Genomic DNA, 61,918 nt, shown 5'->3' on the forward strand with positions numbered 1-61,918 from the left:
TACTTCCACTTCCTAACCCTTTGTCAATAAACATCCTCTTAGGTTTGGACACACATAGCTAGCATAAATGGCAGTGGTTGTAGGCACTGGTAGGTAGTGAGAAAGTAAGAAAAACAGTTAATTGAAAGAGAGAAAGTTAGTGGGGGTCCGACATCACATAGGATATGGAGAGAGTGAGAGTGAGATGGATATTCACTTGAAGGGCCCATAGGTTGAGTGGGTAAATTGTTTTTTTAATTTTATTTTAAGATAACGTGGCATTTATTTTTCAAGCAAACTTTCTCTTATCTTTTTATGAGCCATGCTTTCACTTAATTTGTGTCTTTTCGATCCCCTTTGAATCTTTACTACATGATTCCGTGTCAAATATAAGCGTACACGATAATGTAGAATGGAGGGAGTATTCATTACTAGAATGGACATTCATCTTTTCTTATCCTCTCTAAATCGATCTAGCAAATGGCTATTTTTCCTAACAACCTTCCTCTTTATGATTTGCTCTCTAACTCTTTACAACTTCTTTTTGTTGGTGGTGTGTGGGGGTTTTGCATGCATATAGTTTTAAGGAAAGCGATAGTCAATAACATCAATGTGTTTTCTTAGGACAAAAAGCTAGTGCACTTTATTAATCAAGAGAAAGAGAATCCATAAGTACTATCATGTGACATCTGATGGGCAATGACCTTTCCAATGTTGCTCGATTTAATGTGCTTATGACATGCCTTAAGATCAATAATGTAACGAAGTATTCAATTACATTCAAGGTTATTACAAACTTTTAGATTATCTCTTTTCTAAAAATTGAACACATAACCCTTAAGTTGAGAAATAATTTGAAAATTGAACTAATCAGTACATTTAGTAGGTATAAAAAATTAAAGGCCTGCTAAGATCTTAACATTTTGGAAAACAAAAGCCCTTTTGCATTCAAATCATCTCTTTGATGTTTGAAGAAGGAGAATTTTGGTGTGGGAGTTAACAATGTTCATGAAAGGGAGGGAAAGGTAGAAAGAGGATTCTTGGCAAAACACTTAACATTTTTCAGTAGTTGGTAATGCTAACCAAACAAGAAATTCGCACTAGGTGGCTGTTCTTTTTTGTTTGTTTTTGTATATTTAAAGAAAAGCTTATTTGTTAGCTGTTCAGAAAATTTCGTAAATATTACGTAGTTCACTACATTGCCTTTAGACTCTTACCATTGCAAGAAAAGTAACATTCTTTTAAGATGGACTAAGATACTAATAGAGTAGCAATGACTTTTAGGATGGATGAAATTGCATCTTTGGCAACTAATAATGGGTTTTCTTATATTCTCATGCAGGCAGCGCGAACAAAGGAAAGGTTTAAGCAGGTAATTGTTCTACTATATTCTTTTATATACAAATAAAGTAATTATTTAATCGATTAGGTCATATTGTTATGTATGATGTTTAGAATACTATCATGTTATTGGACTGTTCATGTGAGTTCTAAAACATATGCCGTTTTCATAGATTAGTTTATATGATTCACCAATGCCATGTGGCGTGTAATTTGAATCTCAGATCGTCGCACCTTGCAAAGTATAATGAATTTACGAAGAGAAATTTTGGATGATAAGAGCTACTAGGCTGTTCGAAAACAACCTCTCTGTTGGTTATGGCTAGTTAGTGCCTTAGTGGTAAGGTTGCGGGTCTCAACCACTCCAGAGATGGATCAGCTGTCCCAGGATCCTGTTTTTAATCTTTGCTGTTAGCTATACATACTTGAGAGTCAAACTTTGGTAGTTAGGATGTGGTAACTTGTGTAAGAGTTCATTACATAATAGTTTTTTTGATAGGGTGCTCTTCATGAAAACATTTAATTTTGCCATGGGAATTGAGGATCGACTATCAAGTAATTTTTATGATGATGAAGCTGTTCAGTTTACTTCCCCTTATGGCTATTGCAACAATAGATCTATTTATCACAAGCATTAATCAGTAGTAGATCGTCAGTTCTGTAAGAATCAGTAGTAGATCGTCCGTTCTATTACTGATTAGTTATTGGTAATAGTCTCATAATATCATCCTTAGACAAACAACTTGATATTATACTTAGATTTTCTAGTCACATATTATATGATTCTACATCTTTAGTCTTTGAAACCTACATTACTTTAGGGAAAAAATACCATTTTTTTGAACTCAAGAACTCACATCTTTTAGCTCATAAGCATACAATAGAAACTTTGTTATGCTCTTTACGAGGTAGAGCTTCTTAGACCTTCTAGATTAATCTTGAATGTTTAAGCTTTTGTATACGAAATTCTTACTTTACTTCTATCACTTGTGTAAGCCTAAACTTTCTGTTCTCATAAATCTGACATTACTCTTTTGCAGCTCATGGAAAAAGTGGTTCCAGTTGTGAAGAAAAAACCACCTCATGTTCTGAGGAGAGTTCGCTCAATGCAGTGGTAGAGGCTAGTAACTTAATGTTGTATTAAATGGTCGAGAGTAGCCTCATCAAAGAAATCTTGTTTGTGAGTGAGAACATATTGAGTTGCATCAATTGCATTGCGCACCCATTTTTGATGTGGAAAGAATGTTGTCTATGGAAAAGCAATTCGGCGAGTGGAGATGTGCAAGTTCCTTTAGGTATATGTTCTAGCAATACAAGCATCCCTGGTTTAGTATTAGTAACTCCTAAAAGAATATAGATCAACAAATGTCAATTGTGGTTGGCTGCTGTTAGCTGAATCATCTTGGTTTAGTTAATTCGCGTCTGTAAATTTTGGTGTGGTATTTATGTGCAGTTGAATCTCTTTTTGGTTCGGTACCTGAAATTGGTGAGTGGATGGATAAGCCCTTCAAGATTCCAAATGTGAGCAAAAATATATGTGGCCTAATGTCCTATGGAGGATTCCGATATACCATCATAGTGAAGATACAGATCTGCGGCCTAATCATCTTGGTGCATCTAGCAGGGGATTTTGTTACTTGTTGGTGGGGTTTGCCAAACCATCGCTTCATTTATGGTCACTAAAATATATATTTGATCATTAATATCTTTAATTACACATTAACAAAAACAATAAAAGTATATTGTTTTGGAATTACATATTAAAATAGATCTTGAAATTTAGAAAAATGTCTGTTCATATTATCTATTATACTAGCTCTCGCCGGAAAAGAAAAAACATTATACTAGTGGGGAATACATGATTAAAATGGATAATCTTTAATCTTTAGAGAATGCATGTATCAATGCATCTTGTGTAAGGTTCCTTCAATTAGCTTTGGACAAGTTTCGACCTTTATACATTTTGAGTTTCAGTCCAATGAGTTTGAACTTTGAATATCCTCGTCTTGGGTTAGAAGTCACCAAAGCACGTAACTTCCTTGTTAGTTAAATCAGTAGAATCCCAAGAGGATGGTGCTATTCAAGGATTTTGTGATTTATCGTTTAGTGGATATTGAGGTCTAGATGAAATGTGGCAATCTACCTCTGAATATCGTTTGGGTTTTTCGTATATCAACAAGTTCTCTCTCATATCAAGTATTCATCTTTACATAGTATAATCCAATCCTACCCACTATTGCTTTAAGACAAGTTTCATTTGGACTCGACAAGTAATAGTTTATTTTTTCTTCGTAGCGTATGTAAGAGCCAATGAAGCTCACTTTAGTTTATGTTTGTTGTTTGTTTTATGGTTGGTTGTATAGGATTAGGTTATACTTTCCATACAAATTAATGCAAATTTTCTCGATTTTTTTTTTTTAAAAAAAACGTATGTATCAAATATGTTGGGTACATGTATGTAGGGTTGAAAATATTTGAAAATTAGAAAAATAAATCTAAGACTGAATTGAATAATTGGGTAGTACAACAAATAAAATTTATCGTGTCGGGTTACCTGATTGAATACGGATATCCAAATTATCTGATAATCATTTATCTTAGAAGAAATTTGGGGACTCAACTTCAAGTATATAAAAATTTAACGAGTTAAAAAAATGAAAAAATTATCTTTAATACGAGATTCACTTTATAATTTGAGCAAATACACTGCTAATGTTGTGGAAGTCATATAGTAATGCTATTATTTAGTGTTTATCCATTGTAACAGGCTTGTTTTCAAAAATAATATATTAAATGCTAAGTATATTTATAAGTTAGTTATGTGTCGTATTTCTTCTCGACCACGGTGCTAACGCCAACGTTTTTTCCAGCCGTCAATGCTTATTTCTCCCTGATTAAAAGAAAGTATCTCGTATTATGAAAGTTGTTTTGATATTGGATTCTCGATAAGGAATCTTATTACGGTAATTATGATATTGGATTCCCAATAATGAATCATATGTTGATATTGGATTCATGATAAGGAATCGTATTATGATAAATTATGATATTGGATTCCTGGTAAGAAATTATATTTTGATATCGGATCCCCAATAAGGAATCGCGTCATGAAATGTTGTCATGTTATTTATTTTCCTGATAAGAATTGTTTGTAAAGTATTGGAAAATGATTGATAATGTATTGGATTTGATAAGAAATTGATTAAAGGAAAGGAACTTTATCATCTATATCAGGATTGGTTAACTTACATTACTCATAATGAATCGTGATATGTTTGAAAGGCTAATTAAATAAATATATATGAAATATGTTTCCGTTGTGATTGATTGGTAGTCATCTTGCTATGTTCGCTATTATGTGACCGGCGGTGTATTATGAAAGGAGTAATAGTATTTTATGTGTCCAAAAAGGACTAACGCTACGCATTATTATAACACATGTGATTATGATATTTAAGTTGAATGTTGAGTTGTTTTCAAGTAAAAGCCACCAAAGTATGTGTTAATCTTATTTACGGGTTTAGTACTCAATTTTGTTGATGTGTATGTATTGTTTTGTCAATTTTGTGACCTATCACTTGGTGGGTGGCAGTTTTCCTAAATGTTTTAGGTTGAAGTCGTAAATTAATATTTTGCAAGTTGAAGCTAATACGAGATTGTGTAGTATTGTATTTGTTTTCCGAAGTGAGTACGCTCGACGTTGTAATAGTTAATAATTAATTATTTACAACCTATTTCTGTATTTTAGAGTCTTTAGTGTTTCTGATTTTCTCTTGTTGTTGCTCCGTGAAAGCGTTGAGGTTGTTGAGTTTTGGGAATTGGAAATATTTTATAAATTAAAATTGTAAACAGGTTTAAATTATTTTCGTTTTAGGGTTGTCCTATTTTCATAGTATACTCTGCCGAATTTTCTATAGGAAATTATTATGACAAAATTTGAGAATCAGGGCATTGTTGTAATAGTTAATTTGAATAGAATAGATTGGGAATTGATTTCACACTATCCGATGTAGTTCGGTGAGTGTGATGGTAATGGTTCAGATTAGCTCGACCTAGGTCTATTCTGTTGTGCTTAATCTTCTGTAAGCTGGTCGGGAAAATTCGGGTTGCTACATCCATAGTTTGTGTCACTGAGTACCAAAAACAAATACTTCCCACGTTTCAGAATAGTCTGAAAATTTTTCCTTTTTATTTGTCCCAAATTAATTTGAACGCTTTTATATTTGACATGGTTCATTATTGCATTCAACGCGTTTTTCTGTGTGGTAGTGCACGTGTCAACTCATTTCCAAAAGGTCATACGACACTCATCTTTATCAAAATTGAGCTTTTGACCAGGTGCTGGAAAGCTACCAAGCCAAAATTTTATCTACAATTTAAATCTTTCCAAAATGTTGGGTGTGCTGTGAGAAATGTACATTTAAAGTTGACCCTTATGCACAAACCTTTCTAAAATACCTTTATTTTTGCCCCCATACATGAACCCTTTTATACTTGGTGTGTAAGATGGTGACCTAGGAGGCAACACATAAAACATAAAAACACAAAAGGGTACATTACTAAGTTATAAAAAGATGGGCTAAAATTTTAATGAATAAAAGGGATTATTTTTTATGAATGTATGAAGCTACTCGATTGTAGGACTAGTGGTTACTCTGACGAATAATATAAAGCTACTATTAGCAATAAAATAGCGTTACTCTTATAAACAAACGAGTTTACTTTTATAATAAAAAAAGGGGAGACTAATTAGTTTAATCATATGAACGAATGATCGAGGTTACTTTTGTGAACTATTGGGGTTAATCATAGGTTTCAATGGGTCGTCGTATAATTATATGAGTTACTTGTATAATTAAATGTGGTTACCCTCTTACAGATGTAGTTACTCTTAACAATAAAAGGGGTTAACTTTACAAAAAAAATGGGGTTACTTTTATAATAAAAGAAAATACATAACAATAGAAGGGGTTTACTCTTATAAATAAATGAAGTCACTTTCATAAACAAAAGAGATATTAACGAGCTTACTCTTATGAATGAATGAAGTTATTCGTATGATTAGATGCAGTTACGTCTGACAGATGAGATTACTCTAAAAAAATAAAGAGGTTACTCTTATAAACAAATGGGGTTGCTTTTATAACAAAAGGACATACCAATCAATTTACTATTATGAACAATTTGGTCAACTTGAATGGACATATATCACAGCACACCCTACATTTCGGGAAAAATTTAAGTTGGAGATAAGTTTTGGGTCGATAGCTTTCCAATGTTTGGTCAAAAATTCAATATGAAAAACAAGTGAAATATGACCTTTTGAAAAATGGGAGATGACACGCGTGCGACTATATATAATAATTCGTGTATCGCATTAGTTTTTTAACACCCCTTTGAGTTGACCTAGTCTTTGTCTCTATCAATAAAAAAATTCCCCATTTTTTTTGATGTTAAAATTACCCCCAAAACTTCTTAAAATCGCCTCGATTTCATCAAAAAAATTCAACTTTATCCTTACCTTTTTTGTCCCCAAACCACCACCCCTCAATTGCCACCACCTCCATCCCCACAACCAACTCCTCCACCACCCACCAACATCCCCCCACAGCCACCTCCTCCACCAGCGTCCCACCCTCCTCCACTCCCACAATCATCCCCCAACCTCCCTCCCCATAACAACCTCTTCCACCACCCACCAACAGCCCCCACTCTCCCTCCACCCCAGACCCTCCCTCCATCCCAACCCTCCCCTCCCCTCATCCCCCACAGGTCGTGAAGACCGAAAAAGCCACCTCTTGAATTATTATTATTATTATTATTATTATTATTATTATTATTATTATTATTATTATTATTATTATTATTATTATTATTTTTTATTATTATTATTATTATTATTATATTATTATTATTATTATTATTATTATTATTATTATTATCATGGAGACATGGGGTGAACGTCCGGCCTAGAGGTTTCACCCATGGCCCGAACGTCCAGGCCAGACGTTCATCCATGTCCCCATAATAAAGAAAATTTTGAGAGGTGGTTGGTGGTTGTTGGTGGGGGTAGTGATGGCGGGTGGTGGAAAAAAAAAGGGATAAAATAGTAAGTTAAAAGTGGATTAGGAACGGTTTTAAAAAATTTTAGGGAGATGTTTAACTATTTTTGTTCTTTCAACTTTAAAAACACGGAAAAATTGACGATAGAGGTCTCAACTTTGGGTGATAATTTTTAAAAGGTTTGAACTATTGATAAGTGGACTTTAGGTTCACTTATTTGCATTTAGTTTAGGTCATTTATATTCATTTTAGGCCATTTAGTTTCCTTTTTCTTTCCCTTTTCCATCATTTTCTATATTCTCATGTTTAGCATTTAGTTTTAGTTCATTTGCATACTATTAGGTTGCATATAGGTCATTTCATTTGCATGTGCATTCTACCCCCTCCCCCATAATTGTTTTGGAGTGTTTTGAAGCAAATAGCAAGGAAGAGGCTCCAAGCAGGGGAGCGGGCGCTCCTGAGGAAGAGGAGCGGTCGCTCCATCGTCGAAGCTTTACACTAGTGGGCAGAAACATTGGAGCGACCCTGGAGCGAGGCTGGAGCCGGCGCTCCATATTGGCAGGAGCGGGGCTCCAAGCCCAGATCCGTTCTTTTTGTTTCGTTTTTACAACTTTGCCCTTATTTCTACGGGGTATAAAACCAATTTTGTAATAATTCTAAGAGTTTTAATTTCTGAAAAATTAATTAGTTCTAATAGAGAGAGTTTCTAGAGAGAGAAGTAGAACCTAGAGAGAGAAACTATATCTAAACTTTTGAATGTGGGTTATTTAAGCTATTTCAATGGAGTTTTGCATTTGAATATCATCCATCTTTGAGTATTTCTTCTATCTTTTCTCTTATTGCTTTTATGTTTGTTTTATCTTGCTTTGGTATTGATTAGTAGTAATTAGTTGATGATTAGCTTATTAGATATGATTTTCACCATTATTGTTTCACCATTGTTGCTTCAAGCTTTTTATTTATCCCTTTCATGGCTAGTGAGTAGATTAGTAGCTAGGGGAAGGGGATGACCTTGCTAACCATGAGTTGGCCTTAAAAGTCAAGCTTGGGGGTGTACTTTGGTGAGATTGTGTTGTCTAACTAATTTGATTGCCTTGTTTATTTGATTGATCACCATTTGAACTTGTTGTGGAAATCTAAGGTGAAGGATTGAGAAATGAAATCTTAGATAGACCTTTAGCTAGATATTAGTTGGCTTCACCATGAGAATAGGTGTTTGACTCCCTAGGACCTCGTTTGGATCACTATGAGTTGTGGAAATACTTGATTAACCGATTTTACCATAAGAATAGGTAAAATCGGTTGATTAAGTCCTCCTAATTAGCTCGAGAGAGTAATTGGGAAGCATTTGATGATCGAGTCCCCAATCGACCCTATTGAATCCCCTTGCTGACTATTGGTTGATAATCTGTTAGCTCGTGAATCCCCCATCCCTAGTGTCCTTTTTAATATAGTTTAATTCGGATTATTTAATCTATTTGTTAGCTTCTTAGTTCCTAATTTCTTAGTTGTTCACTAATTTCAAAAATCCCCAAAAATAGTCTTAGCTCGCTAAATCACATTCAACCCTTGATTAATCTTTGCTTCCTTGTGGATTCCACCCTTTCTTACCCTATATTAGGCTAAGTTAGGTATTTAATTTGGCACGTGCAACGACCGTGTCGAATTTGGCGCCGTTGCCGGGGATCGAACCCGGGTCACCCGCGTGACAGGCGGGAATACTTATCATTGCCTCCACTCTTGGGTTTGGGGAGCAACTCTCTTTGTTGACTCCAGTTGATGACAACCCCTTCCTTGATTTGCACTATATTAGAGCCGCCGGGTGGATCGATTTTACCCCCGATCCCGAGCGGTTTGTTTGGAAGGTAAGGGGTCGTCATCACTGTTACATCCCAAACCCAGCGGTGACCACCTTTGATCGCGAGGGGGAGGATGGTGAGATTCTTCTCATCCCTTTTGAGCCCCCCGTTGCGGACGCCCAGCCCGCACGCGACAACTTAGCTCCTCCTCCCCATCAAGAGGAGCCGAGTTCCAGCCGGTGTGCCTTAGTGTCATCCTGCTCTTTTGACTATGAGGGGGCCTACCATAGTCTTGCTCTCAACCAGGATCGTATGTTGAATATGATCCAAGGCATGAGAGAAGACTTGAGTGGTATGATGGTACAAACTGATGCTATGTACCATCACCATGTGCAGAGTGGGAATGTTGACCCTTATGTCAACTTTCCGAATTGGCCTCCTCAACATGGGCCAATACCGGGATGGAATAAACGCCAACCCACGTACCCGTATTGGCCCAATGCGACCCACCCTATGATTGGCGAGCACCCGGGGGTTCCAACCCCATGGGTGATCCCGCCTATCCCCACCCCTACGGCGCTTGGCCGCCGGGCTACATGGGCGGTTGGGAGCCTCATGGCCCCCCTCTGGAAGCCGGTCCATCTCACATGGACGAGGACTAGTTCCTTTTGCCCCGCTCCCCCTTTACTTCTTTTGAATGATTGCACCGAGGACGGTGCCTTGATTGTTTGGGGTTGTTTATATTTGATTATGCTCGCGGGATGTGGCTTCTTTTTAAGGGTTTGGGGTGTCTTTTTGGGTGCGCGTCTTAGAGAGGATGCATTGCTAGGTCGGGTTTACGAGGCATGATAGGAAAGTGTGCTTCAATGTTTATTGCCTTGAGGAATATTGATGAGAACGACCATGGTTGACTGTTTTTCTTGTATATTACATGTATATAACTTTTTCTTTTTTTCTACTCTTTTTGTTGCTTTGTATATATCTTTTTGTTTTACGTTTTTTTCTTTTTTTTTCTCCTCATTTTCTTTAGGTCTTAGACTTGCATGTAGTATAGTTGCATGGCATGATAGCTTTGCATGTAGCTTATAATTTGCATAAAAAAAAGAAAAAAAAAACAGAAAAGAAAAGAAAACATCAAAAAGATTTTTGCATCACCTAATTAAGGAATAACTCTATGATATGAATTTAGAGGTAAGAGGTTGGGAACTTGGCTTTTGAGTAGAGGTGATTTAGCTTGAGTGTCTTATGTGCTCGTTAGGAGTATTAGGGGTGCTTTAAGCTTGGATGCCTAGGTCTTGGTACTAATAGACCTCTTAATTGTCCGAGACTCGCCTTAGCGTGAATTAATGCCACTTTTTCCCTATAAAAAGTCTTTACTCTCTCCTTTGACCTTGGATACGCCTTTTGGCTACCTTGAGAACCTTTCTAGCTCAATCAAAGGGAAGGGTAGTAGCCTTAAAAAGAGAAAAAAGAAAAAAAAAGAGCCCTTTGGCCAATTGGATCAATAAGTGGTGCATAAGAGCCCACAAGGCTAGTAGCCTATATCATGCTTTGGCCCCTAGAGATGCTCCAATGCCTTGGGTATGAGCTACCTTACCCTCTTATCGCGTCTCGTATCGAGTGCTCGGTAGCGTGCCTCAGAAACATGACTATCGAGTGAGAGGTAGACCGCATGAGGAGGTAGTCTAGGGCCCTTGCAACAAAAAAAAAATATATAAAAAGATATATCAAGTAAATAAATAGGCTAGCTTGGGGGATCTTGTGAGCTTGTGGGGCGCGATTGGTACAAGGTTGAGCGAGTTTTTCCATTTTGTAGGGAAAGGTTTCACTTAAAATCAATGAAGGCTTGTGTGATAGTTGAGGGTTATCTAAGACAATCATTTTCTTTGCACACTAGCTTAGACCACCCCTTTGACCCCTAACTTGTGGATAAGGAAGGACGGCTATAAGTGTAATACTCCGTATTTTTGGAATTAATTCGTAATAATTAAGAAATGCCAAGAAAATAATAAAAAGGTATTTTAATATTATTTACAGAATAATAAGAATATAATAATATTAATACGAGTCGGTTGTGTTAATTTCGGATTTATAAAAGTTAAGCCGAGTTTACCCGATCTAGAGTTACCACTTTTAGAAGGTTATAAAAAGGAAAAGAAGAGGAGAAAAATTTTAGAAACCCTAAAATCCTCACCTTCCTCCCTCAGCCGTCATCTCCCTTTTTTCTCTCTCCTCTCTCGCTGCTTTCCTCTTCTCTCTCGCTGCTCTCCTCTTCTCTCTCGTTGCTATCCTCTCCTCTCTATCTGTCCTTCCCTGTCCTCGTCTCCCTCGCCGCGCCTTCTCGGATCCTCGTCGCGTTGTGCGACGAGTAGCGCTGCAGCGTGTGCGAGCGAGAGTTGGGGCGTGGGTCTCGAGTCAGTGCGCGAGGGTGTAGTGCGAGTGTTGTGCGAGTGAGTGCAGTCGAGGGTGCGAACGAGCGAGCTGTGCGAAGTGGGGTTGTGTGCGACGAGAGGGTTGCTGTTGCGAGAGGTTTGGTGCGACGAGGGTGGTGCGATCTGTGCGAGGGTGTTCGAGTGCTGCGTGACGAACTCGACCAAGCGAGCGAAGGTGTAGTGCGAGCGAAGCTGGTGCGAGGCTCGTGTTGTGCGACGAGCGAAGGGTCGCGAAAGGGTGCGCGAGCGAGTGCTGTGCGTGCTGCTGTGCGACGTGCGAGCCTTCGGCAGGGTTTGGCCGTGTGCCGGAGGTTGGTCGCCGGAGTTAGTTGCCGGCGAGCTTAACGGTATAAAACATTTTATATATTGAATATTATATTAAGTTTGATTATAATTTACGTTTTCATAATTATGTTAAATTATAATTAGTTAATTATTAATTCAAGTTAATGAGTTTATTTTACTGGTCTGAGTATAATTGCGGATCTGACTTTCGGACATAATACTGGATCGGACCCAAGAGTTTTGGACATAAGATTTGGACATAAAACATGGTTGGACTTATTTAACTGGTTTGGTAAAGATAGTGGACTAATGACACTAACTAATATTAATATGTTCACTAGATTTGACTCATAAAAGACGTTAAACTCTTTATAATAAGAAAAGTAACGAAAATTCTTAAACAAGGAGTTTAGTTATCGTTTACTTCGAATTATTAAACCGTATAGTCTTAGTTACGTAGTAGTTGTTAATGTTATCAACGACGTAGTACTAAAGTTTCATTTAACGGTTTAGGTCCCAATTTCATAAGCGGAACGTTCGATTAAGACAGCGAAAATTCTCCGTTACAAGGTACGTACGCGTACCAGTTTAATCCCAAGTATTAGTATCATGATTAGGTTGCAATCTATGTTATTGGAACCTAGAAGCATGATAGGGAACGTTTTGATTGATTGAGATTGTCTGGTTAGACATTTGTAATTGAAATTGATATGTTGCATTGGAATGCGTAATTCTATCGTAGTATAAACAAGAGCATTTTTAATCTATCCATAGTGTAACAAGGTTGTTACAAGAGATATGATTCGAGCATTGAACTAAGAGGACAGGTAAATGATTCTATGTATCCATAGTGTAACAAGAGTGTTACAAGAGATCGATTTGAGCATTTTAATGAAGAGAACAGGTAATTGATTCTATGTATCCATAGTGTAACAAGAGTGTTACAAGAGATACGATTTGAGCATTGTAACTAAGAGAAAAGGTAAATGACTATATGTGGTTATGAAATGAATGGTTAATATTAAAATGAATTATGGCAATATCTTGTAGTTGGACTCCCTACAAGTGATGAACAATGGGGGAGTGTGGGACTTGTCCTACGCTCCTACGCAGGCCTACTGTGACGACAGCAGTGTCCTTATATTTTTGACACTCAAGTAGGCGGAAGGTTCGTTCGATCTTGGGGGTATGCATACTAAGGTGATGGGTGTGAGACGGAACAAAACCGTATTTGCATTTCATCTAACAGACCTAGTGTCTGTTAAGGATTCAGTAGCCCGTATGATTCTAGTAAGATGACGGTGCCCGTTCGATGCCAATTAAAGATTAAAGATTAAAGGTTAAAGGATGTAACATAGTGTATCATCATGCTTAAGATTGTTCATGTGTGCATCATTTATGTTTACATGTATTCAATGGTTCATTACGTACTCAGCATAGCTGATTGTGTTTATTATGTGTTTGATGAACTGCGATGAACCATTGATGCTACAATGGGGAGCAGACTAGGTGTGCCGGTGCTGCTGCATAATCTCGAGCATACGGGGACTAGGCTTGGGTATTTACATTTAAAGCATTTTGAAATAAGTATTATTGGTTTTTCTAAGACTTTTATATGGTTTGTGCTTTGAATGAAAAGGGTCATTGATGATTCCCGAGTTGTATTTATATTTTAATTCCGCTGCATTCTAGTTTTCAAGTTAATGTTTTAAGTTATCGTTAACCCTTATTATGCCTTGCGTTCCATCGCGGCGGTAACGCGCCCAAAGTCAACGCGACGCAGCAGTGGTAGGCGCGCGTGGATTTTGGGGGTGTTACAATAAGCTTCGAAAATTGGTCAAGATTTCCCTTTGCCTTGACACCTCTTATAAGACGAGGACCTTAATTTTGTGATGCCCTTTATAGTTTTCATTCATGCATTGCTTCCCTTGAGATTGTTGATTGCTTGAGGACAAGCAATTGGCAAGCTTGGGGGAATTTGATAAGTGGACTTTAGGTTCACTTATTTGCATTTAGTTTAGGTCATTTATATTCATTTTAGGCCATTTAGTTTCCTTTTTCTTTCCTTTTTCCATCATTTCTCATATTCTCATGTTTAGCATTTAGTTTTAGTTCATTTGCATACTATTAGGTTGCATATAGGTCATTTCATTTGCATGTGCATTCTACCCCCTCCCCCATCTAATATGTACTTGGGAGTGTTTTGAAGCAAAGATAAGCAAGGAAGAGGCTCCAAGCTAAGTAGGGGAGCGGGCGCTCCTGGGGAAAAGGAGCGGTCGCTCCATCGTCGAAGCTTTACACTAGTGGGCAGAAACATTGGAGCGACCCTGGAGCGAGGCTGGAGCGGGCGCTCCATATTGGCAGGAGCGGGGGCTCCAACGCCCAGAAACTCCGTTCTTTTTGTTTCGTCTTTTACAACTTTGCCCTTGTTTCTACGGGGTATAAAACCAATTTTGTAATAATTCTAAGACTAAGTTTTAATTTCCTGAAAATTAATTAGTTCTAATTAGAGAGAGTTTCTAGAGAGGAGAAGTAGAACCTAGAGAGAGAAACTATATCTAAACTTTTGAATGTGGGTTATTGAAGCTATTTCAATGGAGTTTTGCATTTGAATATCATCCATCTTTGAGTATTTATTCTATCTTTTCTCTTATTTGCTTTTATGTTTGTTTTATCTTGCTTTGGTATTGATTAGTAGTAATTAGTTGATGATTAGCTTATTAGATATGATTTTCACCATTATTGCTTCACCATTGTTGATTCAAGCTTTTTATTTATCCCTTTCCATGGCTAGTGAGTAGATTAGTAGCTAGGGGAAGGGGATGACCTTGCTAACCATGAATTGGCCTTAAAAGTCAAGCTTGGGGGTGTACTTTGGATGAGATTGTGTTGTCTAACTAATTTGATTGCCTTGTTTATTTGATTGATCACCATTTGAACTTGTTGTGGAAATCTAAGGTGAAGGATTGAGAGATGAAATCTTAGATAGACCTTTAGCTAGATATTAGTTGGCTTCACCATGAGAATAGGTGTTTGACTCCCTAGGACCTCGTTTGGATCACTATGAGTTGTGGAAATACTTGATTAACCGATTTTACCATAAGAATAGGTAAAATCGGTTGATTAAGTCCTCCTAATTAGCTCGAGAGAGTAATTGGGAAGCATTTGAGTGATCGAGTCCCCAATCGACCCTATTGAATCCCCTTGGCTTGACTATTTTGTTGATAATCTGTTAGCTCGTGAATCCCCCTATCCCTAGTGTCCTTTTTAATATAGTTTAATTCGGATTATTTAATCTATTTGTTAGCTTCTTAGTTCCTAATTTCTTAGTTGTTCACTAATTTCAAAAATCTCCAAAAATAGTCTTAGCTCGCTAAATCACATTCAACCCTTGATTAATCTTTGCTTCCTTGTGGATTCGACCCTTTCTTACCCTATATTAGGCTAAGTTAGGTATTTAATTTGGCACGTGCAACGACCGTGTCAACTATTGATTAACCTGTGTAGGTCCCAACTTTAGGGGGTATTAACTTTTAGCGGGCCTTAGTGACTTGAAACTGGCTTAATAGGTCATAACTTGTAAAACTTGGGTACACCAGAAGGGTTAATTGAGGGAGGGAAGTAGGAACTAGGTGAGATTTTAAAAAAAATCGTCAGTTTTAAGTCACCGAGGCCCGCTAAAAGTTATGACCCCCTAAAGTTGGGACCTACACAGGTTAATCAATAGTTCAAACCTTTTAAAAATTGTCGCCCAAAGTTCAGACCTCTATTGTCAATTTTTCCTATAAACACCTATTAACTCCCATCACACATTATAATGAATTAACTTTTTTTTTGCCCGGGTAATGCCTCGGGTCAATTACAATAAATAAATATGTTATTATTTTTAAATTTCATTATTTATTTTGCTACTTTTCGTATTGGTTATCCATTAAGAAATTGAAAAATTTATGTCACAACATGGTAAGTAAAAAAATAATTGAAAGATTGAAAACAAATACCTTAAAATGAATTTTGGTAAGAGAATATGACATCAATATTCTATTGTAAGTTACGTAATAAGAGTGTTAGAGACGTATATATTTGTTTAAGTCTTTTTAGTTATTTATAATTATTATTAGACTTCATCATATTTTCTTACAAACTTTAGACAACAAAGTAATGGTGCATTGTTGGTTAAGCTATTACTTTTCATTTCAAAGGTCACGTGTTCGATACCTTGTACTTACACATAATGGTGTCAGAAATAGATCTGACCGCTAGGTCAACCTGATTCTGACCTGACTTGAACTTGGTTCGACTAGTGAGGATCAGTCTCCAAACCTAATTGAAACTTGACCTGGGATTACCTAGACCTGACCGACATCTGGCAAGATTATATGCTAACCTGACCAGACAGACCTGCATTCAAACTCGAACCCGACCGTACTCAACCAGATATTACTAAAATTCAATTTATTTTTTTATATCTATAAAATCATTTAAATATATAAATATATAAATTTATAAATTTTCTTACATTTAATAATTAAATAAATAAAAAAATAAATTACATTTAATTTAAGAGTTGAACTTTAAATATCATGTACTTGTTTATATTTTCTATAATTACCTAATGTCCCCATTTTCAAATAATATTAAAAAATATCTTATTAAACCCTATACTCCAAATTTACTATCTCATTTTAATATTCTACTAAAATTTCCTCATTTTTTCTACCAAATATTCTACCAAATTATCTCATTTTAATATTCTACCAAATAATATCTCAAAATCTCTTAACACTATACTAAACAACAACATATGAGCTCATAAAAAATCTGCAATTATAATATATAATTATACAACAAATCAAAATTTAGTGAGATTACATAAAAATCGCACAAAAAGAATAAATGTTGAATTATATGAAATTAAACAAAAGTCAATAAATCTGGGGACAAAATTGAACGATATTACACAAAAAGAAAATTAATCAACACAAAAATTAATAAATTAAACTAAAAAATGGAAGAAAAAAAAATCTTGAACGGAAACTAGATCTGGCCGGAATCGAGGGACGACGTTTTAGAAGAGAAGCATATTGTTGTTGGCGGTGGTGAGGAGGTGACGAACAAGGTGGTTGAGTCTTCGATGAGCGACGATTGACGAACGACGAGCGACGAGCGAAGATCGACGACGACAAGTGAAGATCGATGAGGGATGGAGCGGGAGGGGGTAGTGTCGTGGGGTGGTTGAGAGTGTGGCGAGAGAGGAGTGGGCGGTTGAAAGTTGGCGAGAGACAAATGGGTGGTTGAGGGGGTGGTAGGCTGAGGAGAGAGAATGACAGAAGGAATAGGAGGTGGTTGCATGAGAGAGGGATGGGAATAAGGTTTTAGAAAGGAGATATGGAAGAGAGAAGGGAAATCAGAAATGGGAGATGGGTTTGAGTCTTTGAGAGATTGATGGTTAGATTTTGATCCTTCTCAAATCAAGGATTCTAATTTATGATCCATGATATCAATCTTTGGCCAATAGGAAAAGAGAATGATCTAGCACATGAATTGACGACTTATCACATGATTGACAATCTTATATTTTTTATAATCTTACTAATTCTAATCTTGGTTTAGTAACTTCTAACTTTAATAATTAGTCAATTATTTTATTAATTTGAAATTTTGGTTATTTTTATTGAAATTATTATGATTGTGTTTAAGTATTATTTAATTAGAGTTATGAATTGAGTTTCTAAATTTTAATTAGACTCTTTATAGCGTTACTTATACAACTATCAGTCTATTGCTCAATTAAGTAATAGTATAATTATATTTACTTAAGTAAACTTATATGTAGTGTTACACTAACATAGATTATCGACTTACAATGATACATTTATTGATCTCGTCCAATAACAACTTGTTTCAATTCAATTACATGTTTTTAGTTTCGAAATGCATTTCACATGAAGACTATTAGATAAAATATTGTATGTTCTTGAATTAGCTTATAATTCATATTGATACATTCATTAATCTTATCTAGTAACAACTTTTTTCAATTGTCGTGGAACAAGTTAGTGAATTAGTATAATTCTAAGTGAGTAACTGACAAAATGCTAAGTTAACATATGGTTGCTAACACGTTACTAACTAGTAAGAGCATGGCCACTCATCTCCCAAAAAAACATGTCATCCCTCTCCCTCGTCAACTTTCTCTCTCATCTTATAAAAGTTTGTCATAGATTATGATCCATTTTGACAAATGCACCCCACTCATGACCCAAAAGAAAAAAGAACATCATCTTTCTACTCCATCCCATTTTCTCTCTCCTACATCAATACATATTTATACCTTTTAATATTTATAATTTCATACAATATTATAAATAAATTTTTTTATATTAACGATCTTAAATAAATTCAGTTGATGGTAATTAATTTTGATTAAATAACTTCTTCAATAATAAAAACTTCCAAAAATAATTATTCATGTGCGTACAATGTAAAGAGAAAATAATTAATTTATAAAGTGTGTCTATAACAAAATGGACGTCTATTTATATATCTCAAAAAGATAGGATTATTGGTGATTTTTTTTTCTAATTTGTATTTTTAAGTTATCTATACAAATATATTAAAAAGTGTGCGAAAGAAAGCCTATGTGCCATGTGGCACTCTCTTCAAATTTCTAATGCAAACGCTTTATGTTCATGTGTACTCCTCACTTTTAAAAAAATGTGTAAATGCAAGGTATCGAACACGTGATCTTTGAAATGAAAAGTAAGAGCTTAACCATCAATACACTATGACTTTGTTGTTTAATGTTTCAAATAAAATGTCATAAAGTCTTGTAATAATTGTAGTTAACTAAAAAGACTTAACAATTATATACCCCCTCCGTTTTTTTAATTGTTGTATGCACAATAATTTATGCAGTGTCACTTTGAAGCTTTTTAGAGTGTACTTTTTGATCCATTTAATGTAAAATAATGAAAAAAGCGAAAATTATTAGTATTTTTGGGTGGATCAAGAGAAGAACAAATATAAACGTATTACTTTGTGGTGGGCCAAGTACTCAAATAAGAAAAATGTAGCAATTAAAAAGAAACAACCATTTTAAGAAAAATGTAGTAATAAATTAAAAAACGGAGGGAGTACATCTTTACCACTCTTATTACATAACTTAGCTTACAAGAGAATATGGATCATGTCATATTCTCTTACCACAATTCCTTTTAAAGGTATTGTTTTCAAACTCAAAACTTTCAAATTTTTTTTACTTATCATGATGTAAATTTTTCAATTTCTTAACGGATAAAAATTATGAAAAGTAGCAAAATAAATTGTGAAATGAAAAATAATAACATATTTGTTTACTGTAACTGACCCGAGGCATAGCTCGGGAAAAAAAAACTAGTTCATATTACAATACTTGAATTATATAAAATAACATTTATGACACACTGCCACATGTCCACAAATGGTTGGCTTAGCTCATAAGATGACCAATCATAGTTTGGGTCATAGGATGACCAACCATGGATTAAGTCATAGCATGACCTAAATACAAACATTAAAAAACCATGGATGCAATCTCATATTTTTTTTAGCAAGGTTCGTGACTCAAATTAATGCCAAAAAAAAACCATGAGTGGGCATGCTCTAAGTACTTGTTAACTTATTGACTTATGGTTGTTATGTTTACCATCACTTATATAAATTATTGTTATGTTTATTGTACAACATATTAACTCTCGTTATAATCACTTAGGCGGTTAGGCCTCATATGATCCGTTGTTGTAAATATATGATTGTCATTTGTTATAATATCATAACATATCAAGAGTCGTGTACTAATTTATAATCAATATAGTGTTACAATGGTTTTATAATTATATGAATACCAATGTACTACTAAAATGATCAAATATATTGATAAAATAGTTTGTTTATACTTTATCATATATAGTCACAACATAATACATATATATCGTGTTATGTTTGTTATTGTTATTGCTATTATTAGCATTGTTGTTACTATTACTATTAGTATTTATATTGTTATTATTGTTAGTATCCTGTTCTTATTTATTGCTATTGTTAGCATTGTTGCTATTATTATTATTATTATTATTATTATTATTATTATTATTATTATTATTATTATTATTATTATTATTATTATTATTATCATCATCTCATCATTCATCATCATCATCATCATCATCATCATCGCTTTATGTTTATTATTATTATTATTCTCATTATCATCATAGCTATTTACAAACTTATATATCAATCATAATGCTTATAATAATAAATCATTTATATAAACCTTAAAATTGATCCTCTACTTGTTATTATTGTCGTTGGTTATAATATATGATATTAGAACATATGAAGAGTCGTTCTATTTCTTTACTCATTAGAGTGGTTATACGCAATTGATTAGTCGAAATAAGAGTTAACTAAGAGAATACACTAAACATCATGATAAATAATATAATATTTTATTTGTTTTGTTGTTATCATCCATATATTTATCGCACACTTACATATGTATATATATGTGGATCTTAAGAGCATGAGCAATGGGTGGGTTGGTCTTTGAATTTTTTTATTTCTTTCTCCTTTCCTCCTTCTTACACCTCACATCCCACTAAAACTCCCACCAACTCGTCTTTTTTTTCTCACAATGGTTTGGTTGGTCTTATTTGGTTTTTCTATTTCTCTCTCATACTTTTACCATACTCCATCATATAATCTCTCCCCTACCCCAATGTTTATTATGAAATAGATGATTTGAATTAATAAAAGCTAATTAGATTACGTTAAATTAAATTACGTTAAATTAAAATACATCATTGGCTTAGTATAAGTAATTGTAGATAGGAGAGGAGGAGGAGATAATTGTATCATTTTTTTTCCTCCCATGAGCTCTCTAGGCGCACGATAAGGTGAACTCGCTATCGTGCACCCTCCAGCAGAATGGGCCGGAAAAAGAAAAATTCTGGTGCTAATATGGTGGCGCAGGAACCAGGAAGCTCGAGTCAGATGAATGCAGGCTCCAGGAGTAAGGTTGTTGGAGCGGACTTTACTGAAGGCAATGGAGCAGTAACTTTAGCGAAGGACTCTAATGGAGACGAAGTTCTGGTGACACCAGATCGAGTCTAGGAGGATATGGTTGTTGGAACTGAGATGGCTGATAAAAATTGCGATAGTTGGAAATCGTTCACCCAAAGCAAGATATCAGATAAAGGTATGAGCTTAAACATTGTAGCTTCGATGATTGTTAATGGTGCCTCTCTTGCGAAACTTGCAAAAAATGATGTTGATAGAATGACTGAACAATGGGCTAATGCTCTAGTGGTCTATATCATAGGACAAAACCCTAGTATGATGGCCATAACCAACTATTGCAAAGCTCAATGGGCTCCAAAGACTGAACCTAGGATTTTTAAGCATGAGGAGGGATATTTCATTATTAAGATGGAGAATAGGGAGGATATAGATGCTATATTGTACGCAGGGCCTCACCTTTTCTATGGGAGGGCAATGATTATGAAACAATGGACCTCAGACTTTAGCTTCCACCAAGAAATCTTAAAGGTAGTTTCATGTGTGGGTTAAACTACCAAATCTTCCCCTGAATTGCTGGAGTACAGATTCTCTAAGTAGGTTGGGTAGTCTACTGGGGGTGCCCATTTATGCAGATGAGTGCACTACGAAGCAATTGCATATTCCTTTTGCAAGGATTCTTGTGGAAATGGATGTAACAAGGGAGATTCCTGAAGAAATTCAGTTTGAGGATCCAAATGGTGCCTGCCTTAAGCAAAAGGTTACTTATGATTGGTTGCCCCCATTTTGCAAGAAATGTCAGAAGTTAGGGCACCAATGTGAAGCTACTGTTGTGACTAAGGCCAAAGTCATAAAAAAAATGGGTGCCTAAAGGTAATGTGGTAGCTCAGAGCCAGCCAAATGTGCCTAATGAGGATGCCAGGAATCCCAATACTTTTGTATCTGCTTTAGAGGTCGGTATTGGGGCAAAGGAGGGAGTGAGACCTACATTGGAGGTCCCTCCTTCTGATATGCCTACTCATGTGACCCCAGTGGTTACGCCAATACCCTCTACTCAGAAGCAGATAATTGAAGAAGAAGGAGCTTGGAAATTGGTTACTAGGAAATCCAAAGATAAAGGCAAACATGCTGCCTATAAATCTGTTAGAGCTTCAGTGCAATATGAACTTCAGTTAGGGAGGGAATCTCAGTTGTTACTGAGGGTGCTAAGGGACCAAACCCTTATCTATCCTAATGATTTGTGCAACATGGAATATGAGAGGGATGAATGATCCCTTCAAAATAAAGGAGGTTAGGAAATTCCTAACCTCTATAAGGTAGATGTTTGTGGGCTTTTGGAAACAAGGGTGAGGTCTCATAACTCTAGTAAAGTCCAAGAGAAGTTTGGGCATGAGTGGAGTTGGCTTGATAACTATAGTTACTCTCCAAGAGGTAGAATATGGATAGGTTGGAGACCTGGCAATGTGCAGCTGATGGTGGAAGTCACTCATGAACAGTTTATGGTATGTAAGGTGGGTTGTTGGGCTTTCAATTTCAAGATTGCTGTAATATATGGCCTTCACACTATTGCAGATAGGAAGCATCTATGAAATGATCTTAAAAGGTGGGTGATACCTACCAGTCCTATGATTATCATAGGTGATTTTAATGCTGTGTGGCATTCGGAAGACAGATTGGATGGTTCTATAGTGTGTGATGCAGAAACGGAGGATATGGAAAAGTTTCTGCTTGATACTAGTTTGGTGGAAGCGAAAAGTACAGGACCTTTCTACTCTTGGTCTAACAGTGGAGTAGGAGCTGACAGAATGTTAAGCAGAATTGACAAAGCTTTTGTTAATTCTACATGGTTGTTGAGGTATAATGATGTTGTAGTGCAGTATTTAAGTCCAGGGGTGTCAGATCACTCACCTTTGTTATTTAATATGAAAGTTGAGAGCCAGGAGGGTAGGAGACCTTTTAGATTTATAAATGCTCTTACTGAGCATGAAGACTTTCCTGGATGTTGTTACAAAAGCTTGGGGATCTATGCAAGCAAATTACAAGCTTAAAAGTGTGTGGCTGAAGTTGAAGGCTGTGAAGAAAGCTCTTAAACAACTACATCAATAGAAGTTTGATAGGGCTCATGAAAAGGGGGAGGAGTTGAGGCAGCAGCTTGTCCAGCTCCAGACCCAGGCAAGCTATAACACTAATGCTGGGGCTCATTTGGAAGAGAAAGAGCTGTTAAGAAATATGAAGTACTGGTCTAGGGTTGAAGAAAGTATCTTGCAATAAAAAGCTAGAATAGCTTGGCTTAAAATGGGTGATGATAACACTTGTTTCTACTTCACTGCTACAAAGGCAAGAACTGCCAGAAATAAAATTACTATTTTAGTTGACAGTAATGGAAACACCCTAACAGATCAACATGCTATCTCTAATGAGATTATGGGATTCTACAAGAGCTTGCTTGGGTCTTGTGCTTCTTCTTTACCAGGAATTGACTCAGCTACCGTCATAGCAGGGCCAATTCTTAGTAGTGCTGCTAGTGTCCAGCTAATTCAAGATATTAGTGAAAGTGAAGTTAAAAAGGCTCTTGATGTTATTGATAACTCAAAAGCTCCTGGGTTGGATGGTTTTAATGCTCTTTTCTTTAAAAAAAGCTGGGACATTATCAAGGGAGATGTTGTAGGAAGTGTGAGGGAATTTCTTGCTAATTCTTGTATGCATGGTCCAATGAATAACACTGCTGTGACTCTGGTGCCTAAAGTCCCAAATGCTTCTCAAGTTAAGGATTTTAGACCAATTGCCTGCTGTTCTGTTATGTATAAAATTATCTCAAAAATTTTAACTAACAGACTTCAAGGGGTTATAGGGGAAGTGGTGAATGAGGCTCAACCTGGGTTTTATTCCAGATAGGCATATTATTGACAATATCTTGTTAGCTACTGAGTTAATTAGAGGCTATAAAAGAGCTAGAATGTCTCCTAGGTGTTTGATGAAGGTTGACATTAAAAAAGCTTATGATTTAGTTGAATGGCCTTTTCTGGAGAGCCTTCTAAAGGAGTTGGGGTTTCCTAGCTTATTTGTGGGGTGGATCATGGCCTATGTGAGGAGTGTATCATATTCTATCATGCTAAATGGGTATCCTACTTCTCCTTTCATGCTAAAAAAGGACTTAGACAAGGGGATGCTCTTTCCCCCTTTCTATTTGCCCTTAGTATGGAGTATCTAAGTAGGTGCCTAAATGAGCTTCACCTTGATCCAAATTTTAACTATCACCCTAAATGTGAGAGGTTGAAATTAACTCACTTGATGTTTGCTGATGATTTACTTCTTTTCAGCAGAGTAAATACTAGCTCTATTGGTTTAATGTTTGAAGCTTTTCAAAAAAATTCAAAGGCATCAGGGTTGGTTGCCAGTGTGGAAAAAAGTCACATATATTTTAGTGGAGTGCAAGAGGATAGTGCTAATGAGTTAGCTAATATTGTGCACATGCCTATAGGTGATCTGCCTTTTAAGTACTTAGGAGTCCCTTTGACTTCTAAGAAGCTTACTTATGCTCAAAGTAAGCCACTGGTAGAGAAGGTCACAAGTAAGGCTCAACCATGGATGGCTCTCTTTCTCTCTTATGCTGGCAGATTGCAGCTCGTAAGAAGTGTGCTCAGTAGTATGCAAAACTATTGGGCTCACATTTTCCCTCTTTCCAGGAAGGTGATTACAACAGTTGAGGGGGTGTGTAGGAGTTCATGTGGATTGGTTCTACAGAAGAAGGAAGGAAAGCTCCAATAACTTGGAAGGTGCTTCAATACCCAAAGAGTGGGGGAGGATGGAACTTATTAAACATGTATCACTGGAATAAAGCAGCTATGATGAAATTACTCTGGGCTATTGAATTCAAGAGAGACAAACTGTGGGTGAAATGGGTTCATGCATACTACATCAAAAGAGCAACTTTGTACTCTGTGAATATTAGTGCTAATTGCTCATGGCTGTTAAGGAAGATTGTACAAACAAGGGAGCTGGTGAGTGAACTGGGAGGGTGGCAAAACACCTGTACTGACCAGCATTTTAGTATTAAAAAAGTGTATAAGCAATTAGTGGGAGAAATTGAAAAGAAGGATTGGAAGCGGTTGATTTGTAATAACCAAGCTTCTCCTAGGAGTAAGTTCATTCTCTGGCTAGCTCTTAATAATAGACTGGCTACTGTGGATAGATTGAGGGTTTGGGGTATGTAACAACATATGCTGTTTGTGTGATGTGGCATCTGAAACTGGGCAACACCTTTTCTTTGAGTGCTCATATGCTGCAGTAATATGGGCTGCAGTCAGTAGGTGTGTGAATGTGCAACAAACTGGAAGACAATTTCAGGAAGAGGTGGAAGTTGCTGTTAGGAAGGCAAGAAATGCTAAGAACAAATTGTTCTTGATGATCTTCACAGAAGTTGTGTGTGCCATATGGAAGCAACGTAACTCTAAAATCTTCTATAATCAAAAGCTTGAGCCACCTCAAGTAATCAGAGAGATTTTGTTTAAAGTAGGAGCTAGATGCTCAGATGTGGATAGGCAGAAGTTAGTTATGTATTAAGGTCTCTTGCTTGCTTCTATTGCTTGTTTGTACGTTTTTTACCCTGTGATTAGCGTTTGTAATCACATTTTTGGAATTATATGATCCTTTATTTGCCAAAAAAATTTGTAGATAGGAGAGATTAATTAAAAAAATAAGTTGGGAAGAAGTGTGGTAAAATATATGAAATTTGGGCTCATTTTATAGATAAAATTATTTTATCGTTGTTACCGTAATTATATTTAAATAATTATTAGCTGATTTTTTTTATATTAACATTACAATTTTATTACATTGAAATGTTGTTAAAAAAATCAGTACAAGAAGCCCATAAATTTGCACAAGTAATGTACGTGGCAGTCCCCTACTTGTTGTTCAGTGGGCCTCTGACGCGCGTCAGGGCCACTGACAACAAGCACTAGCCTTGGGCCCAACAATTTGTTGAGTTGTGCGTTTCACATCTCTCTTCCGTCTCTCTTTCTCCCTTTTTTTTCCTTCCAAGCGTTGCGTTTAACCTGAGCCTACCAACATTTTCTCGCCAGTTGCTTTGCCACGCGACTGTTTGTCATTCATCTTGTGCACTCCATCCAAGGTGTATATGGTCCGGAAATCTAGACCAACCAACCAACCCAAAGGGCCAAGTGCCCCAATAACAAAACTAAGTAAAGCTAGTTTTACTATTTGCTAGACCAACTAAAAACTAGTCCATTGTACATGCTCTAATGCTTTTAATACTTCCTCAATTTCATAATAGATGCCACATTGTTGTTAAAACGAACTCCTAGACAAAATTTCCTAAGCATGTTTAAGTAGTATAAAGTGAAGTAGATTAATTGTAGTGGTCCCATGTGAAAAGGAGGGAAAAAAAAACTGTTGGGGACCAATAAAATGAAGTAGATTAGTGTACTTAAAACAAGTTAGTAAGGGTAAAATGGTAAAAGTATAAGGCAAAAGTTACTAAATAAGGAAAAAAAACATTGTTGCATCTATTTTGAAACACCCAAAAATGTACAATGTGGCATCTATTATGAAACGGAGGAAGTAATATGATTTGTTTACAAATTCCATTACACATAGACATAATACATTTGCATGAGGAGAGTGTCACGTGGTACATAAACTTTCTTTCACACGCCTTTTAATATTTTTATATAGATTAGGAAAAATGGATCAGAATACCCCCAACTTTGGCCCGTCTGCTTTTAATACCCCAACTATGAGTTATTTTTAAATACCCCCAACTATTGAGGAGGTCCGCCAAAAATGCTCCATTTACCTGTTATGACCGGATGAACCTGTAAACCAAAACTCCTACCCTCCACCCTCAGCTCCTCTGGTCATCTTTCTCCTATGCCCATCCCACCACCCATTGCCACCTTCCCTCACCCCCACTACCACCCTTCCCACGCCCCATCCCCTCCCCCTACCCCCAGCGGCCCCTAACAACCTTCCCCTCCCCAACCATCCATCGAATTCCCCCCTTGCCTAACCCCCTTCGAAACCCCTACCTACACCCCCAGATTTCCAGCAAACCCCCACCGAAAAAGCATCAAGGAGAGAGACTTGAGTACTGTAACGAAGGAAGAGGTGAAACAACTAATTTGGGGGGATTGAAGGACAGAAAAAAGCGATTCTGGGCGGAAGTTAGGGGGAGGCATTTACCGCAAAAATCGAGGGGGAGGGGAGGGAGATTTCGACGGGGATTAGGAGGGGGTTTCGAAGGTGTTAGGCAGTGGGGGGGGCTGCTGCTGTGGGGTTGGGTTGCTGGGTTGGGAGTGGCGAGGGGGTGCGGGGTGGAAGGAGTGGGGGTTCTGGGGTTTCGACGGGGGTTAGGGCAGTGGGGGGCTGCTGCTGTGGGGTGGGGTTGCTGGGTTGGGAGTGGTGAGGGGGTGCGGGGGTGGAGGGAGTGGGGGGTTCTGGGGTTTCGACGGGGTTAGGGGAGAGGGGGCGCGGGTTTTCGAAGGGTGTTAGGGCAGTGGGGGGCTTTGCTGTGGGGGTGGGGTTGCTGGGTTGGGGTGGCGAGGGGGTGCGGGGGTGGAGGAGGGGGGTTCTGGGGTGGTGGGAGTGGAGAGGATGGTTGGGCTGGCATGAGGGTTTGCAGCCGGGGAGGGGAGAGGGAGGGGCTGGGGTGGGGGGAGAGGGTGGTTGAAGTGGTGGTGGGTAGGAGTAGGAATTAAAATAAAAGAGAAATAAAAAAATTACCTTGTTAACAGGTTACAAGTCACCTGGGTGCATTTTTGGCGGACCTCCTCAATAGTTGGGGTATTTAAAAATAACTCATAGTTGGGGGTATTAAAAGCGAACGTGCCAAAGTTGGAGATATTCTGATTCATTTTTCGTATAGATTATCACCAAACTAGATTTGGCAACAATTATTCAAAATTTTTGGGAGAGAGTAAACTACATCAAACCTGGTCGAGTGGTCGACGGCACTAATACACAACTTTGTGCAATTGCATTAGAGGGATTTGCGACATTAAACCCAGAGAGGTGGTCGATGGCAGTTTAAGCGTCGTAGGTATCCTAGTAAACTACTACCAGAGAGGGCAGAGGCAGCTGTACTACCATGGAAACATAGAGTAAAGTTCTTCTCTTTTTTCAATCTATTTCTTTTATATTTCCATACCCAATAAAAAAAAGTTACATTTTTCATTTGCAGCAACATGCTAGCTCGAAAACTCTACCCATCGTACAAGCTCAAACGCTTGCTTTCTGTTTATCTTTTCAATTCTTCTCACATTTTTACTTCAAACTTTACCTCTTTTTCTACTTGTACTTCTTCAGCAACTGTAATATCAAACCCCTGTTTTCAAAACCCTCTTCTTCAATTTCTACCATGTTCACCATTTTCATTGCAAATCAATAAAAAATTCTCTTCACAATCCTTGGATTTAATTAGAGAAGGTAATTTTGATGAAGTAGCATGTCAAGGCCACCAAATCTGTCCTGGTTGTGGTGTCTATATGCAAGGTTTAGACCCTAAATTGCCTGGCTTTTATATCAAACCCACCCTTAAAAACCCAGATTACAAACTGCCCATTAGTCGAAAATTTGTCATTGATGAGCCCGAAGTGTCGAATTCGCTTAAAAGGGGTGTTCTTAATGAGCTTGTAGAACCCCCAAACCCTCCCTTAAACCCTAATTTATGTGAAAAGCCTGTTGTTTGTGCTAGGTGTCATTCTTTAAGACATTATGGGATGGTTAAAGATGCTAGTGTGGAGAACTTACTGCCAGATTTTGATTTTGATCATACTGTTGGTAGGAAGCTGGCCACTGCTTCTGGTGGTAGGTCTGTGGTTTTGCTGGTTGTCGATGCAGCTGACTTTGATGGGTCGTTCCCGAAAAGGGTTGCCAAGTTGGTTTCATCTACCATTGATCAGAATTTGACGGCGTGGAAGGAAGGGAAATCGGGGAATGTTCCTAGGATGGTGTTGGTGTTGTCCAAGCTTGATTTGCTACCGAGTTCGTTATCTCCCACTCGTTTGGAACATTGGATTAGGCAAAGGGCTCGGGAGGGTGGGGCGAATAAGTTGACTAGTGTGCATATGGTCAGTGCCGTGAGAGATTGGGGTGTGAAGAATTTAATTGAGGATGTGGTGAGATTGGTAGGGTCAAGAGGGAATGTGTGGGCGATAGGAGCTCAAAATGCTGGGAAGTCTACTTTGATTAATGCAATAGGAAAGCATGTAACTGGAAAGGTAGCACCTATAACAGAGGCACCTGTACCTGGGACTACATTGGGGATAATAAGGTTGGATGGTATCCTTCCCGGAAAGGCAAAGTTGCTCGACACACCGGGTCTCTTACATCCACATCATATAGCTACTCGGTTGACAAGGGATGAACATAAGCTTGTGCAGATTAATAAGGAGGTGAAGCCAAGGACTTACAGGATCAAGGTGAGTTTTTACTAGTAAAATCTTATGTACCAGTTCATATATTATGTGTCCTTCCCATTTTATTGGATCAAGGATCATTATTGTGATCAGTGAGCTTGTACTGCTATGTCTTGCTTTCTTTAGTAATACTTTATCCGGGTATATTCTGTTTGTCATACATATATGGTAGAAAAAGAGTAACGCTGAAAACTGACTTAGAAGTTAGAATGTTCTCTGGCTTATTTAGATGCTAGATGGAAGTACGCTTGCTCAGGAAGCAGGGTAGTTTTTGCAATAATTGCTGAGACAAAACAAAGTAAGAAAATGACTTGGATTAACTTGATATGATTATTATAGTAGTGCACCTGTTGACTTTTGGTAAATGAGTGATGTGTTAATTAAACAGTACCACATTAACTTTCACATAAACGGAGCTAAAAAGCACTCTATGACTATGTCATATTGAAAAGCTGGCAATGTCATGGCTGTCATGCTTTTGTATTACTATTTCCCTGTGTATATGCACTGCAGCAGCTATCCATTGGTACCTTATGCTTTCTACCGCGATTATAGAGATCACTATGCCAAAAAGTACCTATAGTTAATCCAAGGGTCTGCACCAGTATGAACCCTGTCCAAATAAGGCTGAATTAGATAAGAAACAAAATCATGTAAAAAGCACTATTCATTGACTAGTCTTGGAAGAATTCAATCCTGACTAGTAGATAAGCAACAAATACATCCCTTACTATTATACTTCTCAGCAATTAGCTAATTTGAACTCCAACTGTAATTCAATTACTACTTAAAATATATGAAGATTAAAATATATTAAGTGAAGATAGATTAATATAAAAGTTGAAGAATCAAGATATTGCATAATGATCAACATTGAATTGCAATCAGCCACAACCAATTATAATAAGTCAAATGACAGGATGCCCCTGTAGGAGATAAAGCTCCAACCAAGATTCTTTTTTGTCTACTTCTACAGTTCAATTGCCTTCTGTAAACTAAAATTTCTTAAGCGTCAAATATTAATATTTTTGAGCAACATTAACACAATAGTTAACATATATGGGACAAAGTCGAAAGAAGCAAATCACAAATTGAATTGCTACGGAGTCAGAGAAAGTTGGTGATAGGGAAAGAACCATTCTTCAGTCAAGTTATCAGAATTTTGCTTCTTTCATAGTTTCATACTTTCATTCGACATACACCCATATTGCGTACCTCTGAAGTGAAGCAGTGAGAGAACAGGACGCCATTCTTGGTCACATTCATCACAACCCCCTGCTGCCAAGCCTTTCTTGGTACTATTTTTGTTGTAGCCATCGCTATGGTCATGTTAGCATGTCCAACAAGAAAGTAAATATGGTTTTCATTGATTTGGAGAAGGCATATGATAGAGTACTAAGAGAAATACTTTGGTGGGCGTGGGCAAGGAAAGGTGTTCCACTGAAATATATAGATATCATCAAGGATATGTATGAGGGGGCAACTACGAGTGTGCGGACTACGGTGGGGAGGACAGAAGAGTTTCCTATTACGATCGGAGTGCATCAAGGTTCTGCACTTAGTCCCTTTCTCTTTGCTCTAGTCATGGACGAAATAACGAGGTCAGTTCAAGATGATATACCATGGTGTATGATGTTTGCGGATGATATTGTGTTGATTGATGAGACAAAGGAAGGTGTTGAGAGTAAGTTGGAATTGTGGAGGCATACATTAGAAGCCCGTGGTTTTAGATTGAGCAGAAGTAAGACGGAGTATATGGAGTGCAAGTTCAGTGGGGTTACAAGCAGCGAGCGCGGGGCGGTCACTTTGGATAGCAAAGTGGTTCAAGGATCGAACGTCTTCCGTTACCTAGGATCCATTCTCCAAAAGGATGGAGAACTGGATGGAGACGTGGCGCATAGAATTAACCGGGTTGGTTAAAGTGGAAAAGTGCCACCGGATTCCTTTGTGATTCCGGCATTCCCCAAAGATTGAAGGGAAAGTTCTACCGCACTGCAATTAGGCCTGCTTTGTTATATGGCACCGAATGTTGGGCGGGTGAAACAATGCCACGTTCATAAGATGAACGTGGCGGAGATGCGTATGTTGCGGTGGATGTGTGGCCACACAAGGAAGGACCGATTAAGAAATGAAGTGATCGGGAAAAAGTTGGAGTTGCATCCATTGAAGAAAAGATGAGGGAGAATCGGTTAAGATGGTTTGGTCATGTGAAAAGGAGATCAGGAGATGCACCGGTGAGAAGAATTGAAGAGTGGAGGAGTAATCAAATTGTAAAGGGTAGGGGAAGACCTAAGATGACTTGGCTGAGGGTAATTGAAAGTGATATGAGGTTACTTGGGATTGAGGAGAGCATGACGTTGGATAGAAGTGGGTGGAGGGGAGTATCTATGTGGAGGAAGGGGTCTGATTACTGCATTTATTTGTTTTTCTCAATTGTGTTGGTATTAAAACCTTTTGCTGAAAACCTTTTCTAAACACTTTTTGGTGTAAACCTTGTTTTCAAAAAAAAAAAAAAAACTTTTATCACTCTTGACGATGCCATCTCCTCTGGTCACGATTCCAGTTGACGATTCATGTTAGCCGACCCCAATCACCTTGGGAATAAGGCTTAGTTGTTGTTGTAGTTGTTGTTATACCCGTGCTCTATAATTTACATGGATTCATAATATACTAAACAAGTCAAAGGGTATAGAATCATCACACCTTATGATCTTATATGGGTGCTAAAATAATGGAACATAAGCCATAAAGTGACCGAGACTATTGGCTCAAAGTCAAAATCAATCTTGGTTGATCATCTATCTATAGTTTTGCTGCAATTGGCTGACTGATCTATCTGTGTGAACCAAGGATGGTATACATATTATAAATAATACAAAAATAGAGCATGTGATGTATTTGAACTTTTTTTTTTTGTTCATTGTAGGTTGGTCATACAATTCATATAGCTGGGCTCGCAAGGCTAGATGTTGAAGAATTGTCTGTAGAATCCATTTATGTTACCGTCTGGGCTTCACCTTTCTTACCGTTGCATATGGGAAAAACAGAGAATGCTGGTAAAATGATAACAGATCATTTTGGTCGACAGTTGCAGGTAGATATGCTTATGCTTACTGCACAAAGTTGTTACATGATTGTCTGCTTTTGGAAAAAAAAAATAGCTCAAACTTGTAGATGTTGAAGAAAGAATGCATGGAATCATCTTTGATCGATGTATCTTGTTTAGGTGATTGAAATATATATTGCTGCTGAAATGAACATTGGCTGTCATAAGGATAAATGCACGATAGTTCTGATTAAGATATAAACCAAACCTTAAACTTTAGAATCCAAAACACAACCATGGAGTATGAGAGAGGCCTCTGATATCTAGAAATATATTGAACGAGCAGTACGATTATGTAGGCAATTGCATGTTAGGGGTTTGAGACACTTATTATGCTGGAAGCTGTTTACTTGAAGTTATCTACTATCTAGCATCATATCACCTGCAAAACTAGGGAAAATAGCAGCCTGTCTGCAAAACTAGGTGAAATACCAGCATGTCTGGCAAACTAGGTTAAAAACCAGCATGTCTGCAAAACTAGGGGAAATACCAGCATGACTTTTAACAATATCATGAATATATAGCTAAATCACTCCATATTTTTGCTTTTTACATACTTGAGATCTTTTTTTACTAATTTTGACATCCAAATTCTAAACAGCATAAAAATATCCGTAGTTTCTTTTTGGTGTAGAGTTTGGTTCTGAAAACTGTATTTTCGACTTATCATCATGCTGTTTGATTTGGGAAATTATCTCATATAACCTTGTACTTAATGTCATTTTCTCTTATAACACCCACATATTGATGTCTGCCCTTGGTAACCCTGTACACTAGAAACCTTATCAAAGTTTTCTCATATAACCTTGTACTGATGTTTGTCTTGGATCATATAAGATATAACCCCATAAGACTGATCTACCAGACTTTAATGAAGTTTTTGAAGTACAGGGGTTGCCGAGAATTCAATATGTGAGGGTTATATGAGAAACAGCGTTAATATAGAGTTATATCAGATTAGATCCCTTAATCTTTCCTCGTTTTCCATCTATACTGTGTTATGCTTCTGTAAGTCATCACAAAGCAAGATCATCTAAATGTGCCCTTGCTTCAGCCGCCGTTGGGCGAGAATCGTGCCGAAGAGCTTGGTAGTTGGGTGAGACAGGAATTTCAGATAAGTGGAAACAATTGGGACACAAGTGCTGTTGATATTGCTGCTGCTGGTGTCGGCTGGTATGCCATTTGCATTAAAGGAGAGGCAACCATCGGCATTTGGACTTATGATGGTGTTGATGTGGTTATTCGGAATGCCCTGATTCCTCATAAAGGACAACAGTTTGAAGTTGCTGGTTTTACTGTCTCAAAACTTGTTGCAGAGGCAGACAAAACATCAAACAAATTAAAAAAAAAAAAAGGCAGCCAGCTTGATATAATTGTCTACTAAGAAGCTTTTTTTTTTACCTATCTTTCAATATTCTCTTCTGAATAGTTTTCAAATTTTACTGGAGGAGTATTTTTTGATATCAAATTTTATTGTCAAAGAATAAGTTTCTACTCGCGAAATTAGTAAATTGGATATGTGTTTCATTGGCACTAGATTGTAGGTTGGTTTAATGCAGTTGAATCAGCCTTGCCGTTTGTGCTTTTGTTTCTGATCTCTCACATTTGTTCTCTGTCTTTGACTATAAAACATAATGAATCTCTGCTGTTTTGGTTATGCTTGCATCAGTCAGCTTTCAGGTTGTCCTTGTGTATATTATCATTTGGTTGTTGGCTATAACTCCTCAAATCTTGCATTTCAGCCTTACATGTTTCATCTTGTGCTTCCTCTAATAGCAGTTTAGTGGTCCCTACCACTTAAAACAAGGCCCAATCTCTCTGGCACTTTTCTGAATATTTTCTCACATGGCTATGTTGGCACCATTTGTTTTATTGAAGTAATGATCATAGTAAAATTCTACAGAAGAGGCTGCCTCAACGAAGGGGTCTGCATTGTACAATAAAATACTTCCTCCGTTTCTAAATAAGTGCAACACTTCTTGTTTTCATGTTTGCCAATGCATTATTTTAACCATTAATATCTTCAATTGTCAATAAGTAAAAATTATAAAAAGTTGATATTAAAAAAATTCACATTCAGACGAATCTAACAAGATCCCACCTGACTATGTTTTTCCTAAAATGTAAATCACCAAAGCTAATTAAAGATTAAACTGTGAATAGTAAACACTATGCAAATGTTGTCCTTATTTAGAAACGGAGGAAGTATTACATTTAGGATTTAATCTTTACTTTCTCTGGGTGTTTCCGCTTTTGGGACTGAATTCAGATTTTGGCAGTTTCTTGGTTCAACTTTTTGCAATCTTGGGCTGTCAAGTTTAAATCTTGAACTGGGTATTAGAATTTTTTTATATATTGAATTAGTGTAATGCTCAGGAGTTTAAATGGGAAATGATTTGCTGAAAATAATACGAGGAATTGGTGATGGGAAGGGATGCAATGGGGAATTCATGCGATTGGAAGAAGGTGATAACTGATAAGATTTCTGATACAAGTTTATGTTACATTTTATAGCAAGAATGTGTCAAAGAAAAAGGATCAGATGCTTTGTGTGAAGCAGTCATCTCTTTCTGAAGTTTCTTCTATTGGTTCTTTAACAGAGGTATTTGTTATAGACTTATAGCTTATATATACTATTGACTTGCCTGTCTGGTAGACATGATTAGATGGCAGTAATGACATTGAAATCTAGTGTAATTTTGTAAGAAAAATATATGTCAATATCCATGATGATGTAAATTCAGCAGGAAACATGTGTTTTTCTTATAAACTTGCATCATTACTCAATATTGACTTCTAGAGTAATGGATGGTAATCAATTTAATGAGAAACTAAGATTTTTTCTTTTTTTGGGGGGGGGGGTACAAGCGCGATTTAGAAGGTGCACCCAAGTGCACCGTGCTCATTGTGCACCTTGTTCTTTGAGTTTAAATTGTATGTTCTTTTCATTATGATCTATGTTCTTTTGAACATGACGTTGTACGAGAAAGAATATGAATCTATTTACCTCCCAGTACATACAAAAAGATCATGACTCAATATGAAAAAGAACATGAAGATTTATAACAAGAAAATTATAAGTACAATTCAAAATAGGTATGTTTTTGATTTAAAAGGTTGATATAATAAGAACATGCTGTTAGTTTAATTAGAACATTGTAGTATTTAATTTCAAATTCAGAGGTAACATTTTTTCTCAAATTTAAATTTGAAATGTATGTGTTTTATTTTAAATTGTATGTTTGTCTAGTATGTATGCTCTTTTCATTATTATCTATGTTCTTTGATAAATGAAGATTAAAAATGTTATTTGACTTTGAACTCCATGTTCTTTTTATGTAGAAAATTTGCTAAAAAGAGTTCATGTTCTTTTAGATGAACAAGACGTTCTTTTGGGTGCACTGCACCCTGGTGCATAAACCACACTTTGGGTGGATAAGCATTAGCTAGATATTGACATGAGACTTTCCTTACAAAATTACACTAGAAGTCATTGCCATTGCTGACATTTATTACTACCTATCGAATGGGTTGGGAAGATATTGAACTAAGTTCAAGCATTAATTTGAATATTTTTTCTTTTCTTTTGTTTATATTCACGACGCTAGAATTAGAACTGATGCTTCACTGTCATGTTGCACCTGAGCTTTATACTGACTAATAATTTTAGCATCTTCACTTGAAAAGCATATATGAGTCTAGCACTGTCACTTGATAATATTAGTGTTCCGTGGACTAGCCCACCAGTTTTCTTACCCTAAGCGAAAATTATAATGAAATCGTGGGATACAAGAAGGAAGAATGTTGAGAGCTATGGTAATGTTTAGGAGTATAGAGTTCTATGCCTGTGCTGTTCTGCTTACTTTTCCAGGAGAAGACTGTAGTCCTCAAAGGTTGCGGTCATTGCAAATTTGCAATGCCCATGTCAAAGGACAAACTGTTATCATCCTATCCGAATGTTATGCTACTAGTGAAAATGTTTTAGTTCTGACTGAAAGATTATGAAATAAATGGTCCTGACTCTTTCAACCGTGGGAAGCCTTCTGGCAGAACTGAGCAGCAGGGGAACTTGAATTATATAAATTATGCAGAAAAAAGAATACAAGATAGGAGAAAGAGAGGGAGTGGGGAGAGGGAGAGCCGAGAGGTTGGTAGAAACGAAGGGCAACAATCAAATCATGTTAAAGAACACAAAACTGTGTAGAGTGTACATGAATGCTCCAGGTAGTAGATGCTACTTATTCGAGGATGTTAATATCACAGAACATTTTGCTGTGATACTTTCTGTGATACTTTCTGTCTATGCATCAAACCTTTCAAACTTGTTGGATCCTTTGACCTGAGAATTGATACTCTTGTAAACTAATCATGATAGAGTGTAATTGTTCGTTGAACAATGTATCAGATATCCCATTTACGTCTTCACTCTTAGTTTCTTGGGTTCCTCAATTGGAATATTTTAGCTGGAAGGAAAAGGAGGATTTTCATCTCGATGTTCGTTCTTGAGAGAAAGATAACGAGTGCGTTAGTTTTCTTAACTCTTTGTTGAAATGCTATATGTGCAGGAATTTGGTCATCATGTTCAGTTGACAACACAAATTAAATCTAGTGACTCTGTGAAGTCAGCTGGTGTCGAGTTCTATCCTTTGGGTGGTGATCCACGGTTCTAGCCGAATGTAAGAAAATTTGCATTTTAAGTTTTCTTTAAGCTCCTTAGCTGCTTTCTTTATGTTTTATTTGTTGCAATATAGAACTGTAGATTCATTTTTGTTTATTTATTTACCTTGGTGGAGATGATTATGTACTCCTATAGTAATTGAAAGATCCTATCTGGTCAAACATGCTGCGACAAACTCCCATATTCATTATGTTACAATATCTCTGGACAAGTTCCTGGATTAGCCTGAAGGTCTCTCTATTTGATGCTAGTGACAACATTGATGTTAGTGATGATATTGATGCTAGTGACAAATTGACAATACCGATCATGACCTTGACTCAAAGTTAAGCTGTTAGGTATATGGATATGGTGTTAGAATGGTATATCAGTTCTCTGTCAGACTGTCACCCATCAATTTGCAAAGTTAAGCTGTTAGGTATATTGATATGGTGTTAGAATGGTATAACAGTTCTCTGTCACCCATCAATTTGAATTAGCAAAAGCAATGTCTGTTTGGATTATGTAAAAATCAATCTTCATGATCAGTTTATGATTGTTTCAGAATCAAATGCATTTAAAATATCTTCAATGACTAAAGCATAATATGTTTTCCTATTCTTCTAAAATATCAGATGGCTATAAATATTAGGAGAGGTAAAAATTCAGAGGAAGCAATTGCAAGCTACTATTCGGAACCAGAAATAAAGACCGGCGCAACATTTAGAGTTCAAGCAATCATTGCTAAGCCGTCTGCCTATGGTATTTTTATGATGCTTAAGTGGAGATGTTTCTTTATTTACAAATTCACCATTTCGAAATTCCAACCTTTACTGAAGCTTATTTTAAATATGCATCTTTATCCCAGGTGTTTCTATGTATTTTATCTTCTTTCAGTCTAGTTCTCTCCTTCTATCTGCGGTTTGGGGTTGAGTGATGTGGAAAAAACTCAAAAAGAAGAGTTTCCATGTGGTCACGCCTCACCATCATTCCTTATTTCATGCCATAACTCTTATCGTCATGTATTCACTATGAAAGCGTAGTGTAACACATGCTTCTATGTAAGCTGCTCTTATGTGGTGACTTAACTGAAGAGCAACATCATGTGGTATAAAAAGCATTAGGAGAGAGGGGGTTTGGAGTTACGGGGATGTTTGGTTGAGAGAGTTTTGTGATAAAAAGAGAATAGAGAGGTTTGACTAGTCCAAACCTCTAATGGGAGTGTTTGGTCGTTAGAGGATTGAAAGAGAGGTTTGAGCCCAAAAAGCTAATTCTAAAAAAGTTACTAGTAAGAGCTTTTGGATAAGAGGTTTATGTTTTTAGTTGTGTTATGATTAATATATCCTAAAGTTGGTTAAATACTTAAATCTACTTCCCTTCACCAAAAAAACGCCACCAATAAATTCTTTCAATATCCTTATTGGTCATTTCACCTAATAAAGTATTGATCGGCTAACAACTATGTACTAAACACTTTCACATAAACAACTAATACAAACAAGCTAATGCAACCACCTACCTGCCGAAAGCTAACATCTAATTGCCAAACAGGGCCTATGTATAGTTTGTATACTGTGTGAATTGTGAAGTGTTCAACCTTAATTTTGTTTATCTTGTCTTTTTTTGGTTTCTTCTTCTTTCTCCCCCTTTTGTGCGAATTCTATTCTTGGCGTAAGTGGGAATTGTTTGTCTTTGTCAATTATGAATCATTTGTGTTGGATCCTTCTACAATTCGTCTATGTTAGTCCGATACATTGGTATACTAGAACTTCATACATGTTGCTGAAGCTCTTAATGTACCTCTACACGTACTCTTCAAGTTCTCTACTTCTCTCACAAAGTTCAATACGTATCTAATAAAATATCTTCATCACTAGTTTTCCATCTTTTAGAATAGCTTTAATGCTGCTGGATAATTATGTTGTGCATTTAAAAGTTGACATAAAAGTGATTGGACAATAACTGCCAATTATGACTATTTTCCGTAAAATTTGATTTTGAGTAAAATATTTTATATGATTCACTAGTTTTTCAACTAAGAACTGCAAGGCTAGTTTTTTTCTCGTTTTATGCTTTGGCTTCTTTTCTTACATCAAGGCTCCTAGACCCTTAACCCCAGAGTCACCTCGTGCCTTTTGAAATGTTATGAAAGTTTCGTATCTGGTTAATACGGGAAAGAGGAATATATAATCTTCCAACTTAAAAAGAGAACAACTGAAAATGGGTCATTTTGGCATTTTCACTTGACCCAAAAATCTCTGTCCTTAGATGTGTATACGCTCAAAATGTACAGCATGATACGAGCTACTTGCGGATGTGGGGAAACTTTTGAAAGTAAACACTCACGGCCTGTTGGTTTGTGGTCATAAATGGTGGTCATGGTAATGTAATTTAGTGTAAATTTGTAAAGAAATTCTAATATCAATATCCATGGTAAAGAAATTTCATCACAAAACATGAGGTTTCCTTTATAATTTTCTTTACTACCCAATATCACCTTTTCAAGTGGTAATGGATGACACTAAAATTTTAGGAAGAAAATGGATTATGGGGAATGAGAGAGCATTACCATCGGTAATCACATGGGATTTTCTTTACAAATTTATACTACAATACATTACATTACCAGTTTACCACCATTTATGACCACTAACCAAACTAGCTGTCAAGGTATTTGGGCCATCTTTCTTCAATTATTAAGGTATTACTGACCTGACTTGGATGAGATGTTAATCCCTTCCATACAACTCCATAGAAAATGATAAAGAGAACATCTTATAAATTTTTTCAGAAATGAGAGCTTTACCTTGCATCTTAGGCAAAGAAGGCTGGAATAGGGGGGGGGGGGGAAAAGGAAAAAGGACCTAGAATATAAGATGCTGCAGAAGTTGAAAATATGTAGAGGAAACTGAAAACCAGACGACAACTAGGCCTTCAGATATAATTAGGTGGTCTAAGCATTTCTTAGCTGATTTATCAAAGACATAAGTACATATATGTTTGGTTTTGATTAATGCCCATGTTGAGAGTACCTATTAAAAACATTTTCTCAGAAATCCTTTTAACAGACAGGCCAACTTATGAATTCTCGCACCAATAGCTCGTCTACCTCAAAGATCTTCTAACGGGGTATGTTACTGTCATCCCCTATCCTCCCCAATACACCAGTAACATGGCTAATCCACTGTCCCCTTTTATCAGTGGAACTTGTGCAGTTGTCATATATAATGACTGATGTGGTAATATGGTGGATCTTAAGGGGTCAGATAATTGATGTTAGGAATAGAATCATGGAGCTTCCTTCCATTTCATACTTTATTACGTACTATGGATATATTTATCATTTGCCAACAACATACATGTGGAGTCTACATGTCTTACCCAAACCAAAAGGTAGAAATAGGAACTTTCTTTGGGGATATGTATCAGCTACTGCAGCAATAAAGCATGGTGAGGCAAATTTACTGGTGAATGTAAACTTCGCATGAATATTAACTTTTACCAAGTGTGTTTTCCTGGTTGACTTTGTGACTTATTGTGCTGATGAAATCTAATGGACTTAAACAGGACTTGAAGTTGATGTTGGTTACTGTTTTTTAGCCTTGGTTCGAAGTGTCAGCCTCAAGAAGAGTAGTTGATTGGATAAAGAGACGGACCAAGCCAATTTACATAGGCTCCGAAACAGTGTAACATAATTCCCTAATCTCCGCGCAAATTGCGATCCAAGCTATATATGGTCGGTTTCACCTATTTTTTCCCCATTTTGGGGGAACTGCGAATTGAAAAAGCGAATTATGTAGTGAATTATGTTACACTGCTCCGGAAGCATAGTAAAGTATCTTTATCTTTCTCTGGTCTTATATACTACAAACACACAGCACATGTACAGTAATAGGGATTGTCTAGTCTCCTTCTATATCAATGATTATGTACTCCTGTAATTTACACATTCACGCACGTTGATTGTCTAGTCTCTCTCTGAGTGACAGTGTACAACCTAACCTAGATGCTTAGTGGAGTTGACTTTGTTTTGCAAAATTTGCAGGTTTGTCGTGGTGGTGGTGGAACTACAGCTGCTGGATTGAGAGCTGGAATGGGCTTTAGAAATGCTGCTTGATTTCTGTATGATGAAGATGTATACAAGTTCATGAGATAATTCAATGCCTTAACTTCCCTATCAAGTTGCTCTGGTGATTATTTGTTATAATTGGTTCACCTGCTTGTGATGGGTTTATGAACCCTTTTATGTTAAACAAAAGAAGGATGGAGAAGGACCATACTGGTTCAGAACCTCTTGCCACAAGCCTAATCCAAGTTTGCAGGCGATACCCTTGGTAATTGTGGGGCAGAGAGGATAAGGGAAATCCCATCCCCAAGAATTACAGCTGGTAGAAAACAAGACCTGGGACTAATGCTAAATCAGCCTTTTTTTACATTGTACTGCTTCCTGCAGATTATGAGATAAATTGGTTGTTAAAATGATGAGTTCAGTGTCCTGCCACAATAGTACCGTTTTTTTGGAGATCCTTTCTTCTGGAGTAATAAAATTCATGATTGAAATAACCAGATTGAAATACCCTAAATTCCCCAACCCCCAAAACTATACTTTTCTCCCTTCAAACCCTATACCTTCTCGCCGCACACAGTAAACCCTAGCGGGCTCGACTGTCGCGTGAGCCACCGCGGGCTCCTCACGCTGGCAGTCGAGCCCCGCCTCTCTCTCTCTTTTTCGGTGTCTCGTCGTCTGGGCTAGCTGGTGTCCCCCCCGTAGTCGCTGGAAGGTGTTCCCTCTCCCGTCGTAGTTGGTTTCCCCCGTCGTCGTTGGTTTCCCCCCTCCCCCGTTGTTGGTTCTGCTTGCGTCCCCCTCCCGCTCGTCGTCAGGTCCCCTCTCCTCGTTGGTTTATTGTGCTGTTTCCCCTTGCTCTTTGGTTTTCAGTCGAATCCGGGCATCCCCCTCCCATTCCCCTGTCCTGGTTTCACGGTTTTCCGGTTGGGCCTCCCAATCCCCTTTCCCCCTTAGTTCGCGTCGGGCCTCCCTATCCCCTCCCCCCAAGTTTCACGTCGGGCCTCCCTCTCCCCTCCCCCCTAGTTCGCGTCGGTCCTCCCTAAGTGGGCTCCTCCTACAGTTGTTTATCAGTATGTTTCTTAAAAGTTTAAGGGTCAATTGGTTGGATAAGGCATGGGGTTTCAACACGGTCAAATTTGTGGTCTTTTTGGAATTTGTGTTGTGGATACAGGTGAATCAAGTGGCTAGTGTGTGTGGTTGGGGTGATGCACGTTTTTCATGGTTGGGTTTTTCGTTTTCCGGTTTCGCAAACCGGCGAAGTGTTCGAGAGCTCACTTTATTTAGCTCTCTCTCTAGCTTGGCATTGATCTTTCTGATCTTTGCCTTGACAAAATCAAATCTGCAGACGGCACATCAGTTGTATCTGATGGTTTTCAGCGCGCCCACACGATAGTGTCTCTACTTTCTATTGGAGAAACCTGCAATACTCTCGAGCGAGAGTATCGAGTCACATAGGACTGTGACTCTTCTCAAGATCATGAGCCCAGAATCCCAAGCAATAACAGTTTGTTGGGATTGCTCATGCGGCGAGGTACGACGCTCGCCATTGGTTGTTCGTCGTCCGAATCGTGAACGACAATCGTTCTTCTCACCACATTCATCAGTGATCCACGTTTTACCTCCACTATCACTAACTTTGACCAGCGATGCCCTCCGTCATATATGACTCTTTCTAGTTTTACGTTGGTTTTGTTTTTTATGTATTGTAAGAACTCTTACAGTTTCTTTCAGTTCGTTTGCTTGTTGTAGATGTAGTTGTATTAGTATTAGGCTGTAATTCCTCTTTAAAATTAATGTACGATTTTTTGATGTCAAAAAAAAAAAAAAAATTCATGAGAAAGGGTTGGGTAGCTTGGAACCAGAACTAGACCTGTTAATCAGCTCACTGCCGAAGCACTCTCTAATGCTATTAGATTCATGCTTCAGCCAGAGGTAATGTCATTCAAGGAGGACAACTTAACATGTTGATATCTATAGTAAACTGGTGCATGTTGATATCTATAGTAAACTGGTGCATGTTTACATAAATGCATTGTGAAATGACACATGCTTCCCTTTCTCTTAGGTTAAATATCGCGTTATGGTTTCAGCTTAGTTGATAGAGAAGCAAGATGGCGTTGGGGCTGCTGTTGAAGCATTGTAACGGCATTCACCTGATGAGTTGCTGATGTCCCTTGCATTATCAGTAGAGACTGATGGTCCAAATCTTATACAGAGGTTCTTTGCTCAAATGGGAACATTATGTTGTGTTGCCAGGTTTGTTCATAGTTCTCTGTAGGTTCGACAAGAGGGACTGTACAGCTTTAGCATTCCTATCTTATTCCAAACTTGCATCATCTATTTGTAGTTAAATATTCAGTTTATTAGTCAAATTAGGTAACATTAGGAAGGGCTCCCTAAGAGAGCTGATTTTATTCGGGAAATAGGTTGTAAACTTGTAACATTAGTGGTTGCCTATTTGATAATGTGTCCTCTTTTTGGACATTGTTAGAACTCGCCTTCGTTTTTTTTTTCCTATCATCCCAAATATGATGTGTGATGGGTTCTTTTTCCTCCTTATAAGATCTTCCGTCTCGTTTGGTCTCTACTCGAAAACGAGAAGTGATAAAACGCTAATCTAAATAATCTTTACTATAGGCTGATTTAAAATATCTCCATGGAAAGATGCTAATTTATGAATAACTAGTGTTTCAAACTCATAAATAAAAATTGATTTATAAATATTCAGTGTCTTAAACACACAAACACGATTTTTTAGAAATGACTAGTTGTACTTTTTGGCGAAAAAGCTTAGCGAAATACACTATTTTGACACAACTTTTACGTTTTGGAAGAGATTATAGTTTTACTTTTTGACAAAAAAGGTGCCTTTTTTATATATTCATTTCATCAAATATATTTTTTTGACAAAATGTAACCTTTTTCTAAAAAATTAAGTTGATAGTGCACAACTTACCCACTATCGATTATGATGTGGAACTTGATGTTCCAGATGATTATGGAGGTTTCTTGATTAAAAGAAACAATTATGGATTGTGTTTGAAGGTGAAGATGGATATAATCTTGAAGGCAACGACTTCAAGTCTGGAACAAAGGCAACGACTTTGATCCACTAGTCAAGCTAGTCTCTAAACTTTCTCTCAAGTATGCTTAGCAATACTCTCAAAGATTTCTTATTCAATAATCAACGTATATACATTATTATGAAGCACACATACTTATATAGTACAAGCCTTGAACTAATCCAACCGACTTAACTAACTCCTACTCTTCTTTGTATTAAACAAACCGACTCCTACTAAAACAACATAAAACATAAAAGTTAACTATTAGAGTATTTACATGACACACAACTACTCTATACCAATCCAAGCAACACAAGAATAACTTGGCCCTTGTCCAAATGACAATCCAAGTTCCAATACGCCTAAGTCTTTCATGTCGAATTCCACTTTAGTTGCCTGGAAAGTGGTTAGCATTGTGTTGCTAACAGTGGCCAGCACTGTCTTGTTGCTTAACGCCTTACCACTTCTAGTAACACTTGGTGCCTCATGATCCGTATCATTCTCTCCTTCTGTAAAAGAATTTGTCCTCAAATTCTCATCAAGTACATAAGGAGATAAATCACCCACATTAAAGGTAGAACTCACACCTCCATAAGAATCAGGAAGCTCTAACTTATAAGCATTATCACCAATACATCCTAGGACACGAAATGGACCATCAGACCTTGGCATAAACTTGTTTTTGTGTTTCTCAGGAAACCTTTCCTTGCGTAGGTTTAGCCATACCGAATCTCCTACTTGAAACTCTTGTAATTTGCAGTGCTTATTAGCCCGTTGCTTATAAAGATCATTCATTCTCTCAATTTGCAACCTAACTTCCTTACATGTTTTCATGAAGGATTGTTGTCGAGCTTGAGCATCAAAGTTGACAAGATCTCCTCGTGGTAAATCAACAAGATCGACAGGAATATGTGGATTAACACCATAAGAAATGGAGATGAACCTGTTGTAGAGGAAGGTGCTCTATTATAGGCAAACTCTGCATGAGCCAAATGTACATCCCAATCCTTTGTGGTTTTACTCACCAAGCCTCGTAGCAATGTACCTAAGGTCCTATTAGTGATTTCGGTTTGCCTATCAGTTTGGGAGTGATGTGAAGTACTAAATAGTATTAGCTTAGTTCCCACAAGCTTCCAAAGAGTCTTCCAAAAGTAGCTAAGGAACTTAGTATCCCTATCCGACACTATACTCTTGGGAATGCCATGAAGACGTACCACCTCTTTGTAATACAAATCAGCCACATTGCTAGCATCATCCGTTTTATGGCAAGGTATAAAATGAGCCATCTTACTAAAACGATCAACCACAACCATGATGAAATCCTTACCTCTTGCTGTACGTGGCAACTCAACAATGAAGTCCATGCTTACACCATCCCAAGGTACACTAGGCACAGGCAACGGAGTGTACAAACCTTTGTGGAAAGTACTCTTGGCCTTTTGGCATGTGGCCCATCTCTCAATCACATGATGAACATCCTATAGCATCTTAGGCCAATAGAAATGCTCACACAACAAGTCATGTGTCTTATGCACCCCAAAATGACCCGCAATACCTCCAGCATGCATCTCCCTTACTAATAACTCACGCAAACTACACTTAGGCACACATAGGCGATTCTCCTTGAATAAGAACCCATCTTGAACAACATAGGAGCCTTGGGGAGTAGCAATCATATCCTTGAAATCATCATCATCACCATAATGTTATTTGAGAATTTCAAACCCCAACAAACGAGCTTCTATGACTGCCAACAAGTACCCCCTCCTCGACAATGCATCCGCCACAACATTCTCCTTGCCTTCTTTATACTTAGAAGCAAATGTGAAGGATTGCGAAAATTCCACCCACTTAGCATGTCTCACATTAAGTTTTTATTGCCCATGTATATGTTTTAGACTCTCATGATCCGAGTGCAGTACAAATAGCTTAGGACGAAGATAACGAGACCAATGCTCAAGTGCACGAATGATGGCATAAAACTCCTTGTCATAAGTGGAATAGTTAAGTTTAGCTCCATTCAACTTCTCACTAAAAAAGGCTATGGGACATTTTTCTTGTAGAAACACAACACCTATTCCCAAACCACTAGCATCCGTTTCAACCTCAAAGAGTTTAGAAAAATCTGATAAAGCAAGAACCGGTGCATTACATAGGCTAGCTTTCAATTCTTCAAAGGCCCTCTTTGCATTGTGAGGCCAAACAAACTCACCCTTCTTTGTAAGTTCCGTAAGAGCTGCTGCCATGGTGCTAAAATTGCGAATAAAACGCCTATAAAAACTTGCCAACCCATGAAAACTTCGCACATCATATGCATTCTTTGGTCTTGGCTAAGAAGAAATGGCTTCTACTTTAGAAGGATCAACTCGTAACCCTTCACTTGAGACAATATACCCCAAGAAAACAAGTGTAGGAACCAAGAATATACACTTTTCCATCTTGCCATATAGTTGTTGTGCACGCAAAGCTTCAAAGACTTGTTTTAAATGTTCAAAGTGCAATTCCTTTAATTGACTATAAATCAAGATGTCATTTGACTATAAATCAAGATGTCATCTAAATAAACAACAATAAATGAGTTAATAAAGGGATGTAATACCTCGCTCATTAATCTTATGAAAGAACTTGGTGCATTGCATAACCCAAAGGGCATAACCATCCACTCATATAACCCTTGCTTAGTTTTAAAAGCGGTCTTCCACTCATCCCCTTCTCGCACCCTCATTTGGTGGTATCCACTCGTCAAATCAATCTTGGAGAAGATTTTGGCGCCATGTAACTCGTCAAACATGTCATCTAGTCTAGGCATGGGGAACCTATACTTGATGGTGATGTTATTTACAGCCCTACTATCCACACACATACGCCAAGTACCATTCTTTTTAGGCACTAACAAAGCTGGGACATCACAAGGACTTTTGCTTTCTCGAAGATAACCACGATCAATTAGCTCTTGTACTTGCCTTTGTAGCTCCTTAGATTCTTCAGGATTGCATCTATATGCAGCCTTATTTGGGAGAGTGGCTCCTGGAACCAAATCAATGGCATGTTCAATGCCTCTAATAGGTGGAAGCCCCGGCAGAAGGTCATCCGAAAACACATCTTCATACTCCTTGAGAAGGGTACTTAAGGTGGGATATTGTGGAGGCTCCTTGGGTGCTACTGCCTTCCTTAGGTACGACACATACCCTACGCCACCATCATTATTCTCCCTCTCAAACTCAGCTCCTGTTAAGAAGAAATTTGGCTTGCTTACATCCTTAGTTGGCGCCACTTTAGGAGGAAGTGGTTTCAACCTATATCGTTTCTTTCCAACCATAACTGAATATATGTTGCGTTTTCCAGCATGGTTAACATTCCTAGCACATTGCCATGGTCACCCCAACAAGATAGAACAAGCATCCATGGGAATAATATTGCACCACAACTCATCCTTGTAGTCTCCAATAGAAAAAGCTACAAGTGCTTGTTTCTTTACCTTAATTGGCACATGATCATTAAGCCAATTCAAAGCATAAGGCTCAGCATGATCTATAGTAGGTAATTTGAGGATGTTCACCATTTTAGAAGAAGCTATATTTGCACACGACCCACTATCAATGATAAGATTACACGATCTACCATTCACAAAGGCCCTTGTATAAAACAAATTCTCCCTTTGCTCTTCTTCTTCTTTCAATGGTTGGGACTCTACCCTTAGCAATCTCCTCAAAATCAAGGTATCCTTGTCCGGAGCATCCTCTTGGAGCTCTTGATCATCCCACTTCTCATCATCCTCAAAGTCAGACTCCCCTTCTTTACTTTCCTCCTCTTCCTCAAGGCAGGCACGTTCCTCCTCTTCCTTTTGTTGAGCAAGGAAGTTAACTAAGGTCCTATGATCTTTAGGGGAAATAGTAACCTTTTGGGAGCAATCACGTGAGATGTGACCAAAACCTTGGCATTTATAGCATTGTTTCTTAGCTAAGGCAGCTTGTTCCGGGCTAACATAGACTCTTGGCTTTGGTTTAGGGTCGAATTTAGATGAAGAAGATGGTGGTTGTGTAGCTTGATTATAGGTAGGTTCACTCTTGTAGAAAGTAGAATAGGAACTGCTATAGTATGTTTTCTCCTTACCCTTACTCACCTCCCTTTCTTGTTTCTCAAATCTCTCGGCCAACCTAAGTACATCATCAAAGAAAATGTAGTTAGATGTTTCTACCTTGTTGGCTAGGGAAGGCCTTAAACCAGTGATGAACCGTCCAATCTTCATCTCTTCTTTCTCGTCAAACTCACACAATATATACAACTTCTCAAACTCCTTGGTATACTCAGCCACACTCTTGAAGTTTTGTTGAATTTGGTTGAGCTTTAAGAATTGTTCTTGAAGATATTCACGTGGGATGAATCTCTTCTTGAGTTGTCTCTTCTATTCAGACCAAGTATCAATCCTAGGATCACCATCCCTGATTCTTTTGTTCCTCAAACTTTCGAACCAAATACTAGCATATCTAGTAATCTTCAAGTGTGCTACTTTGAAAGCCTTATGTTCATCGAACCCTTTATAGTCCATAAGCTTTTCAAATTGGCGAATCCACTCTTGGAAATCCTCAACATCTCCTTCCCCAGTAAACTCCTTCAACTCTATGAGTTTGAAGTCTCTGTCACTTTCCATAGGAGTTCTTATTAGCGGCTCCCTATTTTGACGTCCTCGTCCTCCTTGCTCCTCCCAATTTCCAGTCAAAGATTCAACCCTTCGGTTGGTGGTTTGTATGGATTCATTCATGGAGGTGAAACTTGCATTAAAATCCCTCATCATATTCGCCATCATCTCCTGCAACTCTTCTCGCGTTATAGGAGTCCCCATATTCAAGAAAGTCTTAAGAAACTTACCCAAATCAAGAAAATTCGTAACTTCATCAAAATACAACCAAAACTTGTGAAAATTGAACACAATATAGTTTTATATGTTGTAAGATTCCAGTTAAATTTTCGTAGCCAAATTCGTTATCAAACGCTGGTAATCCTTGTTTTAATATCGCTATTCTTGATTCTAGTGATTCTTGCACACCTTCAAAGAACGATCTCGAAACTATATCAAAACTCCTCGAGATTTTGTGAAATTTTAACACAATAAACTAGACAATATTTATTCCAGTTTAGGATCAAAAATCATAAAAAAACTCAAAATATTCTGGGAGTTAATTCGAGGCCCTCAAAGTTACTGTAAATTCGGGATGAATTTGGGAAGTAATAACAAATGTCGCCCTGAGATCTAGGGAAAAGCTCTGATACCACTTGATGTGGAACTTGATGTTTCAGATGATTATGGAGCTTTCTTGATTAAAAGAAACAATTATGGATTGTGTTTGAAGGTGAAGATGGATAGAATCTTGAAGGCAACGACTTCAAGTTTGGAACAAAGGCAACGACTTTGATCCACTAATCAAACTAATATCTAAACTTTCTTTCAAGTATGCTTAGCAATACTCACAAAGATTTCTTATTCAATAATCAACAACGTATATACATTATTATTAAGCACACGTACTTATATAGTACAAGCATTAAACTAATCCAACCGACTTAACTAACTCGTACTCTTCTTTGTATTAAACAAACCGACTCCTACTTAAACAACATAAGACATAAAAGTTAACTATTAAAGTATTTACATGACACACAACTACTCTATACCAATCCAAGCAACATAAGAATAACTTGGCCCTCGTCCAAATGACAATCCAAGTTCCAATACGCCTAAGTCTTCCATGTCAAATTCTACTTTAGTTGCATGGACAGTGGTTAGCACTGTGTTGCTAACAGTGGACAACACTGTCTTGTTGCTAAACGCCTTACCACTTCTAGTAACATTGGTGCCTCATAATCCGTATCAGATTAGCGCTTTATCATTACTCCTACTCTTTCCCTCATTGACAAATTCAACATCACTTGAAGGCGACGATTACCATTTTAAAAAATTTGTTGATAGTGGGCAACCTACCCACTATCGATTAACGCTTTATCATTACTCCTACTCTTTCCTTCATTGACAAATTCAACATCACTTGAAGGCGACCAACTACCATAGCTACATTGATTAATATGTCCAATCACTATCACACCAGCGGAGACCATATGTTGGAGCAAAAATCATTTTCAACGGATTTCATACCTAAATTTTTTTTCTATTATTTGGTGAACGATATTCTGTTGAAGTAAGACTAAATTTAAATTTAATCAAATTCACGATATATAATAATGATATGTCTAGAGTTTTTATCTGCATCTCACAACACCTATTAAAAAATATAAAATAAAAACCATTTTCCCATCATCTATCAAGGTCTTACATCCCCTTGAACTTTAATTTTGATACAAATAATTGTACCTTCCTATTTTTTAGCATAATAAATTGATTTTATTTTCAAAAAATAGACTTGCTATTTACCGTCCAAAAATTCTAGTTACCAGCCTACTTAGACGATATTTCTCCTACTTTCTAGTTTCTAGCCTCTCCCCACTTCACTCATCTTCTTCCACTACCACTAACAATTAGTCAATGGAGATTAAAACTAGCGCAAGATAGACGAAAATAACTCTACGCCGAAAAGTTTTGACTTTACCATGCTTCGAATGTCTTTTTCGGCCTTTTTGGGTTTTCTTGCGGGAAAAAGCTCAACGACATGATAACACGACATCCTTCGTTCCCTTGCCATCTTAACATCTTCTCCTTTTACTTTAGTCCGCTCTAGTGACACACTTTCTGATGATGGTGTGGTACAAAATTAGGTGGTGATATGATGTTTGCGAACGTGTGGTAATTTTCTAATGATGGTGTGTAATTTTTCTAATGATGGTTCGAACGTGAGGTAATTTTTCTAATGATGGTGTGGTGAAAAATGCACCATATACCCTTGAGTTTTCGAAAAACGTTCACCAAATACCCTTTTTCTAACTTCCTTTAACTCCCCGTTAGCTTTATTTACCATTGTGCCATCATTAACCCCTAATCCCTAATTCTAACCCTACCCCAAACCCTAACCCCACCCAGCCCACCACCCATCCCTAACTCCACCCAGCCCACCACCCATCCCTAACCCCACCCAGCCCACCACCCATCCCTAACCCCACCCAACCTACCACCCATCCCCATCCCCATCCCCTCCACCTGCAGGCCCACCCCGACCCCCTCCCCTCCACCGTCGCATCCCCCCTCCCCCTCCATTGCCGCATCCCAATCTTCCCTCTCTCCCCTCCGCTGCAGCCCTTCCCCTCCCCCTCCCTCCCGCAACCCTGCCATTATCCGGCAAAATCACCACCCCTCCCCTCCCCTCCCTTGTAGCCTAGAAAATCGAATAACTCCCCCCCTCCTTGAATTTTCGCGACGAAAACAGAGAGGGGAGTACGTTTGGGGAGTGCAAGGTGGTCGGAGGTTGGGTGGCGCTGGTTCGAGTTTTGGCAGACGAAAACAGAGGAGGGGAGGGGGTGGCGATGGTTTGATTTTGGCAGACGAAAACAGAGGAAGGGAGGGGGTGGGGACTGGGGAAACTGGCAGTGGAGGGGGGGGAGGGGTTGGGGAAATCTGCAGTGGAGGAAGAGGGGTGGTGGAGGGGGCCACGGCTGGGGTGGAGGCGGTGGGGTGGGGTTGAGGTGGAAGGGGTGGGGTGGGGTGGGGTTGGGGGTTGGCAGGGGGTTAGGGGTAGGGTTAAGGGTGGATTAAGGTTTGGTTTATTGTTTAGGATTAGGTTTAGATTTTACGGTTAGGGCTTAATGGTGGCAAAATGGTAAATAAAGCTAACGAGGAGTTAACGGAAGTTAGATTGGGCATTTGGTGAACATTGAGGGTATTTGGTGAATTTTTTAATTTGTTGGGGGTATTTGGTGAAAAAACCCATATATTTAAAATGGGTGGTTATGCATGAGTGGGGTCCGACGGAGTAGCGCAGATGGTATGAAGCAAGTATAACTTCAAATCGACACCCTTCCAATCGCCCATGACGAGTTTAATCTTTATCTTCATCCTTGCCCAAATATCCCATCAAACCTCTATCTATCCTAACCTATCTAAAGCCGATACAAGTTAGAACGACATCCACAAAACTTACCCACTCACAGTGGTGGATGATGACCATATTTATAGTGTTGACTTGAATAACCTTGACTAATTGAAAAACTTAAAGTATCTCATACTTAACAAAAATATTGAATCATCTAACGTGGCAATATAAAAATGGCCAGACGAATCATACTCACACGTAGGGTTGTGCACTGGTCCAGTCTCGACTAGACTAGTGGACGGGAAATTGGGATTTTTTTGGATCGGGATCGGAGTTTTTTCGGTTCGATTCGATTTTAGACTTGTTGGACCAGATTCTTTATTTTCTAAAAAATATTTTTATTTGATCTAAAATATTTATAAATAAGATACATTAATATTTAATAATTTTAATAACAATAATCCTATAAATAATAAATAATAGGTTTTTAACTTTATAACTTTCTACCTTTAAAAGTTTCTTTTAACATATAAATACTTTTTTCCTTAAAAAAACATAAATTCTAGTCCATTGGTCCAAACCGGAATATTCCGGGTTCGGATTGGACCGGAAAGGATACCCAAAATCAGGATTTTATGTGGACCGAGGACCGGACCAGAATCTTCGGTCCGATCCGATATGGTCCAGATACTGGTCCGACCTGATCTTTGCACATCCCTACTCACACGTGCCATATCAATGTGGTTTCTCTCTTTTACTTTTAGCCTACAAAAAAATTTAGTGTGCATCAAGTTGATCTATTTGAAAAAAATTGTATTTGCCTTACCCTTGTGCTTGAATAACCTAATAAACATTCTATTTTTATCTTTATAGTTTTCCCACACATGATACAATAGTTAACCTTGAAAAGTTTCTATGAATCCATAATATGAAAATCGAATGGGCCAAACACACTAATAATAACTTGTTTGGTTTACCTGTGGAGATTTAATTTCTATAGAAGTTGTGGTTTTAAGAGAAGTTACTAACTTTGAACCTTTTTCAATTCCCAAGAAACGCTCCAACTTAATATTCGATAAATCCTTAATTTCCTTTTTTTTTTTTGTGAATCATGTATTTAGGATGCATTTTGTTCACCTAAACTAGTCTTATTAAACTTAATTTTATCAATCTTAATTTTATATTATATTAACCGCTTAGGGCCTGTTCTCCCCAACTTATTTTCAGTTCAGTTCAACTCCATTCTTTTATAACCATTTTGTTAAATATTATTATTATGTTGGTCTAATTTAGTTTACTAATTACTCTTATTATTATTATATATTTTTATATTATTATTATTTATTTTTATATTATTATTATTTATTTTTATATTATTATTACTTATTTTTATATTATTATTATTAAGTATTATTATTATAATTATTATTTCCATATATTATTTTGTTTATTATAGCTTTACTCATTATTATTCCTATTATTATTAGGAGGAACATGGTTTAGGTCAAAAGCACAAATAAATCCACTTTTTTTAGCCCATAAACCAATCAAATCGTGTTAAAACGGTTTATGATGCAATTTTACGCGGGCCGACCTAATCATTATTTTTATTACTAAATATTATTATATTATTAAATCTAATTATTGAAATAGTAATATTAATTTACTTCTTAGATATTATTGTTATTATATAATCATCATCAAGTATTAATATATTAATACAAATAATATAAAATAATTACTATTAATTATCATTAATTATCATTAATTATTATTATTATTACTAATAATTTATGATATTTAAATTATTTATTTATGTTTCTGTCTAGAAATTAAGGTTAACGATCTGTGCTGAGCAAGTCCTTAAGTCTGAGCAGGGCTGGTTATCAGTTCACCGGAAACCTGCAAAACACAAAAAAAACTACCCCGGGGGTTGTTCCGGGATCGCCCCTCCGACGCTCAAGTCAGTTGATGATTGAGGTAGAGAGAGAGTCTAGAGTGAGAAACTCAAGTTAGTTAGGTGAGAATTCAATACCTTTGCATTGATGGGACAAGAGGTATTTATAGTGGTGAGAATTTCTAGAAAGTGGTGTGCTGGACAGGACAGCTCACTTAGGGATTGATGATACCTTTTCAAAGGATGATTCTGGTGGGACCCATGAAGCCTGAATTAGCCATGCTGTAGTTGGTGGGACCCACGGTGCTTAGGTGGCGGTGCCACATGGCATGACATTCTTAGAAGGGTTTAATGGGCCCAAACATTTAGCCCCACGCCAGGAAGGGGAAGAAGAGCCGTCCGACCGGGTGAAGCCCCTTGGTGGCGTAAATTCCTCTCATTTGACCGACCTCCATAAGAAAAAGCCAGAGGGGGACCAGGTCGGGCATGCGCCGACCAAGTCTGTATAATCAGTAGGATCCATTGGACCGACTCCATGAAGGGAGATTAGAGGGAGACCAGGTCGGGCCAGTGCCGATCAGGCCCGTGATTTCGACGCGGCTTGCATATTGGAATGACCAGATATTTCAGTATGTATCGGGTCGGCATAATAGGTCTCCTTGACACATGGTCGGGAAATTAAGAAGAGGGAGCCAGATCGGATCATTAGCCTGGTCGGATGACGGACTAAACCCCGGCTTGACCGACCAGGGTCTTTGACAGGCAGACCGGTTCGGCCGAGAGCTAGGGAGCTTGACTGACCGACCGGGTTTCTGAAGAAAGGATCAGGTCGGCTGAGGGGCTAAAGATCCCCTTGAGTGACCGACCAGGTCTTTGAAGCAGGGACCAGGTCGGCTGAGAGGCTGAGCCCCATGACTGACCGACCAGGTCTTTGAAGAGAGTACCAGGTCGGCCAAGGACTGAGGGGCCCCTTGACTGACCGACCAGGTCTTTGAAGAAGATGCCAGGTCGACTGAGGGCTAAGGAGCCCCATGACTGACCGACCGGGTTCCGGATGGACGGGTGCTGCTCGGACAGGGCCAACATGCCCTGGAGAGACCGACCAGGTGCTCCCTAACACTTAGTAATTTTGGCTAAGTGAAGGGAACAAGCAGAGACCTGGTCGGACAAAGGGTGATGGAGCCCCAAACTAACCGACCAGGTTCTAGATGGACGGGTGCTGCTCGGACAGGGGCTAACATGCCCTGGAGAGACCGACCAGGTGCTCCCTAACACTTAGTAATTTTGGCTAAGTGAAGGGAACAAGCAGAGACCTGGTCGGACAAAGGGTGATGGAGCCCCAAACTGACCGACCAGGTTCCGGATGGACGGGTGCTGCTCGGACAGGGGCTAACATGCCCTGGAGAGACCGACCAGGTGTTTCCTAGCACTTGGTAACTTTGGCTAAGTGAAGGGAACAAGCAGAGACCTGGTTGGACAAAGGGTGATGGAGCCCCAAATTGACCGACCATGTTCCAGATGGACGGGTGCTGCTCGGACAGGGGATAACACGCCCTGGAGAGACCGACCAGGTGCTCCCTAGCACTTAGTAACTTTGGCTAAGTGAAGGGAACAAGCAGAGACCTGGTCGGACAATGGGTGAGATAGCCCCACGTGACCGACCGGGTTCTGGATTGACGGGCGCAGCTCGGACAGGGGCTAACAAGCCCTGGAGAGGCCGACCAGGTGTTCCCTAGCACTTAGTGAATTTTGGCTAAGTGAAGGGAACTAGCAGAGACCTGGTCGGACAATGGGTGAGATAGCCCCATGTGACCGACCGGGTTCTGGATTGACGGGCGCAGCTCGGACAGGGGCTAACAAGCCCTGGAGAGGCCGACTAGGTGTTCCCTAGCACTTAGTGAATTTTGGCTAAGTGAAGGGAACAAGCAGAGATTGCCATCTTGTCCGACCGACGCTATGAGGAGACTGGTATTAAATGACCGAGCGGTAGACATTGAGCTGGAAGTCAGTGATGGCCACATGGCATTCTTCAGCTGGGCAGTTGAGCAGGATGGGACTCTCTGGAATTTTTGGCGTTTCATCTTCCATTGGCCATGTGGAGGCATTTGATGGGTTTGTGAGGGAACGCGTCCCGAGGCACGCCTATATATTTGTACGGAGAGGAGAGAGAAATCATTTGTGCAAACTCTCTTCAAAATTCTCAAACTTTCTCTCTCTAAACGCTCTCGCTTCTCTCTAAGTTCCCAAGCAATTTCTCCGGTTTCCATGGTCCGACCAGGTACGCCCTTGCCTTTTTAGTTTTTTCGCTTTTTACTTTTTGATAACCTCAGCCGACTCCCTTGTCCATACAATAATGGGAGAATCGTCCGAGTCGGTGACACCTCCGACCTCACCTCCCTACAATAGGTTCGAGGAGGTGAGGGGTATGGGAATAACGCTGGTGTCAACCGTAATAAGTTGCTCCGACCCCTCGGCCGTTCCCGACGCGGTTCTGCTCCCGAGCCCCCATCGTCAGTGGAGGAAGAGGCCGAGGGCGCTGTTCCCTTCCCTTGGGAGGTGTCCCTGGCCTTCCCTTCCAAAGCTAGCTACTTAGACAAGTATATTGATGATGGTGTAGTGAGGGTGACCATGTCGGATGGCGAAGAAGAAGCGTCTACTGCCGGCCGACCGGAGTTTTCGGACCTGGATCCGAAGGGGGGTCCAGGGTCTAAGTTTCCTCTTCCTTCGCTGATGAAGGCCATCTTTGAAGATCCGAGAGGGCAAGCCGCCAGATTCCATATAAGGGACCCCTACATGCTGGTCCGACCGGAGGCTTTTCACACCGTTCTTACTCCTCCCCCGGGATGTACTGCAGTGTACTACAAGTCTATGGAGATGGGGCTCCGATTTCCATTAACTCCTTTTGTGAAGGACCTCCTCAACGCCTATAATTTGACTATAAGCCAGATCTCTCCGAACTCCTGGGGAGGGATTATTGCTGTTCAGACTATGTGTGCAATGCTGAGCGTCCGACCTACCATTACTCTGTGGCGCAACATGTTCAAATTAGTCGAGATGATGGCCGGGGACAACGGACCGGGTTGGTGGTACTTTCAAGCCCGACCAGGGTATAAAGTGGTGCTCGATCTCCCTTCTTCTCATAAAGGATTCAGGAGGGAATTTGCCTTCATCTATTTTGGAGGTGATTTGGGGATCCCAACTGTCCGACCGAATGTGGAGCCGAACCACGAGTTGAATTTCCGGGTTCCTGAGATGTCTGAGGAGGAGGCAGTTGCGGCTATCTATCTGCAAACTGAGGCCCAGATTGTTCAAGGAGGGGAAGTCTATGTGGCCAGCAACTGGATTCCGAGCTGTCGGCTCTTCAAAAGCGAGCATCTACTGTCGGCGGTCGGGCTGAGCCGGACATTCCCCCAGGGTAATCGGCCGAGGGGGTTGCTTTACTTGCTTTTTGTTTATGCTTACAGATTTTTAACTTTGTTTCTCTCTGCAGCTTGCTCTTTGTCACGTCTTTTGGAGTCCGACCCCGATATGGCTGAGAAGCTTAACTATGCTGCAATGAGAGCAGCTCAACTTAAGGCCGAGCTGAAAGCCAAGAAAATCGGCGTTCCCAAGAGCCCCAAGGTATGTTTCTGCTTCTAGCTGAATACCATTCCTCTTTACTTCGACCTGACTTTGGCTTTTGCAGGATCCCTCTAAGCCTAAGACCTCGAAGAAAAGGAAAGAAAGGGATCCCGAGAAGGTGGCCAAGACTGCCAAGGCGTTGGCCAAGGATCAAGCCGAGAAGGCCAAGTCTCTGGAGGTGAACAGTCCTCGTCCAGACGAGAGGGCGGACAAGTCCGAGGGGACTCGCATTTCTGTTCACTCTGAGGACTTTCGACCAGTTCGGAGTCCTCAGTACACGCCGGCCACCCCTCGCGGCCCCCACGATGATCCCAAGGAGCTTAGCCTTGCCCTGGCCAAGCCCTTTGCCGAACTGGATGTCCACGGGTTTGACACCCGTTGGACCAATGCAGTCGAGTGCCTGTACAGCGCTTTCGACCGGGAGTACATTGCCCATACCAGCGGCCCGGAGGAGACGAACGATATGTTTCGTAGCTGGGTTGAGGTAAGCTCCTTTCTTCTTGTTTAACTTTGTTGATTTTGCCAAGTATACTGACTATATATTTTTTATCCCAGTTCTCCGCTCGGTTGGTCAACGTGGCCAGGAACAAGGTTCACCTAGCCGATAAGGTGGCCAATATGGAGGAGAAGGGCAAAAAGCATTGGGAGGAGCTCCACACTGCTAAAGAGGGCCAGCGGGTAGCCGAGGCCAAGTTGGCCAACGCTGAACGCTGCATCGCCCGCGATCAGGAGGACTTCAAGGCTGAGGGGGATCAGTGGGCCCTTGACAAAGAAAAGCTGGTCAAAGAGAAGGAGGAGGCCATCATTGCCAAGCTGGCTGCTGAAGTTCAGGCTGCGGATGCGCAGAGTAAAATTGCTGAACTGATGGCCCAGCTTGCCGAGCTGGAGAAGGTCCCCAAAACTGAGGATGAGTGGTTTGTGGGCTGGAAGGAGACCAAGGCCTGCACAGACTTTGTCAACGAGGTCGGCTCAACCGCCCAGAAAATAGGGGTGGACGATGCCCTCAAGCGGATGAAGGCGGCCTTGGCCAGATCACACCCCTCTCTTCCCTGGTCCGAGGTGATGGGGAGCTATGATGCCCTTCTGAAGGAAGAGGATCAGGCCTTGCTCGCCGAGCTGCGCATCGCTCTCTCCGAAGACGATGATGATGATGATGATGAGGGAGCTGCTGCTGAGGCCGCCGAGGATCAGGGCCAAGGGGTGGCTAGGTCCGAGGAGCATCATGGGAGCACCAATGATCAGACCGACCCCCCTGCAGCCTAGGCCCTTTTTGTGTTGTATTTTTGATTTTTTGTTTACTTAGCCTTGGTAGTACCAGGCTTTTAGGATGTAATATTTTCTAACTTCAATGAAACTTTTTCATTCTATTTTGTTCGAGCAACTTTTATGTTTGTCGATTGCAATTTGCTTATGCCCTTAAGTGTATTTTCTCGAACTGGTTAAGTTTTGTCTGATAGCGCTGGTCGGATTAATCGAACAACTTGATTGAAACTGGTTAAGTTTGCATGAAGTGCTGGTCGGATTAAATTCGAATAACTTGAATGAAACTGGTTAAGTTTATTGAACTTGAAAATGACTGGTTAAGTCTTTTTATAACTTGAAATTGACTGGTTAAGTCTTACAATTCGACCTGGACTGGTCCGAGTGACTACATGCCATACTGGCCAGTACTCAGCTATATGCCCCAATTGCAATTGACATATACATAGTATTTCTTGATTGTCCAGTTCCATGGCCGAGCAAGTGGTATGCCTTCAGGTTCTCGAGCTGGAATGTACCAGGCTTGATACCTTTGGTTACTTTGTAAGGACCTCCCAGTTGCCCCAGTTTGCCTTTAGATGTGAAGCCCCGTGCTTCAACCTTTCTGACCACCCAATCTCCGAGCTGGATTGGCCTTGACTTGACTCGACGATTGAATGCCGAGTTACTCTTTGCTTGTAGCGGATCGACCTTAAAAGGTTGCCCCTTGTTTCTGGCAGCAGGTCGAGGTTGACAGGCTTTTCTTCTTCATTTTGCTCGAAGTCATAGAAGGTGATCCGAGGTGATGGGAACCGACCTCTACTGGTAGTACTGCCTCACTACCATAGACTATCCGAACGGGGAGTTCCCTTGCTTCCTTTAGTAGTCGTCCGAGCAGACCACAAACTCCAGGCAGGTCGTCCACCCAAGCCCCTTTTGCTGCGTCAAGGGATTTTTTGATCCCCTTGAGCACTATCTTGTTGGCTCTTCTGCTTGGCCGTTGGTTTGTGGTCGGGAAAGGCGGAAACCTGGTCTGTATTCCAAAACGAGCACATATTCCCGAGTTGGTCCGCTTTAAATTGCCGACCATTGTCCGAGACCAGGGCTCGGGGTACTCCAAACCTTGTGATTATGTTCCTCCAAATGAAGGCTTGGACTTGTTTGTCAGTGATGGAGGCAAGGGGTTCGGCTTCAGTCCACTTGGTGAAATAGTCTATGGCCACTATCAGAACTTCCGCTGACCAGATGCTGGTGGGAAGGGCCGAGCAGGTCCATGCCCCATTTGTCAAATGGCAAACTGCTTGAATGGAGTTGAGGGGGTAGCTGGGGTCTGGGAATATCCGAATGGATTTGGCAAGATGGGCATCTCTTCACCAATTCTTGTGCATCTGCCTTGAGAGTAGGCCAGTAGTACCCAGCCCTTAGAGCTTTTCCGCTATGGTTCTCCCCCCTTGATGCTGCTACACGCCCCTTGGTGTATTTCCCTTAGGATGTAATTTCCTTCTTCAGGGGTTACACACTTCAGCAGTGGGTGCGTGTATGACTTCTTGTAGAGCTGCTCGTCATGCCATAAGAACCAACCTGCTCGGTGCTTGATCCTTTCGGCTTCTTTGGCATCTGTTGGGAGGACTCCATCCCTTAAGTATCCGACCACCTCATCCATCCAAGTGGACGTTCGGTCTAGAATCAACTGTTCCTTTCGTGTTTATGCTGGGCTGGCGAAGACCTCCCACATGATAGTCCGAGGGCTGACCCCTCTGCGAATAGCCATGGCGCCAGGGCTCGGCTTGTTGATTCTCCGACCTGGGTATGTGGCTGATATGGAAATGGGAGAGTTTTTTGATGAACTCTTGTGCCTTGGCCAGATACATTCTCATATTCCTCCTTGGCCTCGTACTCCCCGAGACCTGACCACTATAAGCTGGGAGTCTGATCGGGCCTCAATGGTGCTCCGCAAAATGCAAGCTGAAGTCCAGGATGAGAGCTTCATATTCGCTTCATTGTTCGACCCCAGGAATTCGAACTTGATTGCATACTCCATTTTTTCTCCGACCGGGGGTTAAGCACTAGCCCCGCTCCACATCCGACTTGGTGGAAGAACCATCCACGTATAGTTCCCACTCTTCATTCTGGCCGACCGGGGGCCGAGTTGTGCATTCAGTTATAAATCGCCAAGGCTTGAGCTTTATGGCCCTTCTGGGTCATATTCCAGACCGAAATCAGCCAATGGTCAGCCCAATCGTCATCCGACTGGAGTGGTTCCTGCTTTCATACCTTGCGAAGGGGTTGTCCGGTAAGGACTTTGATTGATGGGCCTGAAATAGGGTTTCAGTTTCTACTAGCCATGACGAGGGCGAAGACCATCTTCTCCACCCTCGCTATATTTTCTTCTGCCCCTCGAAAGGCATGGCTTATGAAATAGACTGCGGGTCTGTGCCCTTCCCTTTCGGCACCAGAACGGCACTTAGGGCGTATTCGATACGGCCAGTAAATAACAATGTTTCCCCCGGAAGGGGGACATGAGCTTGGGAGAGTTGAAGATGAAGTTTGAGGGAGGAAGGCTTGCTCAGCCTCTTCGTCCCAGTGAACTCTTTTCTCTTAAGGGCCTTGAAGAAAACAGGCTCTTATCAGCCGACCGCGAAGGAACGTCCGAGAGGCAGCTAGACATCCTGTTAGGCGCTGCACTTCCCTGACGTTCCGAGGGGATTTCATTTCCAGAACTGCTTTGTTCTTGTCGGGGTTGCTTCAATACCCCTTTCATCAACCAGAAATCCGAGGCACTTGCCCCCTTTCACTCCGAAGACGCACTTTTTAGGGTTGAGCATCATACGATACTTCCTCAGTGTGCTCAGCGTCTCCCGCAGGTCGGCTGGGTGATCAGAATGGGCCTTGCT

General features: G+C 39.2%; 3 protein-coding genes across 13 annotated transcripts in view; all 3 read left to right on the forward strand.

Annotated features, from left to right (window-relative positions):
• LOC104895875 (G-box-binding factor 4) overlaps positions 1-2,803 on the forward strand; it is an 8,223-nt gene extending 5,420 nt beyond the window's left edge. For 2 of the 3 annotated variants that reach the window (XM_048644035.2, XM_010682518.3), the window contains exons 3-4: positions 1,322-1,351; positions 2,361-2,803. In XM_048644035.2, the coding sequence (XP_048499992.1) occupies positions 1,322-1,351; positions 2,361-2,388 (58 nt within the window). In that variant the 3' untranslated portion in view covers positions 2,389-2,803. The remainder of the gene's footprint in view (positions 1-1,321; positions 1,352-2,360) is intronic. The other variant, XR_007274075.2, reaches the window with a different exon arrangement.
• Positions 2,804-24,157: 21,354 nt separating this feature from the next.
• LOC104897238 (uncharacterized) lies at positions 24,158-24,727 on the forward strand. Its single transcript, XM_010684081.1, has one exon. The coding sequence runs from the start codon at positions 24,158-24,160 to the stop codon at positions 24,725-24,727; it is 570 nt and encodes a 189-aa protein (XP_010682383.1).
• A 3,153-nt stretch (positions 24,728-27,880) lies between these two features.
• Positions 27,881-41,390, forward strand: LOC104895857 (hypothetical protein). 9 transcript variants are annotated; one of them, XR_008968581.1, is made up of 7 exons: positions 27,881-29,400; positions 32,324-32,491; positions 34,880-34,969; positions 37,069-37,179; positions 37,433-37,543; positions 37,796-37,922; positions 41,206-41,390. XR_008968581.1 is itself a non-coding variant. In XM_048644025.2 (4 exons), the coding sequence occupies exons 1-3, from the start codon at positions 28,165-28,167 to the stop codon at positions 37,171-37,173; spliced, it is 1,509 nt and encodes a 502-aa protein (XP_048499982.1). In that variant the 5' UTR covers positions 27,881-28,164; the 3' UTR covers positions 37,174-37,179; positions 41,206-41,390. The 9 variants fall into 9 exon arrangements, 2 of the variants coding, with proteins under 2 accessions (XP_048499982.1, XP_010680796.1); XR_007274064.2 differs by lacking the exon at positions 37,433-37,543 and having other exon boundaries at positions 34,880-35,105; XR_007274068.2 differs by lacking the exon at positions 37,433-37,543.
• Positions 41,391-61,918: the final 20,528 nt, after the last annotated feature.

This window comes from Beta vulgaris, chromosome 1 (assembly GCF_026745355.1).
Source record: "Beta vulgaris subsp. vulgaris cultivar EL10 chromosome 1, EL10.2, whole genome shotgun sequence".
Taxonomy (NCBI): Eukaryota; Viridiplantae; Streptophyta; class Magnoliopsida; order Caryophyllales; family Amaranthaceae; genus Beta; species Beta vulgaris.

What these genes read in the sequence shown, in the direction of transcription:
- LOC104897238 (XM_010684081.1), top strand. Translation starts at nt 24,158, where the DNA reads ATGGAGTATCTAAGTAGGTGCCTAAATGAGCTTCACCTTGATCCAAAT.
- LOC104895857 (XM_010682494.4), top strand. Translation starts at nt 28,165, where the DNA reads ATGCTAGCTCGAAAACTCTACCCATCGTACAAGCTCAAACGCTTGCTT. An exon ending in CAAGGACTTACAGGATCAAG is followed by an intron (nt 29,401 to 32,323) that starts GTGAGTTTTTAC and finishes TGTTCATTGTAG; the next exon opens with GTTGGTCATACAATTCATAT. An exon ending in ATTTTGGTCGACAGTTGCAG is followed by an intron (nt 32,492 to 33,557) that starts GTAGATATGCTT and finishes CCCTTGCTTCAG; the next exon opens with CCGCCGTTGGGCGAGAATCG.